Source organism: Nicotiana tabacum, chromosome 15, assembly GCF_000715075.1.
Source record: "Nicotiana tabacum cultivar K326 chromosome 15, ASM71507v2, whole genome shotgun sequence".
Taxonomy (NCBI): Eukaryota; Viridiplantae; Streptophyta; class Magnoliopsida; order Solanales; family Solanaceae; genus Nicotiana; species Nicotiana tabacum.
The window spans coordinates 122,229,967-122,302,055 of record NC_134094.1 but is presented as its reverse complement, the minus strand read 5'-3'; the positions used below and the strand labels follow the sequence as shown (position 1 = coordinate 122,302,055).

The window sequence follows — 72,089 nt, the reverse complement described above, 5'->3', positions numbered from 1 at the left end:
GAGGCTCAAGTGTAGATGTATGCCCTCTCTCTACCTTGCAAAGCATGAAGATCAATATAGACAGGATCCGACCCAGCAATGTTCGTATCCGGGCTTTTGATGGCTCAGCGAGAGATACCATTGGAGAGATCAACCTCACCATGACGATTGGGCTTGTTGATTTTGAAATTGTCTTCCAAGTAGTGGACATGGAAACTTCTTATAACTTTCTTCTTGGAAGGCCATGGATCCATACGGCCCGAGCTGTGCCATCCACCTTGCATCAGATGCTCAAATTCGAGCACGACAGGCAAGAAATTATTGTTCACGGAGAAGACGAGTCATCCATTTATAAAGACCCGTTAATCCCATGTATTGAGGCCAAGGAAGGATGTGAGTCTATTGTCTATTAGGCTTTCGAAGTGGTTGTTGTGGACCATGTTGAGAAACGAAAACCCATTCTACATCTGCGTCTCTCCGCCACATCTGTAATGGTGGCTGCACTTATGATGAGACAAGGTTATGAGCCAGGAAAAGGTTTGGGGGCATCATTGCAAGGAATTTCAGAACCCATTTCTCCGTTCAGTAATAGGGGTACTTTTGGTTTAGGCTTCAGGCCAACACAAGCAGACAAAGACAAAGGCAAGCACCGCAAAAAGCACGGGTGGGTCTTGCAGCAACCTATCCCTCACATTTTCTACACTTTTGTCGAGCCACGATTCAAACATGGTCAAAATTCCTCGGCGCATGCAAACATTGATGAAATTTTCCATGACTTCAGGCAGATGTTTTCCGAAGTGAATATGATCCAGGCGGGTGAAAGAACTAGTCGTGCCGATATGCAACTAATTAGCCCAGAAACCATGCTTAATAATTGGGAAGCAACTCCTCTCCCCACAAGGAAGGAGTCTTGGTAGTTGACTTTTGCAGCTTCTTTCTTTTGTACTTTGGGTTATTTTCAGGGTTGTAATCCAAATATCTTAGTATGATTGTTTTATTTTGACGTTAACCCTTCTATCCTTTCAAATTCAATGAAATGCAGTTCAGTTTTGTATTAAATTTTGTATCTTTTCCTTTTCCTAATTCCTGCCATTTTATTTCCATTTCAATTTTGTTAATGCCGACTTTAATAACATGACATGCATGTGGAATTCATGCCTAGATCTCAAAAAGCTGTCTAATTTCGAAATAATGCATCAAGAGGTCGAATATGATGAAGATAAGGTTTTTGATGAAATAAAAAGAGAGTTGGAATAATTTGAAAATAAGCCTAGGCCCAACCTCAATGAAACTGAGCCAATTAATATCGGAGGTCATGAAGAAGTCAGAGAAACAAAGATAAGCATTCACACTAAACAAAAAACCAGAGATGCCTGGATTCAACTTTTATTTGAGTATAGAGATGTGTTTGCCTGGTCTTATGATGATATGCCTGGTTTAAGTGCTGATTTAGTGGTTCATAAGCTTCCCACGTATCATGATTTTCCACCAGTCTAACAGAAGCAACGAAAATTTAAAACCGACATGAGTGATAAAATCAAAGAGGAAATAATGAAGCAATTGAGTGCCAATGTTGTCAGAGCCGTACGATACACCACCTGGGTGGCAAATGTTGTGCTCGTGCCAAAGAAAGATGGAAAAACTAGAGTCTGTGTTGACTACAAAGACCTGAACAAAGCAAGTCCGAAGGATAATTTTCCTTTGCCGATCATCCATATTCTTGTAGATAATTGCGCAAAGCATGAGATACAGTCGTTCATGGATTGCTATGCTGGGTACCACCAGATTCTAATGGATGAGGGTGATGCAGAAAAGACCGCTTTCACCACTCCGTGGGGTACCTATTGTTACAGGGTCATGCCATTCAGTTTAAAGAATGCAGGGGCAACTTACATGAGGGCCATGACCACCATTTTTCACGACATGATGCACAAAGAGATTGAAGTATATGTCGATGATGTCATCATAAAATCAAAGACACAGGCTGATCACGTGAATGATTTGAAAAAGTTCTTCGAACGGCTTCGAAGGTATGACCTTAAGCTCAATCCAGCCAAATGTGCATTTGGGGTTCCATCTGGGAAACTCCTCGGTTTTATAGTCAGTCGGAGAGGCATCGAATTTGGATCCATCTAAGATAAAGTCCATTCGAGATCTGCCACCCCCAAAGAACAAAAACGAGGTCATGAGTTTGCTCGAAAGGTTGAACTACATCAGTATGTTCATTACTCAGCTCACAACTACGTGCGAGCCCATCTTTAAGTTGCTGAAAAAAGATGCTGCAATCAAGTGGACGGACGATTGCCAAAATGCTTTTGACAGGATCAAAGATTATCTATCAAAACCTCCTGTACTGGTCCCACCTGAAACTGGTAGGCCTTTGTTTTTATATCTATCGGTGATGGGTAATACCTTTGGATGCGTTCTGGGGCAACATGATGCGACAGGCAAAAAGGAACAAGCAATATATTATTTGAGCAAGAAGTTCACCAATTATGAGGTTAAGTACACCCTTTTAGAAAGGACATGTTGTGCCTTGACTTGGGTCGCTCAGAAGTTGAGACATTATCTTTTGGCCTATACTACTTACCTCATATCCAGAATGGATCCTCTAAAGTATATCTTCCAAAAGCCAATGCTTACCGGCAGGCTCGCAAAATGGCAAATCCTGCTCAGAGAGTTCGACATCATCTATGTCACTCGCACCGTGATGAAAGCATAGGCTTTGGCCGATCATTTGGCAGGGAATCCAGTTGATAATGAGTACATGCCACTTACCACATACTTCCCAAACGAAGAGATCTACTCAATAGAGGAAGTAGTTCCAGACGACAACCCTGTATGGAAAATGTATTTTGATGGAGCTATCAATATCAAAGGAGTTGGGATCGGGGCAATCCTCATATCACCTATTGGACAGTATTACCCTGCAACGGCCATACTTCATTTCTTCTGTACCAATAATACGGCAGAATACGAAGCCTGTATCATGGGTTTAAAAATGACCCTCGATCTGGAAGTGCATGAATTATTGGTTATGAGAGATTCCGACTTGCTTATCCGGCAAGCCCAAGGCGAATGGGAGACTCGAGACATCAAGCTTATTCTATACAGACAATGTGTACAAGATTTGAGAAAAAGATTCAAATCCATCGTGTTCAGGTACCTTCCCAGGTTTCACAACTAGTTAGTCAATGCTTTGGCTACTTTAGCCTCAATGCTCCCTTATCCGGGAAACACTCATATTGATCCACTAGAAATCCAAGTTAGGAATCAACACGGTTACTGCAATACAATTGAGATAGAACCAGATGGTGAACTATGGTATCATGACATAAAACAATTCCTGAAAACAAGAGAATACCCAGAGCATGCCAAGGGAGATCAAAAAAGAACTATAAGGCAGCTCGCCAGCGGTTTCTTCTTGAATGGGGAAATTTTGTACAAAAGGATCCCAGATTTGAACTTGTTGAGATGCATACATGCCACAGAAGCTGATCGGATCATGAGTGAAGTGCATTCGGAGGTATGCGGACCTCACATGAATGAATATGTTTTGGCGAAGAAGATTCTACGGGCAGGGTATTATTGGCTTACAATGGAGCGAGATTGCTTCAGTTTTGTTCGCAAGTGTCACCAATGCCAGATTCATGGTGACCTGATTCACTCGACACCTTCGAAGTTGCATCCCATGTCCTCTCCTTGGCCTTTCGTTGCTTGAGGAATGGATGTTATTGGGCTAATTGAGCCAAAGGCTTCAAATGGGCATAGATTCATTTTGGTTGCCATTGATTACTTCACCAAGTGGGTGAAGGCCGTCACTTTTAGAGCAGTCACCAAGAAAGCAGTGGTAGACTTTGTTCATTCCAACATCATCTGCCGTTTCGGTATCCCAAATACCATTATCACTGACAATGCATCCAATCTCAATAGTCATTTGATGAAGGGGGTATGCGAGCAATTTAAAATTATGCATCACCATTCTACCCCTTACCGGCCAAAAGCTAATGGAGCTGTTGAAGCAGCGAACAAAAACATCAAGAAGATTCTTAGGAAAATGATCCAAGGTTCCGGACAATGGCATGAAAAGTTGCCTTTTGCTCTTTTGGGATATCGCATGACTGCTCGCACATCTGTTGGTGCAACTCCTTATCTGTTGGTATATGGGACGGAAGCTGTAATATCGGCTGAAGTCGAAATTTCCTCTCTTCGGATCATTGTGGAGTCGGAGATTGAAGATACAGAATGGGTAAAGACCCGATTAGAACAACTAATGCTGATTGATGAAAAATGGCTAGCAGCAGTGTGTTTTGGCCAGTTATACCAGCAAAGAATAGCATGCGCTTACAACAAGAAAGTGCGTCCAAGGCATTTCGAGGTAGGCCAACTCGTTCTGAAATGCGTTCTTCCACACCAAGTAGAAGCTAAAGGAAAGTTCGCCCCAAACTGGAAAGGACCCTACATCATCAAGAAAGTGTTACCAAAAGGGGCCTTGCACTTGGTAGATGAAGAAGGACGGGTACCAGACATGACTATTAATGCAGATGCAGTCAAAAGATATTATGTCTGATATATACCCACTGTGGAACTTTCACGCATGATTTTCTTAGATCGAGATGACGAAGGCTACCATTGCTCGCTATTCCAAGCAAGTGTCACCCTTTTTGTTACCCCTTTTAAGCTGTATTTTTCTTCCTTGTTTTCCATTTTTTGGAACCTGTGTACTCCATTTTTTAAAGTCAAACAATAAAAAATTTGAGTCATTAAACTACGTCCGACCTGATTCCGAAAGGATACGTAGGCAGTCTTACCCTGGGTTCGGTCCCATCGCAACAAAAATCCATATTCTCAATACTTCAAAACTGGGGCAGAAGTTTGTTTTTATCTTAAGGTTTTCCCGTAGAAATAGTTCCAAAAGTTGTAATTCAGTTCAAGGTTCTTTTCGCCTTTTCCTGTTAAGAATTTCTGATCGATCTTTGAGAATACTTGAAGTCCTCATGCCAGGGGCATTGGCCAACCTTCCGCATAAAAAAAAAGAAAAAAAAATGTGAGAGTCTTATCGATGAAAACACGTATGAGCACTGTAAGGCGACAGTGAGCAGAGAAATGCAAGAGTCTTATTGGTGAAAACCAGATGGGCACCATAACGCAACAGTGATTAGAGAAATGAGAGAGGCCAGTTAGAGAAAACCCGTAAAGGGCGCTACTAGCCGAATGAGGGTCTTCGATGCTCCGGCATGAGCACAACCAAGATAGTTTCAAGATGAACATTTGCGACGTATTTTGAGAATTAGACAGCTCATACAGATCAGGCATCCAGTCCAAAATACATGTCATGATTCATTGAAGTCGGCATATATCTCCAGATAAGTCTTCTTATTTCTTTCCCCGAAAGGGACACCTTTTATTTATACATAATTCCTTTTTCACTTCCAATTGCTTTTCTATTCTTTTCCATAATTTTTCTTAGATTCCCTTTTTGTCTAATCTTGCATCAAAAGCAAAGCAAAAATGGCTGCAAAACTGTCTACAGTTTTCCCGTAATACCGAGCACAATTTGGAGCATATACGGCATTGACGAAGGCAGGAATCCATCTGTGATCTCTTTTGACAAGGCGGACAAAGTGTCTCAAAGAAACTGAAAAGGTCGCCTAAGCAAGACTTGCTTCATGGAAAAGGTTGATAAGCACTACAGACACAAACTGGTTCTGAGTACAAGACAACTAAGTTTGATTTTAAAGAAAAATTGCTTTGCCTTAGATACAAGGGTTAATGGTACCGTGGACATCCGGGTATGAAACAGCCAGGGGAGACGTCAGAAAGACAAAGTCTCCAGAAAATGATCCAAAGTATCTGAGCATCTCGGTACCACTCTGATAGAATCAGTTCTTCGACAACAGGGTGTCCGTGAACTCAAACTCCTCAGTGCATCAAGGCCACAAACCGACCACCACTTTAAAAACTCACAAATTTTCTTTGTTTGAAGCAGGAACAAAGCAGTGCAGAATGGCGGTTCTCAAAGGACAAATGTCACCAAATGTAAGCTCCTTAAAATCTTCAGCATGCATCACTACTGTGCATACCTCTCATTTTCATCGCTTAACCTAGGAAAAACCTTTTCACCTAAAGGGATCCAGCTCATAGGTCCGGGTAGAAGTACTCTTCGCCCAGGTTATTTTACAATAGCTTAACTCAAGTAGAACCTTTTCACCTAGGGGGATCCAGCTCATAGTTCCGGGTAGAAGTACTCTTCACCCATGCTGTTTTTCGTAGCTTAACCCAGGTAGAACCTTTTTCGCCTAGGGGGATGCAACTTATAGTTTCCGGATAGAAGTACTCTTCGCCGAGATTGTTTTACGTAGATTAACCCAGGTAGAACCTTTTTCGCCTAGGGGAATCCAGCTCATAGTTTTGGGTAGAGGTGCTTTTCGCTCAGGTTGTTTTACGTAGTTTAACCCGGGTAGAAACTTTTTTCCTAGGGGGATCCAGCTCATATTCCGAGTAGAAGTACTCTTCGCCCAGGTTTGCTTTTTGTAGTTTAACCCAGGTAGAACCTTTTCGCCCAGGGGATTCAACATTTTTTCAGTAATACAGGGCGTCAACCCCTGGTTACATTTCCTTTTTTTTCCAGTAATACAGGGTGCCAGCCCCTAGTTACATTTCCTTTTTAGTAATACAGGGCGACAACCTTTGGTTATATTTCCTTTTCAGTAATACAGGGTGTCAACCCCTGGTTACATTTCTTTTTCAGTAATAAAGGGCGCCAACCCCTGGTTACATTTCCTTCTTTTTTTCAGTAATAAAGGGCGCCAACCCCTAGTTGATTTGATTGTAAATGCAGGATACACCACTCCCTGGTATCATTGCCAATATAGGGCATCCCATTCTCTAACCACATTTTCCCAACATAAGGTACACAAATCCTTAGCTGAGACATTCTTTTGGGACAATAAAAAAAAACAAAATCATCATGACCTTTTCAGGGTGCACCATTACTGTTTTTTTTATTTGCTTTCAATAAAGATGTAGTTTAGAATTTTGTTAAATAACTCACGAAATTTTCCTAGTTAAAACTGGGGCAAAAAAATTTTGTTCGTTTGCTTGTTGTGATGTCTGAGCAGATTTTACCTCGAGGCACAAGGTTCGAGATAAACAAAAGAAGAAGTTTGAATCCAAAATAAAGAAAAGAAAAAAAAAGAGTGAATCCAAATGCAGAAGCAGATGGAAATGATATGGACTGCTCAAAACATGACTGAAGTTACGAGCTTCACATTTCCCGTTTTGCTCAGAAGAAGCCGTAGAAGAATGAACTAGCACCTACACCTAGCAAGCATCAAGGTTCAGATCAGAGTCTGCATGAACAACCAGTCAAGACTCAAGATCAAGGTTCAGAAGACTTATAAATAGGAATCTTGTAACTTATAGCTGATAGGCTTGTTTAGTTCCTTTAGATTTTGATGTAATAACAGGGCCACGGACCGGAGCCTCGACGGAACCTAGCTCGACTTTCGAACTCATCACTCCATCATTCTTCTTGAACTACACGCGACCTGATTCCCTTATAACCCGAGATATGTAGGCTATCCAAAACCAGGACTCGGTTGCACCTTTTTCTTTTATTTTCTTCCTTTTTTAAATAACGATATGGTCAAAAACTTAGTCATACAGCTCACTTTATCTTTGCCTGAAAACTTTTAATGTTTTCAAGCAAAGAGGGGCATGCTGTGAGCACCTAATTTTTTACTGTGCTTGAATATTTCCCGCTCCCATCTTCCCATGCGTGTCCCCACTCTTTGTCCCCTACACTTTGTCCCCACTCCACTTTCCTTTGTCCCCCACGCTTGCCCCACATGCTTGTCCCCCACACTTTGTCGCCCACTCACAAACCCCATACCATATTTTCAGCCATTAAAACACATACATAACACACCAAAAAAAGAAGAAGAAGAAGAAGAAAAGGGGAAAAAGAACGGATCTCTCCCTTTTTACACAAAAACAATCCCTAGCTATCACCCAGTCCTGGTTGGCTCCCTCCAATCTGCCTACCCTCCACACACTCGCTTCTCTCAACTCACTCCTATAGACACACACACTCTATGACACTTAGATGAGACATCCTTTACACTCTAAGAAAGAACACAACTCGAGAGAAAAAAGGGTCAGAATATTTGAGAGCTAAAGATAAAATTTCAACAGTCTTTCACCTGTGAAATTTTCCAAATAAAAAAAGAGGGGGAAGAAGGTTTCTGTCTAGCTTAAACGCTTGCATTTCAGTTTGAAGTATTAATTCTTGAGATTTTATTTTGCTATTTTTCTACTGGATTTCTCTGAGTTTTGCTGGGTTTGTTCACTGCTGCTGCGGTTTACTTGTTGTTGTCCGTTCTCGAATTTTCGCAAGCTAGCTTTGAGTCAAAGTTGAACTTCATAGCTCGTCGTCTCACATTCTACACCTTAGGTACCCTTTGGAACTCTATCTATGTAGCTTTTATGTAAGTGAATGATAAAAAAAGAAGAAGATATTTTGAGTTTATTCTGATTGTTTTGCATGTTTTTAATGTTAGTTTGTTTCTTTTCTTTCGTGAAAGTCATGTCCATGTTTAGATCTCCAGTCAACTAGTTTAAACTTCAAAAGTAATCTCAGTTATAAAAAATATTTCTTTGTATAGACTATTTTGAATAGTTAAAGCTCAACTTTCTTGAGGCACGGGCATGGCTAAAATAGTGAGCAGTAAAAAAATATTTAATTTACTCGCTTAAAGTCTTTTCTTTCTTTTGGTTTTTATTCTTGTCATTGTTATGTTGATGCCTATTTTTTGGATATTGCATTGACATGAGCTTACCATTGTTAAATTCTTGAAAAACTGATAGAATATATATATTCTTTCATATGGTCAGTCCAATGAAATGCACTAGTAGTTGCTTTGTCTGATAGTTTCAAAACAGGAATAACATTTACAACCTATAATTAGTTTTCCCTCTTTTTAAGTTTGCATTAATATGGACATGTGTAGAGATGGGTATGCTTATTATTAGATTTTTGTTAAGTTTTACAGTTAGGTAAAAATGTAAAAGGTTGTTGGGATATAATTGATATGGTTGGGTTAAGAAATAAGATTGGAACCTAGGGCAACTAAGTCATTGGGCCATGTGGTCACAAAGTGAATAAATGGGTCAAATGAACTTGATTCTTTCGGGTAAAACATACAAACTCTATTGGCTGGCCCAGTTGTTGTATATTAACTTAGTCAAATAAGCTCATCAAAAATTTGTTTTGTTTTCCTTTATAATACTAGGTAAATTAGTAACTTGGTCACTTTTTTAATTAATTTAAACGCTAGGCAACTAGTAAGCGCGCTTTAACTTTTTCATTCACGAATTCGCTTACGTAGCATGATGTTTAACATTCAATAATTTAATTCAATAATATCATACTATATGTATAGCTTTAATTAATTTCTAATCATTTTGCCATACTCTCGGATTTGCTTGCGTAGCGCGATAGTAACTTTTTTTTATAATTTTCAAAAAAATAATTTCCTCAAGCACAAATGTAGTAATTTCTCAAAAGAGTACAAATATTTGATTGTCATGATTTCGGATTCGCTTATGAGGCGCGATTATGATAAATTAATTGATTTTGTCTCGATCACACATTCCTTTGCGAGGCGTGGTTATGACAACGTATATCAAATTATTATTTTTTTTAGTAATTTTAATGATTGAAAGCAGATAGATAAAATATGAAAACTAATAAATCACAGTTTTATCCAAAAATAATATAAGTCAAATATAGTCAATAAAGCGACCGTGCTAGAGCCACGGGACTTGGGGAGTGCTTTACACCTTCTCCCCGGTCAATAAAATTCCTTACCCGGACTTTGTTTTCGCAGACCAATAATAATAGAGTCAAACCTTCCTTTGACTATGGATTCAAATAAAAGGTGACTTGGAACACCCCAAAACCCAATTCCAAGTGGCGACTCTGTAAGTAAAATAATCCCTACTCAAGTTTGTCACTTTAATTGGAAAAATTCTTTAACCCAATCCATATGACTTATATATCTTTTGGGAGCATAAAAGGGGTTTGACACCTTCCCTTCTTTGTCTTAGTTTTGGAACAGAGTTACACCGAAAAGGATTCAAAGAAAAGCAAATAATGGAATGGACAAATAAATTTAGATAAGAGGTATCCCTCTCGGGGAAAAGAAAGAAGGACTTATCTGGAGTGTATACAGACTTCAATGAACATGACATGCCTCTTGGACTAGACGCAAGATCTGTGTAAGCCGTCCAACTCTCAGAAATTCATCACAACTCTTGCCTTGAGACTGAGAAACTTTGCCCAGGACTGTGTCGATGCCAGTAACTGTAAGGATCCTCTTTTCGATCAGTGGCGCCCTTTGCGGATTTTTACCAGCTGGCCTCTCTCATTTCTCTTCTCACCATCGCCTTATAGTGCTCTTTGTGAGTTTTCACTAACAAGACTCTCTCATTTTCGAATTTCTCTACTTACCATCGCCTTACGGTGCCCGTGAGGGTTTTCACCGATAAGACTCTCTCATTTTATTTCTCTCATTTTGTTGTATCAGATCTGAGTAACTGTATCCTCCCATTTTGAATCTCTTTGCCAATTGATCGGAAGGACTTGAAAAGGATTTGGGTAAAAAGGATTTGGATTGAATCACAACTTTAGAACCTTTCAGACAAAACCATCGCCAAACCATTATAACATCTGGCCCAGTTTCACTTTTGGGGGAATTTGGATTTTTATTTTGGTGTGACTGAACCCCAGAGAGAGGCTGCCTACGTATCCTTTCGGAATCAAGTCGAACGTAGTTCAAGTAACATGAACTTGTTTGGATTTTTGTTTTCTTTTCTTTTTCTTCTTCTTTCTCTTTTTTTTCTCTTTTTTTTTTATAATCTTTTTTCCTTTTTTTCTTTGTTTTGTTTTTCTTCTCTTTTTTCTTTCTTGTTTCTTTTTAATAACATTTTCAGGTTCCAAAGAGGGTAATCAAAGAAAGGTAACCGGCTCAAAAGTGTTAGCAAAGGGTTGATAGTGTTTGGATAGCGATAATGAAAACCTTCGTCATCCCAATCAGAGAACATTAGTGCTATATAGAGGGTCAAGCATAGTACCTTTTGACTGCATCTGCGTTGACAGTTGTTTCAGGGGCATTTCATTCGATGCTTCCCAGATACAACACTCTCTTTTGCAGTACTCTCGTTATAATGTATGGACCTTTCCAATTTGGAGCCAATTTTCCTTTAGCTTCTTCATGAGGTGGGAGGATACGTCTCAGAATGAGTTGTCCTATTTCAAATTTCCTGGGCCGCACTTTCTATTGTAGACACGGGCCATTCTTTGTTGGTACAACTGCCCGTGGCAAATTACGGCCAATCATTTTTCATCAATCAGTGTCAATTGTTCTAACCGGTTATTGACCCAATCTTTATCCTTAATCTCGGCTTCATTAATGATCCGAAGAGAGGGAATTTCAAATTCTTCTAATTTTATTCGAACTTGGCTTAGGCCTACTGTTCCAGTTATTTATTTATTTTCTCACAAGCCTTATCTTCAACACATTCTGCTTCTTGATTCATTATTTCGAGGACTGACAGCGTTTTAGGATCTGGGCATGAAGTCCGCAAGCATGTCATGTAATTAAAATCTGCATTAACATAACTGAAAAGAGAATAAGGAAGGTGACAAGATTAAGAAAACAGACATTCCTGGATAATGAAATATTAATTTCATTTGGTTTGATTTTTTTTTAAAAAAAAATTTAAGATAGAAGGGTTTACATCAGAAAGTAAGACAATAAAAGTAAAACGTCCGGATTACACTATAAAATAATCCGGACGCAGAAAAGATAGGAAGACTGGCTACCGAGACTCCCATCTGACAGAGAACTTTTCAGATTTGGCGCCCGTTTTTAGGTTTCTCTTCTGCCGCGGCAATGGCTACTGTGGCTTTCAATGCTGGATCATCAATTCTTCAACTATCCTTTTGAGGGTCCAACAGTCCTCTGTATCATGTTCCACAGCTCCAGAGTGGTATTCACATCTAGCATCAGCTTGGTACGAGGGGGACTCGGGGTTTGGCCGGTTCGGGGCCACCGGCCGCAGCAGATCTAGCCTGATTAGCTTTTGAAACAAACTTGAATATGATTCACCAATAAGGGTGAATTGATTCCTTATGTAAGGATCTCTTGGGCGAGGATTGTATTGGGGAACATTTGGTTGGCAATTATATGGAGCTTGGTAGGGATGGGCATTTCTGGGAGGTGGAGCTCGATTTTGTGTATAATGTTGTGGCCGCGTGTAAGGTTGCGCGCTCATCACCGCATAGGGAGGCGGTGCCACGGCATAAATAAATCTTGATGGGGATAATAGTGTTGTGGGACCTTAGAAAGCATATATGATTGGTTGAATGACATGCGGGGCCCCCTCGAGCTTGAAGCCATCATGGCTCCCTCTTCTCTCCCGTTTTTGTTCATCAAAACCCCCCCGAACCATTCATAACGACCGCATGACTCAAGATTCAGCCCGTTTTTAAATCATTTTCGATCATCTCCCCAATTTGATATCCTCGGCGAACGGATTACCCATAGCGGACATCATGTTATGGAAGTAGTCCGCCTCTTGGGCCTGTGATAAGACCGTAACCATTTCTGTTTCGGCCATTTGAGGCTTTACCCTCGCGGCTTGCTCGCGCCATTTGACAGCATATTCAAGGGAAACTTTCCGTGGTTTTCTTTGTCAAACTAGACACTGAGTTCTTTTTTGGGATTTTTCACTCTTTGTTTTTCTCTGTTATTTTTGTCACTTTTTTTTTCACTCGATTGTTTTTTTCAAAATCATTCGATCGAACCTGATATGGGTTGCCTACGTATCATGTGGGATCATGAATCAGATCTTGCGTAGTTCAAAAAAAATCAGGAATGGAGTAAATAATCTAACTTTTTTTTACTTACTTTTTATAACACTCACACTATGAAAGCATTTAGAAAAAGAATATTAAATTTTTTTGCATTTCATTTTTTTTCTCTTTTGGAATTTTCGAAGGAAAGGCTTTTAAAGAGGAAAGAAAGCATTTTTGGATTTTTGGTTTTGAGTTTTTTTTTGAAATTTTCGAAATAAAGACTTCTAAAGAAGAAAAAAAATATTTTTGGATTTTTTATTTTTTATTTTTATTTTTTTAAATTTCTGGGCAAAAGACTTCTAAAAATGGTGAAAAATATTTTTTGGATTTTGATTTGATTTGTTTTTTTTTTTTTGAATGAAAGACTTCTACAAAGAAAAATATTTTTGGGTTTAAAAGTTTTCTTATCTTTTATTTTTTTTGAATTTTTCTAAGAAAAGACTCCTAAAGAACCGATGAGGTTTGCCTACGTATCTCACATCCGGTGAGAATCAGACCCGCGTAGTTCGGTCAATTTTGACACAACAAGAAAACATGACTTTTGTAAACATTGGCTTATTTTCTTTCTTTTTAAAAAAAAAATTGCCAGAGTTTCGGAATTTTTCAAATACCTACCTTTCTCTTCTTCTTTTTTTTGATTTTATTATTTTTTTTTTTCTTTCCCTATTCTAGAAACCGGTCAACATGCAAGCCGAAACAAATATATGCACAAGTAGCATGTAAAAATGCATCAGGATGGTCTTTTATATTAGGTACATCTATCCTAGACGGACACAACTTGTGTGTTGAGTCCCCAAAGTCAAATGCACGTGATGCAAACAAACGTACCTACTAGGGATCCGGCATGAGGTTATGTCATTCTAAGTTTAAATCCTGGGTGTATTGTTCTAGACCTGGCTTACCCGAGCGGACAACTCGAGCCGAAGTGGGGAAGCATACCGGGAATATAGAAGCTTCACCGGCTTTGCAACTTGTCTGATCCTCGTTCTCAAATTAGGGTATGACTCTAACAGAAAAGAATTCACGCGAAGCGCACGCTCCCCAGAAGATTTAGAAGACTCAGAGAGAATAAGGATTTTCGTAACAGTTTATATACAGTTCACGGCAATATCAAAGCGGTAAAGAGCAGCAATTAGCACATTAGGCTCAAACACGTAAAAAGAATCAGATAATAAACAAAAACTAAGTATAAAAGTCATCTAAGCTCGAATTCTGAACCCTGAACCAGAAGTTCTGGGTTCGTTTCCCCAGCAGAGTCGCTAGAGCTGTCACACCTCCTTTTTCCCGAGGGGGTAGGGGTAGGGGAGTTTTACCAATATAAGTGACATTATTCAAAATGGGATTATTTATTTCAGTTAAAGTCGCCACTTAGAATAATTTATGGTGTCCCAAGTCACCGGTTTATTTTAAATCCCAAATCGGGGAAATTTGACTCTATTTTTGTGGTCTGCGAACACAGAAGATTGGGTAAGAAATTCTGTTAACCAAGGAGAAGGTGTGAGGCACTCCCGAGTTCTGTGGTTTTAGCACGGTCGTTCAACTATTAATGATTGGCATAATTATCTGATTTAATACATGCTTAAAATCTATTGTGCATTTTTAATTTTTAACCGCTTTTAATTATTTATGAAACTTATTTGAACAAGTCGCGATGTCGCACACTCATTATTTTTGTACATATTGTGAATCACATCACGTGAAACGCACCCCCGATTTACAACATGCTTATTTTTATTATTATTCGAAGTCGAAGTCAAGTCGCGTGAAACACGCACTTGAGTTAGGGTTTACATATCGTGACTATGCTACGGGAACCGTACCCATAGTCACGATGATTTATTAATCGCGCCTAAAGCAAGCTACGAATGTTTATGAGTCTATCTTCCTAAACTAATTTGAAATTATTGTGAAAGCCATAGATTATGGAATTTATTTGTGGATGACATGTCTTAATTGCTAATGGATCATTTAGTACTTGATGACCAAAAGGCTCTTTCAATTCATCTTATAATCTATAGAATATACCCCAAGTGATAGTAATATATTAATTAATCCAATCGTTCTTATCATTAAAAAGTAATTCCTAAAGCCCAATCATTTTATGTGAATGTCCAACTCATATTTCAAGATATTAGTGTATGGCCCAATTAGAAAATAATTCATTTACCAATTAAGCTTTGAACCCATATTCTTAGCACTAACAATCATTCCAAAATAACGACACCGGTGAAGCAAAACTCACGTCTTAACACCAAAAGAATTAACGAAGGACTTCAAGACATGCTAATTAACTAAAACTAAAAACAGTAAGCAATTAGACTAAAATATCCTTAAAAAATAACAAGTGAAACAGTAAACCAATCGTAAATCAATCTTTAAGCAAAAAAAAAACATTCAAACTTATAGCAAACATAATATGAATTGGAATCCGAAAACTGGAGAACAAGAAATGGACCTTTCAATAGCTAAATATTATTCGGTACAACATGAACAAAGCTCTGATGGACTTTTGTACGAACTAACCGGAAACGGTATCGAGAACCTCGACGGAGCTTCTAACCTCGACTGAAACTCTTTTGTTTGTGTTTGGGTAAATTTTGGCTGGTGGTTCATGGAGGAAGATGAGGTGTTAGGTGTTAGTTTTTTGCTGGAATTTTAGGCTGGATTTTCGAAAGAAAGACGAAGAAAGAATGACACAAGTAGAAATTCCGTTATCCTAGAAGAAGAAAATAAATTTCTCCCAATTCCCTCCTCTCTATTTTTTTTTCTCCTTCACTCCTCTTTTTTTTCCTCACATTTCTTTTCTATTTATAGAAAAAAATTCGGAATTTTTAGATTTTTTATTTTTTTATTAAAAAGAATTTCCACTTCCCATTTTTCTTATTTTTTTAAAAAAATAATTCACCACTTTCCTTTACTTTTATTTTTTAATTTCTCACTTTTTTTACTTTTAATATATTTAAAATCACACTTTTTTTACTTTTCTTTTTTTATTTCCCAATTATTTTACTTTTCTTTTTAAAAATTTCCACTTACTTTTACTTTTATTAAAAAAAAATAAGATACCCGTACTTTTATTTTTTAATTCCAACTTTATTTTACTTTTTATTTTTTAAATTTTCACATTCTTTTACTTTTATTATTTTAATTTTCCACTTTCTTTTACTTTTTTTATTAAACAATTTCTACCTACTTTTACTTTTACTTTTTAATTTTATATTTCTACTTTTACTATTTTTTAATTCCCATCCGAATATTTGTTTTTTGAAAAAAAATAAATAAAATATTAATTAATTAACTAATTTTTATTTTTTTCGGTTTTTAATTCATTTTATTTAAATTAAAGATAAAAATAAAAATAATACTTATAGTAATAATTGACTTTTTAAATTATTATTAATGTTTACCCTAAAAAAAGTAACAAAGCTAAAATATATATATATTAAATTTCTGAAAATAGTTACATAGTAGAAGGTGATAAAAATTCAAATATAATCAAAAATTAGGTGCTCACATGAGTTCTTAACAGGCCAACACTCAGCCCCATACATCATGGTCGGTCTAACCACCGCTCTATAAAACTTACCTTTGAGTATCGGTGGCACTCTCTTGTCACACAAGACTCTAGATGCTAACCTCCACTTCATCCACCCCACTCCAATACGGTATGTGACATCCTCATCGATCTTCCCTACCCCTTGGATAACCGACCCAAGGTACTTGAAACTGCCTTTATTCGTGATGACCTGTGATTCAAGCCTCACATCCACGTCCACTTCCCTCGACTCAGCGCTGAACTTGCACTCCAGGTATTCCGTCTTTGTCCTGCTCATCTTGAAACTCTTAGACTCAAGAGCCTGTCTCCAGACCCCCAGCCTCTTATTAACACCGGCTCGTGACTCATCAATCAGAATTATGTCATCAGCGAATAGCATATACTATGGCACATCCCCTTGAATATGATGTGTTAACGCGTCCATCACTAGGGCAAATAAGAGCGGGCTGAGCGCAGAACCTTGGTGCAATCCCATAACAACCGAAAAATGCTCAGAGTCGCCTCCTACTGTCCTAACCCGAGTCTTAACCCAATCATACATGTCCTTAATCGCCCTAATGTAGGCAACCGGCACACCTTTAGCCTCCAGGCATCTCCAGAGTACTTCTCTAGGAACCTTGCCATATGCTTTCTCCAGATCAATAAACATCATGTGCAGATCCTTCTTCCTCTCCCTATATTGTTCTACCAGTCTCCTAATAAGGTGTATAACTTCCGTAGTAGAATGACCCGGCATGAACCCAAACTGGTTGTCGGATATAGACACCGACCTCCTCACCCTTGCTTCAACCACCCTCTCCCAAACTTTCATGGTATGGCTCAGTAATTTGATACCCTTATAGTTGTTACAACTCTGGATATCACCTTTGTTCTTATACAACGGAACCACCGTACTCCACCTCCACTCATCTGGCATCCTCTTCGTCTTAAAAATAACATTAAACAGCCCCGTCAGCCACTCCAAGCATGCTCTACCCACACACTTTCAAAATTCAACCGGAATTTCGTCTGGCTCGCTCGCTCTGCCTCTGCTCATCTTATGCATAGCTCCCACGACCTCCTCAACCTTGATGCGCCTGCAGTACCCAAAGTCACGGTGACTCTCGGGATGCTCCAGTTCATCTAGCACAATATCTCGATCCCCTTCTTCATTAAGAAGTTTATGAAAGTAAGTCTCCCATCTCCTCTTAATCTGGGCATCTTCCATCAATACTCTACTATCTTCGTCCTTGATGCATCTCACTTGGTCCAAATCCTGAGCCTTCCTCTCTCTCGTCTTGGCCAGCCGAAATAACTTCTTCTCCCCGCCTTTCTCCCCCAGTTCCTCGTACATACGACCATAAGCCGCAGTCTTAGCCTCCGTGACCGCGAGCTTAGCTTCCTTCCTAGCTACCTTATACCTCTCCATGCAGGCTCGCCTCTCTTCCTCACTTATGCTCCATACTAACTTCAGGTACGCCACCTTCTTCGCTTTCATTTTACCTTGAACCACTTCATTCCACCACCAGTCTCCTTTGTGCTCTCCAGAGACGCCCGCTGAATCCATAAGCTTAAAATCCTAGCTCCGTCTTTGACTACTTAACATGGTTAACATGGGAGTAGTTAAATAATAACAAAAAACTAAAGTTTTCCAAAATCATATTCATTCTATAACAAATTCCGATGCAAGTAATTTTTCTTAATTGTTACCAATAAAATATAGTATGAAGTTAATTGTTCAAAATATCTCATAACGTACGTGTTTGTGTGATAGAGTATGATCGATCCATATCATTCACAAGTCAAGGTAGGTGGAATTTGAAAATCCCACGTTGAAATTTATGAAATTTAAAATATATGTACACACACAATGCAAAGTAGTTTTACACTGATAATGTAGTTTAAATGGTTACAACAATTATTAAGTCATCTATCATCTTTTTAAGTTATCAATTTATGTTTAACATAGACAGTTACATATATCTAGTTAGTTCTTCATATAATACGTACTTAAATTATAAAATATTATTATATTATCAGTGTATAAAAATTAAATATTCATCCAAAAAAAGTTTTAAAAGAGTAGCATGATGCACAAAGCATCTCGCATTTACGCAGGCTCCGAGGAAGGGCCGCACCCCAAGGGTGTGATATAAACAACCTCCTCTAATGCAAGTATTAATGGCTGATTCTACCGTTCGAACTCGTAAACTATAGGTCACACGAAAATAACTTGATCATTATTGCAAAAAAATTCAGGGGTCATAATTCATAAAACCCATCAACTCCCTTCACCAACTCTCATCTGGTTTCACCATCAAATGCTCATATTTATACTCAACCTTTGAATATTTCATCTTTTGGGTACCTCAAAGTCTATACCCTTTTAACTCAATCCATTTCAGAACTATTTCTTCGGTATCTATTTTTTCTTCTTCTCTAATCTCAAGAATTAATTAAGTACGCAAGAAGCCGATGGAAATGGATACAAAGCAAGGAGACATAATTTTCAAATCAAAGCTCCCAGATATTTACATCCCTAATCATCTTCCTTTACATTCTTATTGCTTTGAAAACATTTCAGAATTCAGTTCTCGTCCTTGTTTGATCAATGGAGCCAATGATCAAATTTATACATATGCTGATGTTGAGCTCACTTCAAGAAAAGTAGCAGCTGGACTTAACAAGCTAGGAATCAAACAAAAGGACACTATAATGATCCTCTTGCCTAATTCTCCTGAATTTGTATTCACTTTCTTAGGCGCATCATATCTTGGAGCTATTTCAACTATGGCAAATCCTTTGATTACACAAGTAGAGGTAGTGAAACAAGCCAAGGCCTCAAATGTCAAGCTTATTGTTACACAAGCATGCAATTTGGACAAATTGAAAAGCTATGCATTTGAGCATGATGTGAAAGTCATTTGCATTGACTCGTCGCCAGAGGGCTGCTTACACTTCTCTGACTTGATTTTAAATCCTGGATTCGCTTCTGATAACGAACATGACCTTCCCGAGGTGGAAATCCAACCCGACGATGTACTGGCGTTGCCGTACTCGTCCGGGACCACGGGGCTACCAAAAGGGGTCATGTTGACACATAAGGGACTAGTCACTAGTGTGGCACAACAAGTTGATGGTGAAAATCCAACTTTGCATATTCATAGTGAGGATGTGATACTTTGTGTCTTGCCTTTGTTTCATATTTACTCTTTGGATTCTATTTTGCTTTGTGGATTAAGGGTTGGTGCAGCTATTTTGATTATGCAGAAATTTGATATTGTTCCATTCTTGGAGTTGATACAAAAGTACAAAGTGACTATTGCTCCTTTTGTACCACCTATTGTTTTGGCCATTGCTAAGAGTCCAATGGTTGATAATTTTGACCTTTCATCAGTAAGGATAGTCATGTGTGGGGCAGCTCCATTGGGAAAGGATCTTGAAGACGCAGTTCGAACAAAATTTCCTAATGCTAAACTTGGTCAGGTAAGATTATCATTACATGCTTATTCCATAAGATTAAGGGCCGTTTGGCCATAAGAATTTTTTTTATCTTTATTCGTAATCAGTGTTTCGCCATGAAATTTTCAAATTTCACTTGAAGTTAATTTAGAAATTTTTCAGAAATTTAAAAAACTCTAAAAAAAATATTTTTCAAAATTCACTTCGAATTACTCACATAGATTCAAAAACAGCTCCAAATTCAAATTGTATTCATGTCCAAACACAACTCTAATTTTCAAATATCATTTTCACTTTAATTTTTATTTTTATTTTTATTTTTACTTTTTTCCAGAATTTCAAAATTCTTATGTCCAAATGCCCACTAAGTTGGTGAAAAAAAACGAAATAATCTGTTACAACTTACAAGTGCAGTTTATTCCCATTATCTGTATATAAAACTGTATATTTCCTCCATTTTAATTTATGTGTTTTACTTTTTTTTTTTACTCTGTTCAGAATAAATGCCAACATTTCACATATATGTAGGTTTTTAAATTATACAACATTCTAATTTTATCTTTAATGGCACTCCTTCATAGGAATAACATACATGTTTAAAACCACAAGATTTAACAGTCAATTTTAATATAGTATACACTTTTAATTTAAGAACATAAGATTTAAAAAGCAGATAGAGTGGGTTGCTCTAGTGGTGAGCATCCTCCACTTCCAACTAAGAGGTTGTAAGTTCAAATCAACCCAAGAGCAAAGCAGAGAGTTTTTGGAGGAAGGGAGGGAGTCATATTCTAATTATTATTATTTTTCCATCGATATATGTCCTTAAATAGGAGTGTTATGTTGATTACCGTTTAACTTAGTCAAAGTAAGATCTTAATTCATACGCTTGCTGACTTTATTATTGTTGTTTTCACATTATCCAACACACTAGCTTACCCTAATTCAAAGTTGCTTTATATTTCCTCACTGTGGATTTAAAAAAAATAATAATAGAAAATCTGTTGTTAGGTAAACGTCTATTTCAAATGTTGGTGAAAAGGGGCTATCTTTATCATTTTTTTCTACTCCAAGAGAAAGCTTATCCTCCTTTTCCCCCTCAAGACTCAAGAGATGGGTTATCCACTAGAAATCAAAATGAACAACTGTCTTTTTCTTACAATTATTATAATTTTCTTAGAAGTGTATATAAAATGTTTTAACTTCTTTATTACATAAACAAAAGCTAATTGGATATTTTGTCAGCACATCTAAAGTAGCATGATATTGACTTCCGTCACCTGTTTTAACTTAAAGAATTGCTGGAAGGCGCTTGGTTAATTTCGGAGCACCAGAATTAATGCATTTATATTTTAATCTAAGTTTAACATTGATTTATTAATTTCATCAAACATAAAAAGTCACACATTTGATATAAAAAAAAAAGTAATTCGGTGCACTAAACTCCAGCTATGCGCACGGAAGTAACAAATTCATTAAAATATTATAAATCATTATTTTTAAAATCATAATAACCACAATTGAATAAAAATATGTAATAACTAATAAGCGTGTTATTATCTTCTGAACAAAAAAGTAACACTGACTGGCATAATTACGTGAAAATTTTAAAATTATATATAATATTATTTATTTGAAAAATACTTACTACTTTTAAGATATTATTTATCAATTTATAAATATTTAGTATGTTATTTAATATTTTTGATAAGTTAATCTGAACAAAGTTTATTTAACTATATAGTCCCTAGATAGAGACAAAGGCGGACCTATGTTCAACCTTAAGGGGTCACCGGACCCTGTAAACTTTGGCAGAAATCTTGTACATGTATGTGTATACCTTAAAAATGGTTAATTTAAATCACTTTGCACCTTGAAAGCTAAAAGCCTTTAGGGGGCACTGGTCGAGTAGAATATTGTGCCCCCCTCACGGTAAAATCATGGGTCCGCTTCTAGAAGTACACTGTAATTATATTTTGGGAAACAAACATGTCATGTAATTATTATACTGTGTAATTACCATGGTGTAATTACTACTCTAGTAATACACAACTAGGTAATTATACATAGCTTTCCAAATAGATCCTAATAAAAAGAGCAGTCCGGTGCACTAAACTCCCGTTATGCGCGGGGTCCAGGGAAGGGCCGGACCACAAGGGTCAATCGTACGCAGCCTTACCATGCATTTCTGCAAGAGGCTGTTTTCACGGCTCGAACCCGTAACCTCCTGCTCACATGGCAGCAACTTTACTAGTTACGTCAAGGCTCCTTTTCAAATACACCCTAATAGTGTCCATCAATATACAGGGTTATGGGATGACAGAGGCTGGTTCGGTGTTGGCAATGTGCTTGGCATTCGCAAAAGAACCATTTGAGATAAAATCAGGAGCATGTGGAACTGTTATACGAAATGCTGAGGTGAAAATCGTTGATCTAAACACTGGTAGTTCTCTACCTCGAAACAAATCTGGAGAGATTTGCATACGAGGTGACCAAATCATGAAAGGTTAGCTCCAAATGATATACTTTCTTTATCAGTTCTCTTTTTCATTTTCATGTAATTTCTTTTTATAGAATTAGTATAAATTTACACTAATCAAATCATGAAAGATTATTTACAACATTAGCTACGTACAAGTAGAACAACACTGATGATTGGAAAGAATATCTACACCATCAATGCATTGTAATCAGCCATAACATGTTGCTTATAAAACTAATTAGAACCCGTTTGACCATATAAAAAAAATCCTTTTTTTTGGTTTTGTTTCTTTAAAAATGTGTTTGTCCATGAAATACTGTAAGTTTTTGGATTTGAAAATAAGTTTTTCGAATTCAAAATTAAAAAAAAAAAAGATTTTCCCCGCTCACAAAGCTTCAATATTTTTTCAAGTGAAATGCATGTCCAAGCATAATTTCAAATTTCAAATATTATTTTTTCAATTTAAATTTAAATACTATTTTTTCTTCAAAAATTACAATTTTTATGTCCAAACGTCTGCTAAGCAACAATAACGAGTCATAGTTTAAATTAGATAGTGGTACCCTAGACTAAGGCCGTCGTACCTACTTTTCACAAACTAGAAACTTGTCGAGTCAAAGTTCAAAATTATTGACCAAAAATAGACATGCAATGCTGACACTTCCACCAACACTCATGTTCAATTATGGAACTCTTTTATATTTGGTCTAAAATTTTCACTTACCAAGTCTCAATACTTCCTATACTTGTTCTGGTCTCTTTATATAGTTTTGGATAATTTTTACCTAAAGAATTACTTTTTGCGATTAAGTTATGCCTCAGATCCATTTCTAGATATTAAAATGTGCATAAAGAGGTTTTAAGTATAAAAAGATGTCTATTCTTTTGGTATTGGACCAAAAGGGAAAAAAAAAAGATTATCAAATAAGGATGTTTATTCTTTTGCTTAAACTCAATATTTGTATTAAAAAATTCATTAAATATATAAAAATATTTAATTGTGAATCTAGTAATTAAAACGAGCTATGGTTCGATGATAAGATCAGAACACATAACCTTCAAAGGGGAAACCTTCAAATCTTGATTCCGCCTTTGAACAGAGGAAGTATTTCTTACCAAAAACATTAAAAATTCCTATTAAAAATTTCAAACTAGTAAAAGTTGTGTGTATTAGGTTACTTGAATGATCCTGAGGCAACTGCACAAACAATAGACAAAGAAGGATGGTTACATAGTGGTGATATTGGCTATATTGACGAAGACGACGAGCTTTTTATTGTGGATCGATTGAAGGAATTGATAAAATACAAAGGATTTCAAGTGGCTCCTGCTGAACTTGAAGCACTTCTCCTCAATCTTCCCAATATTTCTGATGCTGCTGTTGTCCCGTAAGTCTCATAGTCCTTTCTTATAATTAATCTGCGATAAATACAAGTGTACGCACATTTATTTGTAAATGCGAAGACCCAGCCCCCAAGCCATGTTCGCATTTGCGAGCAGGTCTTCGCAATTGCGAGATCACCTGCAAGTTCACACCACCAACCGCTAACTCCACAATGCATTGCACAGCCAAAGAAGTCACAACCCTCCGAGCACATTAGCCTACGCATTGCCGCCTTTTGTTCGAATTTATAGTATATTATACTCAATACTTACTGTAGTAACAGTAAAGTTGTCTCTGTGTGACTTATACGTCACAGATTCGAGCCGTGGAAGCAGCCACTAATACTTGCATTAGGATAGGCTGTCAACATCACACCCCTTGGGATGCGACCCTTCCCCGAACCCTACGTGAATGCTAAATATTTTGTGTATCGGGCTATTCTTTTTCTCAACACTCACTAACTTAAAAAAGAGAAATGCATAACATATTTAAGCCAGTGATTGTCCAAATTATGATTAATTTATTAACTATATTCGGCAGCATGAAAGATGAGCAAGCAGGAGAAGTTCCAGTGGCTTTTGTTGTTAGATCTAATGGTGGATCCACCATTACTGAGGATGAAATCAAGGATTTTATCTCAAAGCAGGTTAATTCTATTCTTTCTTCATTGAATTCTTTGGTTTTATCCAAAAAATGGTACGTACTAATTATTTCTCTTCTCTCAGAATGGCTTTAATTAATTGGAAAATAAAAATAAAATAAAATATGTTATTTCTTCATTAGTATATTCAAAAAATATCAAAAAATCAATGTCCAAATATACGAATAAAGAGATAGAGAAAAAGAGATAACCAGAATTAAACTCACACTTATTATATAGGAGACTCTCACGACTTGGACTACAAGTTATAGCATTCACTAGACTCTTTGAATTTGTTTTGCTGACTTCTCTTTTTTAATTTTCAGGTGATATTTTATAAGAGAATAAAGCGAGTATTTTTTGTGGATTCGGTTCCTAAATCTCCATCTGGCAAAATACTTCGAAAAGACTTGAGAGCCAGACTAGCCGATGGGCTTCCAAATTAAAATCTTGGGCTTTGGACCCAATTAGGGCATTTACTAAATCAGGCCCACTATTTCTTACTCGGCATGTTATTTCAACCTCTTCGGTATGCTTTATTTGCGAGGGAGAAATGTCTGCAAATACGTTTCCTTTTCCTATATTTTGAAGATGGTTATGTAGTATTAAAAGTTACATCATGTATAGTTAGCTGCACTCGCAAATTATATAAATATTGCTGTTACTTTGGCTATACTCGCATGGTCATCATCTGGGGCGGATCGAGCTCTTTAACAACGGGTTTATTACTCAGTACTTTCGACGTAGAGTATAATTTTATAGGTAAATATTCACTAAAATTATACTAAATGATAAATATGAACTTATAACTTAACAATATAATGAGTTCAATATTAAGAACCTCAAAGATTGAATTCATAGAATTTAAATTCTGGAACCGCCTCTGGTCATCATTGGCATATATTTTTGTGGAAAAATATGTATTGCATAGTTAATTAACAGTCACTTAAAGCGTCTTAATCTTCAATTGCCAATAGGCCAAAAAGGATCAGAAAAGAGAGAACCCTTTCCTGCATAATTTTCACAGTTCATCTCCTTGAAGTGAATTTAAAACAAAACGAACAAGTTTCAGTGGGGAGCCACCAGTTACTTAAAACTTCAGAAACTCCAAATACTTCTTTGAGTCCACTCTAAGTACTGTAGATACATTATAGCACAAACAAGCATCAGTCGGAGCAGAAACCTTCAGTCTCATTATCCTCATAAACAACTACCACTTGAAAGGGGAAGTAATAATCTGGCTGCAGACATTGGGAGCAGTATGTGTTATTTAATGAGTCAGCATTCCTCTATGCAGCCCGGTGCACTAAGCTCCCGCTATGCGCGGGGTCCGGAAAAAGCTGGACCGCAAGGGTATATTGTATGCAGCCTTACCCTGTATTTCTACAAGAGGTTGTTTTCACAGCTCGAACGAGTGACCTCACATGACAGCAACTTTACCAGTTACGCCAAGACTCCCCTTCTCCGCATTCCTCTGCGCATTTCTAAAATGACAGTCAGGTGTGTCAGGGGAAAAGATTTTTTTTTCCCAAATGTCAGGGGAAAGGCCCTCGACAAGTTTACATACCACTGACGACAGTAGACAGCTGATATAGTAGTTGTACAAAAACCTATTGGATGATCACCACAGCATTCCTAAAGATAGCTTGCCCATGTAGTTCTTGTTGGATTGAGTTGCGTTTTCTTTCATCGAGTGAAAAATCCAACATTTTCTCCCATGTACCACTACCAGAATAACAACTAAAACATGGGGCGAGAACCATTCGTTCAAGTACCATTGCACTTCTCAGAATATAAACAGCAAATTCAATCTCTGCTTCGGATCCATGAAATCCACCGAATGTCACTTCTTTCAGCTTAGTGTGACATGTAGGAGATAAAGGAGGCCTTATGTCACTTCCTCTTTCTCCCCTTGTTGTCCTCGATTGCTGAGATCACAACGAGAATGAGATCAGTGTATTGCTAATTGAATATAACTATGATTTATGTAGTTAAGCAAGCTGCAATGTGAGCATTTGACTGAACCAAGACTACTTGCTAAAGCAGCACATTAATTGGACAGTGAGGAATATGCTAAGTAGTTCATTATGCTGTTGATCACAAAAATAGTTTCATGGAAATCAACTATAGTAAGTGTTTCATTCAGTTACGAGTCCAGTTAGACTTTTTCTAGCACACAGCAAGGCGTAACATCTGCTAGTTATAATGAACGAATGATAACATATAGTTCTCTAATGTATGCAAGACCTTGAAGATTTGTACTTTGCCAACTAAACTTATGTGGCACGTCGTTATCAAATATCAGCATTAACAAGGTTTTCAATGCAAATCAGTCAATTCCCAGAATATTACAAAAAATATACTAGTAGAAAAAAATTAATTCAAGATATTTTTTGTTGAGAAGATAAAGTGAGAAGATAAAGTAATTTTATAGATAAAGTAGCATAAAGGTGTGCTATTACAACTGTAAATATCTTCAGAAACAAAACAGACAAATATGCCCCTTCTAATCATGTAGGGTTTCTAACATCTATTACACTTAGTCAACTATCCACACTCAAAGTGAAGGAACCTTTTTCTGCAACTAATCATAAATGTTGGTAAACCATTTTTATTATTCTTCAGAGAAACTTTAACCTGCCGAGGCAATGAACGATATAGCTGAGATCGTTCAGAGCAGTCCAATAAGAACAATTCTAGTATGCAATTCTCAATACAGTGATAATTCCTGGCAAAAGTGTCTCAACATTGTTTCCTGTTGTTCTGGTCAAGGGAAACATAAGTTGCAGTTTCTTCTTTGCTATGCTATTTTAATGATACAGGAAACCACATTCTGTAATGTTAAAATCTGTTGTTAAACCGTAGGTGCACAATAACATCATAATAGCAAATGGTGCCCATCCAAAATTAATTAGTTTGTATTTGAATAGCTTTAGAATTAAAAATCTTTCGGTAATCAATTCCTTTTTATAGTGTTAACAGATTTAAGGATATTTTGGTCCTTTTAACAGAATAAGCATTTATTTTATCAAACACATTAACAACTAATTTTCACCTTCAACACTTTTATCCAAACACGTAACTGTTTAATTACAAAATCACCTCCAACACTTAAAAAGTGTTATTCAGCACTTGGTGCTTAAATGCTATTTAAATTTAGCTAACCCAGACAGGCTCATAATCTCCCCGGCAGAAAAACAAAGGATTTCTTTGATAATAGACCAAATTATTATTTAGGGTAAATTTTTTAATTAGTTCCCAGACTTGCTAGGTAGTGAAGGGTGTTTTGTCTCACGCGGCAACGGACAACCTAAGCACACCAATAGATGAGGGTTATTGGTAATAATACAACTTTTCCCAGTATAAATTGTTTTTGACAGAAAATGCATGATTACACATAAAACACAAGGAGAATTACCAGTAAATCATGCATCCCCCATGCAGAAGTCAACAGCATATAAGATCAAGCAAACAATATCCAGAATATCCAAAAAGTAAAAGAAAAAAAGATGAATATAGATAACTCACCACTAAATCCAAATGCCGAAGAAGAGGACAAGCGCCTAAGAGAGAGGGAAATTTTGACTATGTCAAAGTCATACGTGAACACAAGTACCAAGGTTAGCTCCCTAAGGTTTCTGAACATTTGTGTCTCGGTTGGGAAGTATTTTATCTGAAATAAAGAATGCTTTAATTGATCAGGATCTTCAAAAAACAAAGACCAAAGGAATTTGAGAAGACAAGACATCATCAGATACCTGAGAATAACCCACTTTGACTGTTAAAGATTTAACTTGAGCAGGTAAATCTCTTGCAAAATCACCAAATATGTATGGCATTGCAGCGGCTCCGTTAAAATTAATTATTACAATTTCCAACATGGGAACAAAAGAAAAATAAAATCTTACTTTGCTAAAAAGAATACACTCAAATCGACGAAGATTTTTAGCTCGAAGATCAATCTCTTCCAATCCGCCACAAGCTAAGAAAAAAACGGATGTCACTGTGCCAGAGATGCATAGCTTATAAGGGAGTTTGCTACATGCTAGCTCTAACCGGTTAAGATTCAAACAAGAGGAAAAAACACTCTCAAGTTGTCCGCTTGCTAACAGAACACTGTCCAAAGTAAGGGTCCTAAGGGAATTAAGACGGACTCCGGAACTTGGTTGGATAATGCAATGGTATAAATACAGGTGTTTCAATGAGGATGCCTGAGAGAGAAGCTCAAGAGAAAATTTAAACAATTTGTTGGGGTTGCGTATGGGGTTGGAGTTGTAGATGGGGTGATCACTGCCACAATCAAATGAAAGACGTAGTCTTTCAACACCTAATCTTGAAATAGAATGCATCCATTGGTCAAATTCCCTAAAAAAATTCTCCCACAACAAAAGGTTATCTCAACATTAGTCACTTTACGATCCGAATAAAGCTATAATAACTGTTCTTTCAAGAGTTTTTGCTGATCGTAAGGGCAATAACTGTGATCGAAAGGGTCAATCCCAAACCTGCCAAGGGGTTCGAATTCTAATGTAGGCATAGAGGTTGTTAGTTTACAGATATGTATAGTGTAGTCTTGTCCCACATTGGAAGAGGAGTAATATCTCCTTATAGTGTATAGCTATAAATAGGGACCTCTTGTATTGTATTTATCATCAAATATCAATAACATATTTTCTCCCATGCCTTCTCACATGGTATCAGAGCATTAGTGAGAAAAGATCGTTGTGCGTCATTCCAGCGTTAACCGGGAAGAAAGAACTTAGTCATCGTGCAATTTTTCCGGTGACCTAAGGCTTGTCTAAGTGAAAGTCACTTTCTGTCGGTGTTGTACTAAAACCAACACCACCACGAGGTAGATCACTCTCCGACGACCAACCCCTGAAATTTTATCCGGCAGAAAAGCCGCCACGCTCCTCCACGCGCCGGCAACAACAACTTTTCCGGCGAGGGTTCCGGCCACTTTCCGGCCATTTTTTCGCGAAGCTTCTTCAGGACAGCTTGCTCGCAAAGGAATTCCGAGTCTATCCATCCTGGTTACGACAAATTTCGACAACTTTGAAATTTTCCGGCGAGCTACAGTATTTCCTGCTGTAAACAGTGTTTTTCAAGCTATCTCTTCAGTTTTCTCACAGGAGTTACTTATTTCCACTATTTCAAGTTAACCATACTACTACAAATTGTAGCGACATGGGAACCAATGCTTTGAATAGTCGGATGGTTTCTTTAGCAGATTATATTGAGTTCCTTCAATATAAAGCATGTAAGCAGACATCTTCTGAGATAGCTTCTGTTGTTCAAACAGGTAATAGCGTGACTTGTTTCTCCCAATCTTCATCCTCTGAGTCTTGGGTCATTGATTCAGGTGCATCAGATCATATTTCTGGTAACAAATCTCTTTTCACTACTATTTCATATTCTCAATCTCTTCCAAAAGTCACAATGGCCAATGGGTCTCAAACCATGGCAACTGCAATAGGTCAAGCAAGCCCACTTCCTTCCTTACCTTTAGATTCAGTCCTTTATGTTCCCAATAGTCCTTTTAATCTCATAGCTATTAGTCGCTTAGCCAAATCACTTAAATGCGCTGTTTTATTTCTTGATGACCATGTTTTTATACAGGAACGCAGTACAGGGCGGATCATTGGTACCGGGCGTGAATCAAACGAACTTTATTACCTTATCCTTGCTAAATCACATGGACTCACATCTTGTCTTCCTTCTACAACTTGTCATGTTACTGATTCACCAGATTTATTACATAAACGGTTGGGACATCCCAATTTGTCAAAACTTCAGAAAATGGTATCTGGTTTATCTCACTTGTCAGCTCTAGAGTGTGAGTCATGTCAGCTCGGTAAGCATACATGCTCCCATTTCCCTCGGCGTCTTGATAATCGAGCAGAGTCACATTTTACTTTAGTCCATTCAGATGTTTTGGGTCCTAGTCGGGTCAGTTCCACCTTGGGATTCCGCTACTTTGTCAGTTTCATTGATGATTATTCCAGGTGCACTTGGATATTTTTGATAAAAAATTGATCTGAGTTGTTTTCCATTTTCCAGACCTTCCACGCTGAAATTCAAAATCAATTTGGGGTTTCGATTCGCACATTTCGTAGTGATAATGCCCGAGAGTATTTGTCTTCCCCATTTCAGCAGTTTATGAAATCTCATGGGATTATTCATCAAACATCTTGTCCATACACATCTCAACAAAAATGGGGTAGCTGAAAGAATGAATAGACATTTGGGGGGATGCAGTTCTTACATCTTGCTATCTTATTAATCGCATGCCATCTTCAGCTATCCAGAACCAAGTTCCATTCTCTGTCATGTTTCCCAACTTACCTTTGTTCTCTCTTCCACCCCGTATCTTTGGAAGCACTTGTTTTGTCCATAACCTTACTCCAGGAATAGATAAGTTAGCTCCCCGTGCTCTTAAGTGCGTATTTCTGGGTTTCTCGAGAACACAAAAAGGGTATCGATGCTACTCTCCTGACCTCCAGCGGTACCTTATGTCCGCTGATGTTACCTTCTTTGAAACCCAATAATACTTCACAGGTTCAGGTCATCACTTAGATATTTCTGAGATACTACCGGTTTCATCTTTTGGAGATTCAGTCACTCTGGCTCCACCACCTACAGCTCCAGTTGTAGCTCCACCACTTATAGCTCTGGTTCCACCACCTACAACTCCGGTTGTAGCTCCACCACCTATAGCTCCAGTTCCTCCGCATAATCCAGTTCAATCTTCTGCAGCTCCACCACTCTTAACTTATCATCGTCGTCCACATCCAGCATCAGGCCAAGGTGATTCACGCCCCGCATCAGATTCTGCACCTACTGCGAACTTGTCTCCTCTTAGTCAACCAATTGCACTCCGCAAAGGTGTACGATCCACACTTAATCCTAATCCACACTATGTCGGTTTAAGTTATCATCATCTGTCATCACCTCATTATGCTTTTATATCTTCTTTGTCCATTGTTTCTATCCCTAAGTCTACAGGCACCTACTGCGAACTTGTCTCCTCTTAGTCAACCAATTGCACTCCGCAAAGGTGTACGATCCACACTTAATCCTAATCCACACTATGTCGGTTTAAGTTATCATCGTCTGTCATCACCTCATTATGCTTTTATATCTTCTTTGTCCATTGTTTCTATCCCTAAGTCTACAGGTGAGGCACTATCTCATCCAGGATGGCGACATGCTATGATTGACGAGATGTCTGCTTTACATGCGAGTGGCACTTGGGAGCTTGTTTCTCTTCCTGCAGGTAAGTCTATTGTTGGTTGTCGTTGGGTTTATGCAGTCAAAGTCGGCCCGGATGGCCAGGTTGATCGGCTTAAGGCTCGTCTTGTTGCAAAAGGATATACTCAGATTTTTGGGCTTGATTATAGTGATATTTTCTCTCCCGTGGCTAAAGTAGCATATGTTCGTCTCTTTTTGTCCATGGCTGATGTACGTCATTGGCCTCTTTATCAGTTAGACATTAAGAATGTTTTTCTCTACGGTGATCTTGAGGAAGAAGTTTATATGGAGCAACCACCTGATTTTGTTGCTCAGGGGGAGTTTAATGGTTGTGTGCAGATTGCGCAGGTCACTATATGGTTTGAAACAGTCCCCTCGAGCTTGGTTTGGTAAGTTCAGCACAATTATTCAGGAGTTCGGCATGACTCGTAGTGAGGCTGATCACTCTGTGCTTTATCGGCATTCTGCTCCTAATCTGTGTATTTATCTAGTGGTTTATGTTGATGATATTGTTATTAATGGTAACGATCAGGTTGGTATTACTAATCTGAAGCAATATCTCTTTCAGCACTTCCATACTAAGGATCTGGGCAGATTGAAGTATTTTCTAGGTATTGAGGTCGCTCAGTCTAGCTCAGGTATTATTATTTCACAGCGGAAGTATGCCTTATACATTCTTGAGGAGATGGGAATAAAGGGTTGCAGACCTATTGACTCTCTTATGGATCTGAATGCTAAGCTTCTGCCTGGACAGGGGGAGCCTCTTAGAGACCCTACGAGATATAGGAGGTTGGTTGGCAAATTGAATTACCTCACAGTGACTAGACCTGACATTTCTTTTCCGGTGAGTGTTGTAAGTCAGTTTATGGATTCTCCTTGTGATAGTCACTGGGATGCAGTTGTTCCATTTTTCGGTATATAAAGTCAGCTCCAGGCAAAGGATTACTATTCGAGGATCGAGGCCACGAGCAGATTGTTGGGTACACAGATACTGATTGGGTAGGATCACCTTTTCATAGACGTTCTACGTCTGGATATTGTGTTCTAGTAGGAGGTAATTTGGTCTCGTGGAAGAGCAAGAAACAGAATGTAGTTGCTCGATCTAGCGCCGAAGCCGAATATCGGGCCATGGCTATGGCAACGTGTGAGTTAGTTTGGGTCAATCAGTTGCTCAAGGAGTTAAAGTTCGGAGAAATCAGCAAGATGGAACTAGTGTGTGATAACGAAGTTGCTTTTCATATTGCGTCAAATCTGGTGTTCCATGAGAGGACTAAACACATTGAGATCGACTGTCACTTTGTCAGAGAAAAAATACTTTCAGGAGATATTGTTACAAAGTTTGTAAAGTCGAATGAACAATTAGCAGATATTTTCACTAAGTCTCTTACTGGTTCTCGTATTAGTTACATGTGTAACAAGCTCGGTACATATGATGTGTATGCACCGGCTTGAGGGGGAGTGTTAGTTTACAGATATGTATAGTGTAGTCTTGTCCCACATTGGAAGAGGAGTAATATCTCCTTGTAGTGTATAGCTATAAATAGGGACCTCTTGTATTGTATTTATCATCCAATATCAATAACATATTTTCTCTCGTGCCTTCTCACAGAGGCAAAGAGATATTTCCACCTTCTAGATAAAATGCTCATCCTAGCTGCATCTATTACTGTCAAATGTGGGAGAATGGAAATCAAAACATCATCTGGTAGCTGACCGAAGTAATCCTCCTTTGCACCATGAATCTAATTGCATTACAAGTTCCAGCAAGAATCTTTAAGGAGAAATTTTATATAAGTCATGTTATTCCAGAAAAAAGAACTAATAAACTAAATTCAAAGTTTTTTTTTCCTTTCTGGAGATTCAAAGATTACTATGACTATTTTTTAAAATCTTGCCAATTTGTTTCCATAAGACACCATCAAAATCAGATTTTGCACGTACCTCTGCCAAAGAAAGGGGCACCAAATACTTTTTGATTAAGCGACGAACTTTACTTCTCGGTCTTTTACCCAAAAACCCATAATAATTCATCCAAAGAGCAATTCCGTCCAATGTAAGCAACAACAAGATTATCCATCCTAACAACAGGAAAAGGGAAAAAATTGCATTAAACACAAAAAGGAATGAACTTTCATTATCGCAAATTCAACAACATGTTAAAGGAAGAGAATGTTTACCCGGAATATCTCTATCAGCATGCACCATATCTGTAGAATTTTGTAACCAGCAAATAATATATATGTATATGTATATGTAGATGTATTATATATAATTAATGCATGTGTGTATACTATGTACCTCTGCTGCTAAAATATAAGAGAGAAAGCACTCCAGCTTACTTGGGGCAGAAGACAAGGGTAAGGGAACTAATGATTTACTGTTGCTTGGCTTATATTGTACCTTGCACATTTTATGCTGTTTGTTCCCCTTTTTTTATTAAAAAAAAAATAGTACGGCTCTTTGTCTTTTGAATCCATCTTCCCGTTTTAATATAACTCGGGATATTCTAGTTTTACTATTTTGGCCTTATGCATCTTAGGGTACGATCAGTAAATAAAAGTAGAGTTGGTCTCTGCTCAAGTAGTTACTCAAGAACAACAGCAAACAGTATCTTCAAAGGAAAGTTAGGCTTTTTCTGTAGAATTTTTGATAGATCACCTTTAGTTCAGTCTTTGCAAATTACAAAGTACATACTGAGCATAAACTGGTAAACCACTTCTCTAATGAATTAAATACGCAACGGCAGTTTGATAAAATTCAGGCACCGACTTTCCCATGGAATGATACTTCCTTAACTTCCCAGACAACAAAAAGAGCAGTAGACACAAAGCCAAATACTTATCGATCAAGTAACATGTCTTTTTCTCATGCTATTCAATTAAAATTAAATCACTTTATCGACTTGAATGCCCAAAATGGAAAGTTAAAACTTCATGTAATAAATATGGTATGCTCAAGAATTTGAAAGCATTAAAGAAGATTGTTGTCATGAAACAATTACTTGCAAGCAAAGAGCAGTGCCGCAAAACTGGAAATTTTCCTCTTCAGAAAGGGAAGATTAACACGAATAATTAAAATAGAAACTCGTAAATATTTTCATGGCCATGGTTGTCCGTTCCTGAATGGAATGGACACTTCTAAAGTGGTTGTGTTCTTGTTGGAGACTGACCCAATCACTCGTTTGACCCTCATCAGACTTGTGTCAAACTCACCTCACTTATTAAGTTTCAAAGAAAATGTGGACAGGATGAGCAGGAGTCAAGTGTCACTTATTAGGTTTCAAAGAAACATGATCTGTATCAATCACTGTTAATAGATAATGATGCATACATTTAAATGTTCAAGGTTATTGTCTCCTTTTCTTTTTCGTTGGAATAGTTCACATATACATAACTAATAAAATCATCTGTTTATAACCCCCCACCCCACCCCAAAAAAAAAAAGGAAAAGGGTCTTACCTCATGCAAGTCTGCTTTATTGTTGGCTTGGGTAATGCTTCTTTTCCTCAGTGGAGAGAAAATAGGAAAAATGATAGTTCTCCGATTTCCATCTGTCGTGTATTATCGCTTATGTCCTCTTTAATAACGAGATGGATGGGTTCCACTAACACTTGTTCAAATATTACTCCTTCCAAATACGTTTTCTCAGGCTTTTTTCCCTAATCCCTTTCGGATTGTGGACGATAAATACTTCGTCTCAACTGTTGATCTCTACATTCACCTATATACTTTTGACTAGATTCAAGAATCAACCCAATACCAACAAGATACGCTACGACTAAGCTAAAAAGGGTGATAGCCAAGTGCAAGCTTTATCAAAAATTCCTGTCTGACGAGCAATCTCTATAAATCAAGAAGCAAGCAATTAAGTTGCACAAAGCTATTGGTTCTTATGGATTATGTTTTCTTGCTCGTTAGTGCTATATTCATCACTATAAATCATCCAAGTTCTTGCTACATTGTTTCCTACTTTCACAGTAAAGTGAGTATGTTGGATAAGAACTTGTTTGAGTCCATGAGGTAAAAGATAGACAGAGTACCTTAAAAGAATAAGATAAGATCTGGAAGTACTCTTACTGTGTCGAACCTAATACTTGGATAGAGAGCCAAAAGAACTAATGGTTTCGAGTGCGTAACTGACTCAGTCTTTCTCACTCTAAGAACAAAAACACTGACTGGAAATGTCTACTTGCTTCTATTTCCAATTGCTTCCTCCCCCAACTCCACCCTCCAAATTTGAAATCACAAGCTTTTTTCTGTTTCTAGATTGGTTCATCAAAAAAAGGATAACTAGACATAAAACGAAAAGTTCTTGAGCTTGAAACTGATTCAACAAGCAACGCACATTGGAAGATCTTCAAGAATGATCAAGCTTCAAGGTCTAGATAAAAGGATTTTTCCCAGGGATTTGTCCAGTGGTAAGAGGGTAAAGTGTGATGTGTGGGTTAGGCAAACATCACGGTTTTGGATCCTGCCACAAACAAAAGCCTATGTTCAAGTGAAAAAGGGTAGAGGTGTGGGCCTATTATTCACCAAACTTTGAACAGTGCGCCAAGTAAGTTTGAAATTAGTCGGATCAAACTTTATCGGCATCCACTGTAGTCTAGCTTCGTTCACTACAAGATTGCTGCATTTGTGTATACTTTTTCTCAATGTATACTTCAGCATCTTTTGCCTAAATACTCAATGATTTTAGGTAATCTTAGATATTTATCAAGAACATGCAGAATATCTTAAAGTATATGGAAGAAACTTTTAATAACCAAAATACTTTATTAGGATCAGTACTGGGTTAAAACAGTCGTGGATCATGTTTCTTACTTATATAAAATGCCAAATGGCATGTGAAGTTAGAGCCTCACAGATCAGCAAAGATATTGATTTATGTTGTCTTATTCTGATGTTTAGTTGGATAAAATATCTTTCTCATATTTCTTTTCCCATTTCCCCGAGCTGCAATTTACAAAGTTTCTGACAAAGGTTACTTCTTTTCATTTCCTTTTGATATGATTTATATCATGCTAATCGCCAGAATATTGACAAGAATGTCACATTGTTCCTAACTATATATTATTTAGCAGCCATTGCAATGTTTTAACCACAAATTTAGACGTTAAACTCCAGCAACATAACTAATGGAAATCTAAATATCTAAATAAGACGTTATATTCCAGCAATATAACAAATGGAAATCTTCTTTTAAATATCCAGGTAAAATTTTTAAGTATTTACAGCATAGCTCCTCGAAAACTGGAGCATGAGATATTGTAGGCCATCTTTGGGTAATCTTAGATAATCCATATAGCACATCCACATTATCTTAACGTATATGGAAGAAACATCTTTTATTTGGATAACGACGGTATACGACCCAGCTTGCACAACCTCAATTATTCAACCGGTTAGTCGGTTACCTGCTACCTCCTCCAAGCAGAGGTACCGAGTAATTCTACCCACCAAGATTTAGGCAAATAGAAAGAAATCACCTAGGTTTTCCTCCTCTGCTAGGATTTGATCCCTGGTTTCCACGATTTTCACCCACTTCATTGACCGCTAGGCCACACCCTTGGGTTAAACGTCTACGGCAGAAACTTCTAGTAACCAGAATACTTTCTTAGGATCATTACTGGGTTAAAATAGTTGCGGATCATTTTTTCATTATTATATAAGCTGCCAAATGTTATGTGATGTAATAGCTTCACTGATCAACAAACTTTATGTCATATTATTCTGACGTTAAGTTGGATAAAGCATCTTTTCTTATACAATTTTCCCATATCTCTAAGCTGCAACCGACAAAGTTATTGGCGAAGTTTACTTCTTTTCATTTCCTTCCTATCATTTAGCTCATGCGTAACCGCCAGAATATTGTTAAGAATTTCACATTGTATCTTAACAATAAAATATTTAGCAGCCACTGTGATATGTTAACCACTAATTTAGACCTTAAAGTTCAGAAATAGAACAAATGGAATTCTACATTTCTTTTTTTTTATATAAGGAAAAAAATATTTCTTCTAAATACCCAATTAGTGTTATAAAATAAAGACTATAAAAAAAATAAACTGAAGACAAGTATAGAGGGAGATTGATATTTTATTCAACTTTCAAACTTATGTTCATAATGAACTGAAAACTCCTCTATTTATAGAAGAAAGGAAGCAGCTGCGAGGCTTTTCAGGAAGCAACTGCAAGGCTTTTCTTTAGCTGTTTGTAAGCTGTCTGCATGAGCTGCTTGCAACCTGCTTGTTTAATAAGAAGCTGCTACAAACCATTTCATTGAGTTGCTTGCAACCTGCCTGCATCAGCTGCTTGTAAGCTGTCTGCATGAGCTGCTTGCAACATGTCTGTTTAATAAGAAACTGCTGCAAATCATTTCATTGAGTTGTTTGCAACCTGCCTGCATCAGCTGCTTGTAGATAAACTTCAACAGAGTACTAAATGGATAATCTTCTTCAGGAAGATTATCTATAGTGGAGTAATGAATGGACATCCACAATATAATATTTTCATAACACTCCCCATTGGATGTTCATTAAAAGATAATGTGTCTCGTTAAAACCTTACTAGAAAAAATCCAGTGGGAAAAAACCTAGTGAAGGAAAAAGAGTACACATATTTAGTAATACGCATTTCTAGCTGCCTCATTAAAAACCTTACAAGAAAAACCCCATGGGAAAAAACCTTAGTAAGGAAAAAAGAGTACAGTGTGTATTTCACTCCCCCTGATGAAAACCTTGTTTCAAATATTTGAGTCTCCGCTTCCAATCTTGTATATATACCATCTTCTCAAAAGTTGAAGTTGGCAAAGACTTAGTGAACAAATCTGTCGGATTGTCACTTGAACGGATTTGTTGCACATCAATGTCACCATTTTTCTGAAGATCATGTGTGTAGAATAATTTTGGTGAAATGTGTTTCGTTCTATCTCCTTTTATAAATCCTCCCTTTCATTGGGCTATGCATGCAGCATTGTCTTCGTATAAAATTGTGGATCTTTTATCACATTCCAGACCACATTTTTCTCGAATGAAATGAATCACTAATCTCAACCATACGCATTCTCTACTTGCTTCATGAATAGCTATTATCTCAGCATGATTTAAAGAAGTAGCAACAATAGATTGCTTTGTGGAGCGCCATGTTATGATAGTACCTCCACATGTAAACACGTACCCGGTTTGAGATCGAGTTTTATGGGGATTAGATAAATAACCTGCATCTGCATAACCAACAAGATCTGCACTACCTTTGTTAGCATAAAACAAACTCATATTAAGAGTTCCCTTTAAATATCGCAATATATGCTTAATCCCATTCCAATGTCTCCGTGTAGGAGAAGAGCTATATCTTGCTAGTAAATTAACAGAAAATGCTATGTCAGGCCTTGTAGCATTAGCAAGATACATAAGTGCACCAATTGCATTGAGATAGGGTGTTTCAGGACCAAGAAGTTCCTCATCCTCTTCTGGAGGTCGGAACGCGTCCTTATTCACTTCAAATGATCGAACAATCATTGGTGTACTCAATGGGTGCGCTTTGTCCATGTAAAAGCGTTTTAAGACCCTTTATGTATAGGCGGATTGATGGATAAAGATCCCGTCTGCTAAATGTTGAATTTGCAGACCAAGACAAAGTTTTGTCTTTCCAAGATCTTTCATCTCAAATTCTTTCTCAAGATATTCAATTGCCTTTTGGAGCTCTTCTGGAGTTCCAACAAGATTTATGTCATCAACATAAACAGCAAGTATAACAAATTCTTATGCCATTTTCTTTATAAAAATACATGGACAAATAACATCATTTATGTAACCTTCTTTCAACAAATATTCACTAAGGCGATTATACCACATGCGCCCAGATTGCTTTAAACCGTACAAAGATCTTTGTAATCTGATTGAATACATTTCCCGAGATTTTGAATTTGCTTCAGGCATTTTAAATCCTTCAAGGATCTTCATATAGAATTAACCAAATGAGTCATATAGGTTATGACTTACATTTAAATGGCATGACATCTTCAGGTGTCTGGACTACAGGTTTGATCCTCACAATCTTTTAAAATATTGTGCACTATATTGTATCAAATATATCGTCGACGATCATTTCGTATCAGTTCGCAAGCGACATAACTTGTTGAGATCTCATCACTTTCTTTATTTTCAGGTACCTGAACTTCTTCTGGAGTTTCATGAAATGTTATGTCGTGGGCTCTTCCAGAGCTCATTTCCTCCTTATTATGATCATTTTGATCATTTGCTCCTATTCTTTTCAAGGATTGTTACCTTTGAAATCGATTGGTCTACCACGCTTCATGCGTACAGTAAACTTTATCCTTCAGAGACTTTAATTTTAATAGGAGCATTTGCAGTTGAAATATGATATTTAATTTTGGATCAGCAAATGCTTCTGGCATTTGACTTGAATTATCTTCTAAGCGAGGATCATATTAATGATAATTCGATTCATATAGCAGATTTTCCAGCTGTTTTATTCCATCCCCCAAATGTTAGAAAAACTAACTCATATCCCCAATTTTCTTTGGGAAACATATCTTTGTGCATTGTGGTAGAGAAATTAATCATATACCACACATCAAAAGTTATTAGATAGTAAAAATATTTGGTTTATGATCCTAAACCAATTGTGAGGGGATGACTTATCATATTTTGTTGGTCTGATGCATACAAGTGTTGTTGTATGCAATTTAGAAAATCTTAGACCAACACATGAGGCTTTGTTCTCATAAGCAATAGTTTAGCCATTAATAGGAGGTATTCAATGCTAAACTAGCTTGGATATAAACCAGCATCATCAAGATGAACTATCTTGATTTCATAATCTGAAAATTATGCTCTTAATTGAGAAAGACAATTTCAAATGTCAAACTGCAGGTTGACAATAAACATACATGTAACCATCTTATATATGCATCTATAAGTGGTTCACATGATAGGTGAATAGGCTCATATTCACCTTTTACATATTCCAGAATTCGGGGATTTTAATCCCAACTTTAGCTGGTATAATCAAGTTATTATGAGAACAAGCAACACAAGAGAATTCTTGAAGAATCTTCTAGTTATTCAGTATATGCTTATCTGAATTCTCAAATAGCTCATTTAAAAATGACAGATGAAAACTTCAAGTTTGTCACGGCATGTGCTATCTCTAAGTAAACTTCTGGTTTACTATGGCATAAACTTTTGCATCAGTAAACTTCTGATTTACTGGGACTACTTTTATATCAGTAAATTTTTGATTTACTGTGACTGCTTTTGTATTAGTAAACTTCTGGTATACTGTGATACATGATATAGTACAAATTTGAAGAATAAGACGGGTAACTTCTCACATACATATTTACCCCATATGATTGTGGAAACATGAAGATTTTCAATCTTTCAATCATTTGTAGTCTCAGTATGATAGTCATTTGTATTAGTAAACTTCGGTTTATCATAACATATGTTTTGACCACAATAATGACAAATAAGCTCTTCGGGAGCCTTCCATTTATTGTCGACAATCAAATATTATTTAGACACTACTTGTGTCATGTGTCTTCTAGACAAACTGTTAGCTCTTCAGGAGCTTTTGTTGTACTACCAAATATTGCTCACACACTTCTGGTGTCATGAGAGAAAATCATAATCAAATGATCAATATAAAGCTAATTCTAAATTTATAAATGACGAAAATTAAGAATTTTAATATTTCTACCACTAACTTTGTGACAAATATCTCCTTCAAGGAGAAATATCATTATCATCTGAATATTTTGTATCAATACGGCAACCACATAGTCATTGCATCTTTTAAGGAAAGATACACGAGTTGTTATTTCCTTCGGGGAACTCAATAACTAACCATAATATATTAATGCGGTTGTAGTAGAAATCATTCTACAAGAATGCTTTTGCCTTAGAATGATACTTAATAAAATTATCCAAGATGTTTTACGTACAACAGGTACGTGCGGCAATGATCTTTATGTCACAAAAATAATATTTATATTCTCTATTATTCTACCTCTTCAGGCGGTGAGTTGTGATATTTCCTCATTCACTCCAGGGAATGAAAATGTGCTTCAAAAATAACTTTGAATAGCTCATTATTTTTTTTAAGCACAGAAAGACATTGCTTCAAAATATTTTCCTACTTCAGGAGGAAATTTCAATTGTGTTACTTCTTCATGAGCAAATTTAAAATACGAAATATTGAGTATATATTCTCTCAATCATATTAACTCTTCTGGAGGTGAATTGTAATATACTTACAACAAGAGCGCGTTCATATTTACGACTTTATTAATATTATCACATTCACTTCAGGGAATAGATTAATATTTATCAAAAATTCTCATCCTTCAGGAAATCGAACATAATTATCTGAACGCGCATTAATCACATCAAATTGTGATGCTTCAACCTCTTTTAAAATATTTACTACTTCAGGAGCAAATCGAGGCGTGCATGTAATATAGAGAATATTTCTCTAGCTTATCTTTAATTGTAACCATAGAAAGCCTAAATTATCACTTCTGGTGGTCATAGGCATATACCACTTTTGGTGGTTAACAAAGTTTAGTTACAATGAGATATACGAAATATTACCACTTTTGGTGGTTGTATATTTCTTGCAAACTCTGTTGGAGTTTAAGTGGATCTAACAATGTTATAAGGATGAAAACAAACACCAAAATAGATACTGTATACGTAACATATAACCAAGCAAGCGATGATAAAGATATTAAAATATAAGCAAAAGGCTCAAATTAAATTGCACAAATTTAGCCACTCCATATGTAAGTGATATCTACATCACTACTGCCAAGAAGAAAAACTCACCACCTCAAGGATATAATCTGCCTTATGATGCTCGGAATGAACAAGATCTGACCACGGACATAAGAGTGTCGCCTTACATCGGAGATGAACACTGAAATAGAAATTAAATTCGATGTAAGTGCTCAAAATGGCAGAGTCTCGTGCTGATAACGTGTTATAAAATAAAGACTATAAAAGAAATAAATTGAAGACAAGTATAGAGGGAGATTGATATTTTATTCAACTTTCAAACTTATGTCCATAATGAACCGAAAACTCCTCTATTTATAGAAGAAATGAAGCAGCTGCGAGGCTTTTCAGGAAGCAACTGCAAGGCTTTTCTTTAGCTGCTTGTAAGCTGTCTGCATGATCTGCTTGTAACCTGCATGTTTAATAAGAAGCTGTTGCAAATCATTTCATTGAGTTGCTTGCAACCTGCCTGTATCAGCTGCTTGTAAGTTGTCTGCATGAGCTGCTTGCAACCTGCTTGTTTAATAAGAAGTTGCTGCAAATCATTTCATTGAGTTGCTTGCAACCTGCCTGCATCAGCTGCTTGTAGATAAACTTCAACAGAGTACTAAATGGATAATCTTCTTCAGGAAGATTATCTATAGTGGAGTAATGAATGGACATCCACAATATAATATTTTCATAACAATTAGCACTTTTTTAGTCACTATAGCTCCTTGAAGACAGGCTAATAAGATATTATGGGCCATGATAGGACTTCCAAGAATCTATATGAGCAGGGACTTCTCACAGAAAATCCTAACTTTGGAAAATGCAATGAGTTGATGATTAACAAGCAAGAATAGTGAACTTACAAGTCCAGATCCCGCACAGTTTAGCAATATTCAATCAAAGTAGAAGGTCAACTGTATCTGGACAAGTACATAGCGATAATGAGAGAAAGACTCTATATTTAGAGACCAAGGCCTGGACAAAGTAAGAAGCCCTTAGAACTAAATTTATTTGCTCAATACTATGAGATATATATAACTAGAGAAAGAGGAAAAGAGAGAAACTTTTCTTTTGACCTCTTCTTTTTCCAGATAGATAAGTGTTTTTCCTTGACCAGCAACAACGTCACCAGTTTTCCAGCAAGAATGACTGATTTCATCTCCATTACCCTGTGCAAAAGAAAAAATCTCCATTTTCCAGCTGCAATTCCATTGTCAGAACGAGTTATTTTTTCATTTCTCTTTCTGTCCCCCTCAGCCTCTCCCTAATGCTACTTTTATTTTTTCTTTCTAGAGGATTAGGTGAATCCTCCAACTCAGGATAAGATTTGAGCTTGTTATTTACACCAGTTCAGTGTTAAGATACTCTCATTACATGCTTCGTGCTGAACAGAGGAATAACGAGGAATCGTTAAAAATAAATATACTGAAGCCATAAGATAATGTAACACTGACGGTACAGTCAGGTATCACTACAATGTAACTGCTAATTAAGACTATCACACTTTTGGTCATTGCTCAAATCCAGAGCACCAAAAACAAGAATGCAAAGGAATTCAGCCTACTAAACCTTATCAGAAAAACAAAAAGTTTCCAAATTTGATTTTTGGTGCAAGAAAATAAACTCATCCCAACCTCGAGGCAAGCGATATATAAGGAATCTGGAAAATCTAACACCTCAGAGTGACTTAGTCAGCGACTATGCTTTAACACCATTCTCTCATTTAGTAGTGAGGTGGACTTCCATATAACTGAAGTATCCTGCAAGGCTATTACTTAATAGTCAGACCTTATAAATAAATCAATAATATAATTAGTGATAATAATTCTAACCACAAAATCATCAATCACTAGAAGTTGGATGCTTTAGGGTACTAGTATGTAGCTTCTTCGGACCTATTTGATTATTTTATATACTACACACCAACGATGTGTTTCCCACATGCAAAGTACTATTTTTATTTATCACAAGAACGAACAACTATCTTAACAAATGAAATATTTGTAAGTCGGTGTTTCCAATCAAGAAAAAGAACACCAACAAGTTTGTTATCTAAAGTCAAGCAGTAAGTTAGGTGAATAAGAGAGATGCCCCAGCTCTCAACACAACATTGAGCATCATGACTTACGAGAAATAAGCTGCATAAATGGAGTTACTCGGCTAAACAATAACAACGTATAGGAAAAAGAAAAACCACAAACCATACGAGTGTTGATTTAAAAGTAAGACTGTGAGCTGATTAAGCTACTGCTGAAAAAGTTCTGTTTTACATGTAGTTAATACACATGAACTCTTGCATCATTCAATTTCACCTTTCTGCTGAAGTACTAGGTTACAGTTATTCATCCAAAAATGTTAAGAATTTACTCATTGACTATAAATTACAAGAGAATGCAGAAAATAAGAGAATTGTGCTAATTATACAACAGGGCAACCAACAAGGGATTCTTTTCTTCAAGTCCCTCTCAGTGGTTGCAAATAAATGGGGGTTTTTCTGGCCAAAGTTAAGCCCTGTAACAGGTGAGATAAATAGTCCTCAGCTCTGGTCCCTATCATCTTCAAAGAGACAAGTTAAACTTCAACAGTTATAGACTAGTTCAAAGGGCCGGCCACAAGAGAACTAGCACAGAGGCTGCACAAAGACCCAAGAAAGGCCGGTGCCCTCTGATCCAGTAGGGACCAATACAAGCTCGATTGGAAGACAACAAAGTCCATAAAAGGCTTTATTCCTCAGATACGCGAGCACATACCTTCTCCAGCAGCAATGGCCAATCTTTGCCAAGTTGTTGCCGGTTTAGCTCCATGGCAACCCTAAAATCTTGAAATGATATCAGGCTGTCGGGAGCCTGTTCTTGCATGAATTCTGAAGATTTATCGCTACTCACCTGAATATGATGGCCTGGTCTGAGACCATTAACAGGCTTTGTATAGGTTTGCTGCTTCTTTCTGCTGATCTTAGTAGGTTCATGCCCAGACCTTGCTCCCAAAAGTTGAACACAAGATCCGATTAAACCTTTTAAGTAAGAATCTAAACCATTGTTCACCAAATTGGCACAATCGACTGCCACCCCTTCAATTCCCTGTTCTGCGGCAATCTGCTCCATGCGTTCCCTCAATGTTACGGTGTCCAACAAAGCACCAAAATTAGAAAAGCTAAAACATTTACTACTGGTTGCCAAAGGCAATTCTCTATGTGATCCAACTACGCTGACAGGGTAAAATGGAACTCCAAGCGGCGCTTGTAGCTCACTCCTAGCATGCATCTCTTTCCCATCACCACTAACCTGATCTTTGTTATGTACAGAAACTGGACCTCCAAGTGGTCTCTTTGTTAAAGAAAGTTTGGAAGTTTCTAGATTCGCTGCCTCCCTTTCGTCCTCCGATCGCTGGATGAGTCCTGGATTGTGCTGTACAGACCTCAGGCCATCAGGGGGATTCAAGTAACCATTTTCCTTAGTAACATCAAAATCACTCGATTCTTCCGCTGTTGATTGTTGAAAAGTAAAACTAGTTTTCTCATTCGGTCCAAGTGCACTACGGCCATCCCCAGCCCTACGATCACAAAAGCCTGTTCTGGCCTTTCGAGGAGATAATGGCAAAATGTCCCCATTTGACAAACCTGGTTGACTTGAAGACTGTCTTAATGAAACACGCGACCCATTTTGCTCATAAACATCATTTGAAGCCTCATTGTTGCCAAGCGCTGCACCAGGCTTCAAAAACTCATCCTCATGACTTGATGGTGGAACATTTGCACTACAAGCATTTTTCAAAATAGAACGGATAAACTGATTGTGCAGCGGAATGTTCTCTCTTCCGAAGATCCTAAGACAAATCTTACTGAACTCAACCTTGCTTATCTTCAAGCTCAGCAACCTATTTAAGTAATAAAAGTACTGTTTCGACCTATCTGATCCAAGTTTCCTCACTATCTGAGCTTTCAGTTCAGCAAGATTAATCCGTGAATGCTGATGTGGCGGTTGCATCTCTGTCAGCACATAAGTTCCATACACAAAAAGCAAAGGTTATAAAGTTTCCACTGCTCAAAAACAAAGAACTTCAGGATCAGAAACCAATTCCACCACTAAATTAGGGTTTTCCCCCAAACTCCAAAAAAACAACTTGGAAACTACAATGAATCCCTCTAATATCAATCTTTCCATTTTCCAAATCAAATCCCATCTCCAAAATCCCAACTTGTAACAGTATAAGATTTAAAGGGGCGGAGGTCAGCACCAGAAATCCAAATTCTCAACTAACTCTCCCTCCAAAAACCCAATCTTGAAATAGTTCAAATCCCAAGTCCTACTAAAACTCCAATCTTAAAACCCCATCAAAACCATTACTTTATAAAACCCTCCATTTCTAGCAAAAATACCTCCCTGTAACTCCAATCTTAAAACCCACAACTTCATTTCCAATTCAATAACTTCAAACTGCCAAGATTACCTAAAACATACCCAAAATGCCAACTTTTTCCAAAATTTGAAAGCTTGAAGCTTCACACTTCAAGTTCAAATTCATTCTAAATGAACAAAGATTTAAACTTCAAAGGTGTCAGAAGAATTAGAATTCATACAGACAAAAGTGAACACTCTTTACCTTATTGGAGCTTCACTTAACTGATACACAATTCAGATTCACAAAATATTACATATAAAAAAAACATTTTTTTTCAACTCTTACTTGTTTCTTGATACTCATGTATAAGCTTCGTCTTCCATCCCTTTGCATTTCAATTCTCCTCTGTTTATTATGTTCTTCTCCAAAAATCACATCTTTTGAATCAAGAATCGAAAATACCCACTTCCCACTTTCTCTCTCTGACACCACTCTCTCTCTCTCTCTCTCTCTCTCTCTCTCTCTCTCTCTCTTCTTGATTTCTCCTGAATCCGACTCTTCTTTGTTCTTGTGTTTTCCGTATTTATTTTAGAACTTCATATTATCACGCTCTCTCTTTCTCGTGTTATTGCACGTGAATGTTGATTGGGTGTTTATGGGGATGTGGGGGTTATAGGACTTAACTGCGCGTGGGTGAAGTAAGTTTAAGAGGATATATTTGCTCAAAGTTTGTATGAAAAAAGAAGGAAAGATTCTAAAAGAGAAATACTATAAACTGCTAAGAGGATTTAGTGAGCACTGAATTGCAGCAGTCAGCAGTCTTTACAAGGTCTTTTACTAATTTGTAGGAGTACCAAAATAGCAATGAAATGTTTTCTATTCTGAAAATGAAGAAGAAAATAATTTGGTTTGACTCAAGAAAAAAGTCAAAGAAAAAACACAACGCTTTGTACATCTGCTGAACTTTTGAGGACTTCTGTTCATTTAAAACTTTCCCAACCAACTTGACAAAATGATGATTCCCATTTTGTTTGAACTAACTAACTTCAATTATTCTATGCTTATGTTAATAGGAAGAAATCATCTAATAGATTTTTAGCTCTGTTGGGATTTGGAGTCAAGACTTCAAGATTCTGCTCTCACTTTATTAACCACTAAATTATACCTTTGAGTGCATAAAATAATTATGACCACTAATTAGAAAGTTGAAGCCGAATCTAATCCGGTTAAATCATATACTATTAAGGGAAGGGCATTAATTGAGATTCTAGACCTTAAATCAGGGCAAATGCATAGATATTTGTTTCAGATATCTGTTTCGAAGACGAATGTTTAAAGCCGAAGATTATAAAGTGTCTAATGTTTAGCCGCTTCAGAACCAACTTCGAACTTGTGGGACTGAAAAGTTGAAAATGACGAATATAAAGTTTCAGACTTTAACAACTCAGGTCTGAAGTTGAAAATTTTAAATCAGAATTGTCAAAACTTAACTTCAAACTTATGAACCAGTTAACAATATGAGGTCTGAATATATGATGATATCATTCCCTGTCTTTTATTTTTGGCAGCTCAAACTTCCGACCTTCGGATCTAAAGTAAACCTCATGTTTCGAAAATGATACCATCTTTTGGTTTTCCACTAAAGCATATCTAAAATTTTATAATGAACAAGATGATGTTCTTTATGTATTGATCGATTGACATGATCACATTTCGATTTAGAGAAAGAATCGTTCTTAGTTGGTTTGTCGCCTAAAAGTTATTGCCCCCCGCCCCTCCCCCCAAACTACCATTGAAAAAGTATGTATCCATCCCAAAGGTAGTAGTTGCTTCTTTTTTCTGTCACTTCCTTCCATAGTTAGATGTGTTTGGATATCACAATCACTCTTTTGTACTTGTTGTATTTATCTTTTTAAAAATATTATGAAGGACTTCTATTTGTGTTTTAAAAAAGAAGTTAAAAAATAAAGAAGCGGGGTTGGATCGAAAGTTGGAACTGGAGAATATAGAATGAGCTACATCCAACTTTAAACATTTCGGTGAAACTTTAGATAAAAATTTCAGGCAAAAATTTAAATTTCAGACAATTTTTATAAACAAAAGTGAGACCTAAAAAAAGCCTTCAGACATTTATTTGAAGTTTGGGTTGCCAAATTTCATACCCGTATTTCTGAAAAAAATTTAAAACTTTAACTATGTATTAAACAAGGATCCTTAACGTGGCTATTTATGCTTTCCCTCATAATTTACAAAAAACAAGTTTCATAGGAGAACTTGTTTTAACTTATTTCTATTTTCATGTCTACCTAGCTAATATGAATAAGTCTCGACTAACTGCTATTTTTCTGTATCGTTTTTTTTATGTGTGACAAAAGAATATGATACAAATTACGACGAACTCTTCTTTATGTGTTTGAACTTCTTTCAATTTCATATATGTATACGGTCGAAATAGATTTCAGCCTTGGCATGTCCGATCGAGTTCGAAGGGTGATGTATCGAAGTAAGATCCCGAAGGGGGGACGAACTAACCTCGAACCCGGGAAGGCCGGTCCGTATCGAGATCGATATCATAATCAAACTCGAATAAGAATCGAACCATGATGCAGGGTAGACCTATCGTGCTGATAATCCAGAGACCAACCAATATTGACCTGGGATCAATTCGAGGGCTCGAACCAGGATCGGGCTAGAACCAAGATCACAAGTTCGAGCCGAAATCAAGCTCAAACCAAAATCGAGGATTCTAAGCAAGATCGAACTCGCAGACAAAAGCCGTTGCAATCCCATTAGAGAGAATCTTGGCAGAAATTATGAAAAAGTTGACTTATCATAGATCTCTCACTGAATGTTTATTTTATTATGCTTGGAGCCGAATCCCTCCACTATAAAAGGGCTTGGTTATCATTTATGTAAGACGAGTTTTCTGAGACTTATATTGTAATAAAAGTACTATATTCTTCTACAGTACAGAATCGCTCTTTCAGTTTCTTAGATTGATTATATTTGTCGAATCCTAAGGTTCATTGTTTTTTATAACCTTATCTAGATTGCATTCTCTCCAATCTACATTTACATTTTATTTATCCTTGTATTTTGTATCAAGTTACACCACATATCCTCGGAACTGCGTATAAATTTAACTCTATCCATTTTGCGGGTAAACAGTTTGGCGTCCACCGTGGAGCCGAGGATAACAGTGGTCATTTGATACAAATCTGAAAAAAATACGCCATTGTGCTTTGCACTTATTTCCGAAAACATCTTGAATTTCGGGTCAGCTACGAATAACCACTGATCGAATGACTTCATCGATCGATTACGAAGCCGGCCTTCAAGATGAAACCAACAACTTGGCACCCGAGGCTCGAATCGAAGTACCCGAAATTCGAGCCGAAATACCATTGAATGTCAATTCACAAATAGCTTTGGAGGCGAACCAGCGTTCCGAACCGGAAAGAAGCATTCAGGGCGGTACTCGATCTGTAGCCCGAGATACCCAAAACCCAGGGGAAATCGGGGCCAGCTTACGTATGATCTTCGAGATGCTGCAAGCCCAACAAGTAGCGATAGTTCAGCTACAGAGCCAAACTCGCGCACAAAGCAGGCCGTTTTCCAATCCACTTCGAGAAGTCACCCCCAGAACAGAGCCTGCCATAGTGAAATCTAACGAGCAAGAATCGGGGACTACTCCCGGAATTACTAAATTGCTCGAGGAACTCACAAAATGAGTCGAAGCCAACGACAAGAGGGTGGAAACGTACAATGCCAGGGTCGACCAAATCCCGGGGGCTCCACCAATGATAAAGGGGCTTGATTCGAAAAAATTCATACAAAAGCCTTTTTCGTCGAGTGCGGCACCGAAGCCAATTCCCAAAAAATTTCGTATGCCCGAAATTCCCAAATATAACGGTACGACCGATCCTAACGAACATGTCACCTCTTACACATGTGCCATAAAAGGCAACGATTTGGAAGACGATGAGATCGAATCCGTGCTGTTAAAAAAGTTCGGGGAGACCCTCTCGAAAGGAGCTATGATCTGGTACCACAATTTACCGTCGAATTCCATCGATTCTTTTTCCATGTTAGCAGATTCATTCGTAAAGGCACATGCTGGTGCCATAAAGGTTGCAACGAGGAAATGAGACCTCTTCAAAGTAAAGCAAAGGCAGGATGAAATGCTGAGGGAATTCGCATCCCGATTTCAAATGGAACTCATGGAATTACCCCCCGGTCACAGACGACTGGGCCGTACAAGACTTCACCCAAGGGTTGAACGAGCTAAGTTCGATAGCATCACATCGGCTGAAATAAAATTTGATCGAGTATCCAGCGGTAACTTGGGCAGATGTGCACAACCGATATCAATCGAAAATTAGGGTCGAGGATGATCAGTCGGGAGCCCCGTACAGACCCGTTCATCAGAACAGGACATTTATTAATCAAAAGCAGATCGACAAATAACAAAGGTCGAACAGAGACCGATATTGATCGTACGTCGCAGATCGGGTGAACAACGGTTCAGCACGCAACGCAGTTCGAAACAATCGAAGGATTAATCAAGGACAAAATTCTCAGGGGCGTATGAGTAAGAGTGGCTTCGATAAATATGTCGATCCTATAGAATCACCTCGATTATCAGAATATAACTTCAGCGTTGGTGCATCCGCTCTCGTATCGGCCATCGGACGCATCAAAGATACTAAATGGCCTCGACCAATGTAGACCGATCCTGCCCGAAGAAATCCCAATCAAACGTGCGAATATCATGGTATCCATGGCCACAGAACGGAAGATTGCAAGCAACTAAGAGAGGAAATAGCTCGCTTATTTAACAAAGGGCACCTTCGGGAGTTTCTGAGTGATAGAGCAAAGAGCCATTTTAGAAGTAGGGATTTCAGCAAGCAAAACGAGTAAGAAGAATCGCAACACGTCATCCACATGATCATCGGCGGCATCGATACCCCTCAGGGACCAATGCTTAAACGCACTAAAACATCGATGGTGAGGGAAAAGTGATCTCGGACTCAAGATTACGCACCCATGGGGACTCTGTCCTTTGATGATGAAGATGCAGAGGGGGTCATCCAACCTCACAATGACGCACTGGTAATATCCGTACTCGTGAATAAAACCAAAATTAAGCGTGTGTTAATCAATCCAGGTAGCTCGGCCAACATCATCCGATTGAAGGTAGTGGAGCAGCTCGGCATACAGGATCAGATCGTACCCACAACTCTGGTCCTAAGCGGGTTCAATATGGCATGCGAAACCACCAAAGGTGAGATAGTCCTACCAATAAACGTGGCCGGAACCATCCAGGAAACAAAGTTTCACGTGATCGAAGGCGATATGAGATATAACGCCCTTTTCGGAAGGCCATGGATCCACAACATGAGAGCTGTGCCTCCGACCCTACACCAGGCCCTCAAATTCCCGACATCGGGAGGTGTCATGGAGAATAACAAGCCGCGAAAGAAATGCTCGCCATCGACGAAGCTAAACCAGTGTCCTCACTTTTGCTGATAAAAGGATCGGGCTCGGAAGGAGAACGGGACACCAAATAGCAATCACAGACATCGGCTTCAACCCAGCCAGACAACCAGAAAATCGAAGAGGATGGTGATCAAAGGGTCCCTCGATCTTTCTGGATTCCCGATGACTCCGACGCCACAAAATCAACGATCGAGGAGCTAGAGCAAGTCATATTAATCGAGCACTGGCCCGAGCAAAAGGTATACTTGGGAACGGGGTTGAGCCCTGAACTCAGGAAGAAACTCGTTCAATTTCTTATCGATAACATCGATTGTTTTGCCTGGTCCCATTTAGATATAACAGGGATCCCGCCGGACATAACGACGCATCAGCTAAGTTTGGACCCCAGGTTCAGACCGGTGAAGCAAAAGAGAAGACCCCAGTCCGATAGAAAGCATGCATTCATAAAGGACGAGGTAACCAAGCTTCTCAAAGTAGGGTCCATTCGGGAGGTGGAATATCCCGAATGGTTAGCCAACGTAGTTGTAGTCCCTAAAAAGGGAACAAACTTAGAATGTGCGTGGACTATAAGGATTTGAACAAAGCATGCCCCAAAGATTCCTTTCCGCTGCCCAATATCGATTGCATGATCGATGCCACGGCCGGCCACGAGATCCTTACTTTTCTTGATGCCTATTCCGAGTATAATCAAATCCAGATGAACCCGGAGGACCAGGAAAAGACTTTATTTGTCACCAAATATGGAACGTATTGTTATAATGTGATGCCCTTCGGGCTAAAAAATGCAGGGGTTACTTACCAACGCCTAGTAAATAAAATGTTCGAAGAACAAATAGGAAAATCAATGGAAGTTTATATTGATGACATGTTAGTTAAGTCCTTGCGCGCAGAGGACCATTTAACTCATTTGCAGGAAACGTTCGAGATTTTAAGGAAATACAACATGAAGCTCAACCCCGAGAAATGTGCTTTCGGGGTCGGTTCGGGCAAGTTCCTTGGCTTCATGGTGTCACATCGAGGAATAGAGATTAACCCCGATAAAATCAAGGCCATCGAAGACATCATCGTTGTGGACAGCGTGAAGGCTGTACAAAGGCTAACGGGTCGGATTACCGCCTTAAGCCGGTTCATCTCAAGATCATCTGATCGAAGTCATAAATTTTTCTCTCTACTCAAGAAGAAGATCGATTTTTCTTGGACCCCGGAGTGCCAACAAGCATTAGAAGAACTAAAGCCATATCTATCAAGCCCACCACTGCTTCACACTCCAAAAAGAGACGAGAAACTTTGTTTGTACTTGGCAGTACCGGAAGTCGCCGTAAGCGGTGTCCTAGTTTGAGAAGAGCAAGGTACGCAATTCCCCGTTTATTATACGAGTCGAACCTTAGGAGAGGAGGAAACTAGATATCCGCTCCTAGAAAAATTGGCACTTGCACTGATAAGCGCCTCAAGAAAGTTAAGGTCGTACTTTCAATGTCATCCCATATGTGTATTGTCCACTTACCCGCTTCGTAATATTTTGTACAAACTCGAGTTATCAGGCCAACTGGACAAATGGGTCGTCGAACTCAGTAGGTACGATATCGAATATCAACCCCGCACGGCCATCAAGTCTCAAATTTTAGCAGACTTCGTGGCCGATTTCACACCAACCCTCGTACCCGAAGTCGAAAAAGAACTGTTGAAATCAGGTACATCATCAGGGTATGGATCCTTTTTACGGACGAGACTTCGAACGTAAAAGGGTCCGGGTTGGGCATAGTTTTGAAATCACCCACGGGTAACACTATTAGGCAATCTATTAAAGCTATCAGGTTGACTAACAACGAGGCCGAGTATGAAGCCATGATTGCAGGTCTCGAGCTAGCTAGAAACTTGGGAGCAGAAGTCATTGAAGCCAATTGCGACTCTTTGCTGGTGGTGAGTGAAGTAAACAAAACCTTCGAAGTTCGAGAAGGTAAAATGCAAAGGTATTTAGATAAATTTCTTATCACTTTGCGCCATTTCAAACAATGGACTTTACGGCATGTACCACGGGAATAGAATAATGAGGCCGATACGCTTGCGAATTTGGGGTCGTCGGTCGAGGTAGATGATACGGGCGCGGGGAATGTTGTTCAACTTTCGAGATCGGTAATCGAAGAAGGTCACGCCGAAATAAATTCTACAAGCTTAACCTGGGATTGGAGAAACAAGTATATTGAATACTTGAAAAGCGGAAAACTCCCATCTGACCCTAAAGATTCCAGAACCCTACGGACAAAAATTGCTCGATTCACGTTGGCTTCGGACAAAACGCTGTACCGAAGAATGTTCGATGGACCGTTGGCGGTATACTTGGGTCCGAGGGATGTCGATTACGTCCTACGGGAAGTGCATGAGGGTACTTGCGGGAATCACTCTGGAGCCGATACATTAGTCCGAAAAATAATCAGAGCAGGGTGTTATTGGATTGATATGGGCAAAGATGCGAAAGAATTTGTTTGTAAATGTGACAAATGTCAAAGGTTCGCACCGATGATCCACTGGCCCGGAGAGCAACTCCACTCAGTCCTATCCCCGTGGCCATTCATGAAATGGGGAATGGATATCGTCGGCCCTCTGCCATCGACCCAAGGTAAAGCCAAATTGATTTTGTTTATGACTGACTATTTTTCTAAATGGGTTGAAGCACAGGCATTCGAGAAAATAAGAGAGAAAGAAGTTATAGACTTTATTTGGGATCATATCATATGCCGATTCGGAATACCCCCCGAAATAGTATGTGACAATAGAAAATAATTCGTTGGCGGCAAAGTAACAAGATTCCTCGAAGACCACAAGATAAGAAGGATATTGTCGACGCCATACCACCCAGTGGGAATGGGCAGGCCGAATCGACAAACAAAACTGTCATTCAAAACTTAAAGAAGAGGTTGAACGACGCTAAAGGGAGATGGAGAGAAATCCTGCCCGAAGTCCTTTGGGCATATCGGACAACATCAAAATCCAGTACAGGGGCGACCCCGTTCTCCTTAGTATATGGGTCCGAAGCATTGATATCAGTCGAAGTTGGTGAACCCAGTGCCAGATTTCGATTCGCGATGGAAGAATCAAATAACGAGGCTATGAATACAAGCCTCGAACTATTGGACGAAAGACGAGAAGATGCTCTCGTCCGAATGGCCGCCCAAAAGCAGCGAATCGAAAGATATTATAATCGAAAAACCAAGCTCCGCCATTTCAAGCCTGGGACTTAGTGTTGAGAAAAATTACCATCAATACCCGAAATCCGAATGAAGGAAAGCTAGGACCGAATTGGGAAGGACCATATCAGGTACTCGAGAACATCGAAAAGGGGTCGTACAGGATCGGCATTATAAACGGCAAATAACTATCAAGAAGCTGGAATGTATTATATCTAAAATGGTACTGCTGCTAAGGTACAACCTTTCCATATTCGTTTATATCTCAAAACTGACCCCTGCAGGAGTCCGAACAAGGGACAGATCTCTCGCTAGAAAGCACGCGTTGCACTCTTTTTCCCTTAGACCGGTTTTATCCCAAATGGGTTTTTCGGCAAGGTTTTTAATGAGGCAACCATTGATCGTGCAGCATTTACGACAATATCTAAGGTCCCGCAAGAAAGTTATTTCATAGCAACAGGGTCCCAATAGGAAAAACTGTAAGAGCCAAATGGTCGAAGAGAACCATGCTCATATAAATTGGCCCGAACCCAAGCGTATAATAACGTGCGAAGAAAGTTCTCTTCTTTATCAGCATCTTACATCCAATGAAAATTCCTCTATTTTGAGATTTATTGTGCAATTAGAATTAAGATACATTCGACCATTAAGCTTACGGGCTACATTACTTCGAGTTCGAATCATTCACTCGACCAAGCCTACGGGCTATTTTTATTTCGAGTTCGAGCAAACACTCACTCGACCATTACGCCTACGGGCTACATTACTTCGAGTTCGAATCATTCACTCGACCAAGCCTACGGGCTATTTTTATTTCGAGTTCGAGCAAACATTCACTCGACCATTAAGCCTACGGGCTACATTACTTCGAGTTCGAATCATTCACTCGACCAAGCCTACGGGCTATTTTTATTTCGAGTTCGAGCAAACACTCACTCGACCATTAAGCCTACGGGCTACATTACTTCGAGTTCGAATCATTCACTCGACCAAGCCTACGGGCTATTTTTATTTCGAGTTCGAGCAAACACTCACTCGACCATTAAGCCTACGGGCTACATTACTTTGAGTTCGAATCATTCACTCGACTAAGCCTACGGGCTACATTACTTCGAGTTCGAATCATTCATTCGACTAAGCCTACGGGCTACATTAATTCGAGTTCGAATCATTCATTCAACTAAGCCTATGGGCTACATTAATTCGAGTTCGAATCATTCACTCGACTAAGCCTACGGGCTACATTAATTTGAGTTTGAATCATTCACTCGACTAAGCCTACGGGCTACATTTTCGAGTTCGAGCAAACACTCGCTCGACCATTACGCCCACATGCTATATTTCTTCAAGATCGAATCATTGACAACTAATAAGCCTAAAGGGCTACATTGCCCCAAGTTTGAGTAAACGCTCGCTCGGTTACAGAGGCTACGAGGTCCAAATTTGATTAAGTTGTTTAAAACATTGTGGAAACATTCATAAGGCGAATAAAGTCCTCGCAAGACGGGAAACAAAACAGAAGCAAGTCGGCAAAAGGGGAGATATGTCTATACATAAATTTATCTGCATGGGTGATTACAACGTAAAAACTAAGAACTAAATTTCTCGACCGGGAGCGGTCTCTTCTTTATCAGGTTCCCCCCGTTTTCGGATCAGCTTTTGCTCCCATCATCATCGTCATCACCATCAGAAACCAGAGCTTCAGCATCAGCTTCGAGTTCTTTTGCCCTTTTTATCTCTTCAGCGAGATCGAAGCCACGAGCATGAATCTCCTCAAGAGTTTCCCTTCTGGATCGGCACTTAGCAAGTTCGGCGACCCAATGTGCTCGACTATCGGCGGATTCGGCTGCCTCTCTTGCCTGGACTTGGGCAGCTTCAGCATCAGCCCGATAGACGGCCATGAGCTCATCCGCATCGGCCTTTGCCTTTTCAGCATCAGATTCGGCCTTGGCAAGTACAGAGGCCAACCGAGCCTCAAGCTCTTCAATTCTTCTTCCTTGAACCAGGCCTTTTTCCTTCATTTTCTGAAGTTGGGTTTCGGACGATGATAACTGGGCTCGAGCAGTCTCTTTTTCTGCAGCAAAGCGGTCCCTACCTTCTTTCCACCGCAAGGACTCCATCCATATCACGTCGACCTCCTAATGAAGCTTCCCGATCATCTCGATTTTTTTCTGCAGCTATGAGACCGAAATGTTAGCTATCGTTCCGGTATCAAGCCCATAGGCTTTCAAAAGCATAATTACCTGCTCAGACAAATCATTCTGATCTCGATAAGCCTTGGCCAGCTCAGCTCGGAGGTCTTTTATTTCCTCTTCTCTCTGCCCTAAGGAAACTCTAAGGGAGTTCCTCTCGTTAGTAGCGTGGTGTAGGTCGGCCGCGTATCGATGCAGCTCATTCTGGGAACGAGAACATTGTTCTCGATGGACTGTCGCTGCCTACAAAGAAACAAGAAACGAAGTTAACGAAAAATCCTCCTCATTGGACATGGGCCTGGGACAGAGGTCGAAACATCCTCCTCATTGGACATGGGCCTCAAGACCGCGTCTTTACCCAAACCTGCATATGGGAAACCTTATAAAAAATATTTTGAGAAATGCCTCGTTCGGATCATCAAAGTCTGAGAAATGAGCTTACCGTGATTTTTGGCCTCCCACCGACCCTTTGACAAATCACGCCATGAGCGCTCGGCATATGTGGAGGTCGAAACAAGAGCTCGTACCCAGTTCTTGAGATCGAGAACAGCTCCGGGCATCTAGGGAACCGCTACATCACAAAAGGAGGAGTGTCGATAAGAGAATAAATGGAAGAACAAAATAGAAACAACAGCAACATCACACTTACGTTTCATATTCCACTCCTCGGGAAAGGGCATCTTTTCAGTCGGAATCAGGTCTAAAGTCCTTACTCAAACGAACTTACCCATCCAACCCCGGTCCCTGTCCTCATCAATACTCGAGAACAGAGCCTTGGTAGCCCGACATTGGAGTTTTATTAACCCTCCTCGAAAACGTCGGGGACGGTACAGCCGGATAAGATGATCGAGGGTGAACGACATCCCCTTGATTTTGCTCACAAAATATCGGATCAGGATAACGATCCGCCATAAAGAAGGATGGACCTGGCCTAGGGTTACCTGATATTGTCGACAGAAGTCAATAATGACGGAATCGAGGGGACCCAAAGTGAAAGGGTAAGTATATACATTCAAAAATCCTTTCACGTAAGAAGTGATATCTTCGTCAGGGGTAGGTATTATTACTTCTTTTTTACCCCAATTGCAATCCTTCTTTCACAGATCGAGGTGCTTCTCGGTTATCGAACACATGTACCTCGATACCGGCTCACACCGGCCATAGACCGATGGACTTTTATCAACCTTAAAATCTGAAGAAAGGACACACACTCCGGGAACACACTCCTCAGGCCATGGTTCTGTCGGTGTCTCATCGGCGACACACTGTGAAGATGAAACCTTCTCTTTCTGAGGAATGGTTTGTGATGTTTTCGCCATTTTTGAATTCAAAAGTAAGGAATAGAAGAAAGTGACAGAGATTAGGTAGAATTGAAGAGGGATTTTTGCGGAAAGAAATCACAGCTTTACTGGTAAGTTGGAGAGTACGAAGAAGAACTTGGGAAATTTTGGAAGATAGAAGATGTAAAAGTGGTAAAAGATAAAAGTAAGGGTTATTTATAGGTTCAAACGATGGCGGTTCAGTATCAGCAGTGGCCGACCACCGCCTGACATGCATTAAATACCTTGAAAGACTAAACCGACGGGACATCTACTAGATGCGTCATGGTCGAACCCGATGGAAACGACAAGATATAATCCGATCGAGCTGTTGAAAATCATATCGTTTCTCGCCATATTCTTTCTGAGAAATAATTGGACTATCTGTATACGGTCGAAATAGATTTCAGCCTTGGCATATTCGATCGAGTTCGAAGGGTGATGTATCGAAGTAAGATCCTGAAGGGGGGACGAACTAACCTCGAACCCGTGGAGGCCGGTCCGAGTCAAGATCGATATCATAATCAAACTCGAATAAGAATCGAACCATGATGCATGGTAGACCTATCGTGCTGATAATCCAGAGACCAACCAACATTGACCTGGAATCAATTCGAGGGCTCGAACCAGGATCGGGCTCTAACCAAGATCACAAGTTCGAGCCGAAATCAAGCTCAAACCAAAATCGAGAATTCTAACAAGATCGAGCTCGCAGACAAAAGCCGTTGCAATCCCACTTGAGAGAATCTTGGCAGAAATTATGGAAAAGTTTACTTATCATGGGTCTCCCACTGAATGTTTATTTTATTATGCTTGGAGCCGAATCCCTCCACTATAAAAGGGCTTGGTTATCATTTCTGTAGGACGAGTTTTCTGAGACTTACATTATAATAAAAGTATTATATTCTTCTACAGTAAAGAATCGCTCTTTCAGTTTCTTGGATTGATTCTATTTGTCGAATCCTAAGGTTCATTATTTTTGATAACCTTATCTAGATTGCATTCTCTCCAATCTACATTTATATTTTATTTATCCTTGCATTTTGTATCAAGTTACGTCACATATCCTCGGAACTGCGTATAAATTCAACTCTATCCATTTTGCGGGTAAACAATATCTGAAAATAAATCATGTAGGAGATTAATGTAGATTATGTTGTTATTTATTATCGTAAATTATTCATTAATGGTAATGACTGCTACATATTTTGAGGTCTTTCGTGCTATTTTTTGTTAAATACCAGTAGTAGTATAAAGTATAAACTGTTAAAAGTGTAATGAATTTTGAATAGCATGATTTTTCCTAGAAATTAATCGTAACGGCCTTTGTATTATTCAATTATTTTTCAATTGTTATGTAGGGATTGAACTATCTATTGTAATTTAGAACGAACTGGATTAATTGCATACGTTACGCTACCATCTGAGTATATTGATAAACCTAGTTACCTAGTTATGTACTCACTAACATTGGAAAGGCAAAAGGTCATTCTTTGATTAAATTCAACTTTATGATGTTATGCTATTCATTTTCCTCCTTTCATCCTATAGACAATAAATTGCGTCGAGAAAATAAAATTAAAACCGAAAAATATTGTAATAATCGTAGTATTTGATTTCAAATAATATGAGTGTACAATCTCTATGAATCCTCTGATTCTTCTTTTCAATAGTAAATAAAATCAAGGGCCTTTGAGCTTGATCTTGAACTTGATTTGTTGAACTTGAACTTGATTACTTGAAGCTTGAAACTTATGGAGGAATTTACAGCGTTTGATCCACGAGCTCTTTCTTGCTTCTTGTTATAACTTCTGGTGTCTTTTCTGGGCTATGAAGACTCCTATTTATAATTGTGAAAGGGAAGAGTTATGATAAGAACAAACTCTTTCCGACCAATCAAATTGAAGTGAGACAAGGCCGCATTTGATTGGCCAAAACATGTCACTTGCACATGTGGCGCAATTTCATTGGCATTTTAATGTGACTTGTCATGCCTTGTCATTTTGACATGTGGCATGATCCTATTGGCTCTTCTGTGTGACTTGGCGTGCCACGTCATTTGACACGTGACAGCAAACTGGACCTCTAGGAAGATGACATATTGGGCATAATGAAGTGGACTCATCATTTGTAGCTCAACTAAATGGACTACCCCAATGGATTAAGACTTATTTATTTAATCCATATATATTGGACTTATACAATTGATCCAATTATATTAACCCATAATATTTATTTGGACCGAAATGTATTTAATTTAAAGTATAGTACAAATTATTTTATGAATTTAATTTTCATAAAATTTATATGCCTACAAATGCCCCTGCTTCAAGACTTACAAAATATATGTTTTGATGAATATTGAAGACAAGGATTGAAGTAATATTGAAGCATCATTCCTTCTTTTTTTTACGTAAATTTCGAGCAAAATTATCATACAAATACTTGAAACACCAAAGTTTCCAATCTTCAGTCACGTAAGGTTGTAATTGCTTGCTGACATTCCATTTTGATTTTGCCAAAGAAAACTCTTTCTTTTAATTGAGAACCATTATTGTCATATGTATAGTAGACCTCAAGTACATGTAAAATAATTGGAATTCAGCTCAGCAAGTCAATCGGCCGTGAGATAAGTTTGCCACGTAGCTCAATTCCAAACCATCTGTATCGCTGCCTCACAACTATCCAAATTTCTTTAGGAAAGAAATTATGAATATTTGATATTGAAGACTACAATTTGAGTCCCTGTTGACAACAACTTATTGCCGCCGCCTTTGCACCTAATCCCACATCGGAACTAAGCTTTCAACGTAGTTTTTAATCAACTATATAAGGCTATATGCTCTTCCTCCGTTCTTCCCCAATTTACAGTGTTTGCAAATCACAAGAAGTACAATGCCGAGGTAACTTATTTTTATTCCCTTTTGCGTTTTCTTTGCTTGTTTTTTTTTTTGTAGGTCAAGAATAGTGGGATTGTTCTTCTTTAACAAGATGATCCATGGGATACTTATCCCCATCCGAATATGGGAGATATTACTTTTAAGGTGGTCCGACTATCGGATAGATTACTCTCAAGATGACCCGACTATCGTAGAGATTACTCTCAAGACGACCCGACTATCAGAGAGATTACTCTCAAGACGACCCGACTATTGGCGAGATTACTCTCAAGATGGCCCGACTGCCGGCGAGATTACTCTAAATGTGGCCCGACTATCGGAGAGATTACTCTCAAGATGACCCGACTATCGGTGCGATTACTCTCAATGTGCCCCGACTATCGGAGAGATTACTCTCAATGTGCCCCGACTATCGGAGAGATTACTCTCAATGTGACCCGACTATCGGAGAGATTACTCTCAATGTGCCCCGACTATCGGAGAGATTACTCTCAATATAACTCGACTATTGGAGAGATTACTCTCAATATAACTCGACTATTGGAGAGATTACTTTCAATGTTCCCCGACTATCGGAGAGATTACTCTCAATGTGCCTCGACTATCGGAGAGATTACTCTCAAGAGTCTTACTTGTCCACAGATGGGGTGAGTTCACAGATGCCTTTATGGATCATTTCTTGCGTGCCGAAACTAAGGCAGCTTGTGCCGCTGAGTTTGAAAGCCTGAAGCAGGGTAGTATGAATGTGTGGGAGTACCATATGGAGTTTGCACGCCTGTCCAAGTATGCTATTCACATGTTGCCCACTATGGAGGCTAGAGTACGCCGGTTTGTACATGGCCTTAGCCTCTTGGTTATCAATGAGGCCTCTACAGCTGCCTTAAATTCCGATATGAATTATGGTAAGATGGTGGCATTTGCTCAAGCCACAGAGACCCACAAATTGAAGAATAGAATGGAGCGTCAGAGTAGCAGCAAGGCCCGGTCCGCGGGCAACTTTGGTGGTTCTTCCGGTGGTAGTGGTGGTAGGTCGGCATTCAGGGGAGCGTCATCAGGACCATCCCAATCATTCGCCCAGTCTTCGATGGGTGCACAATCATCTGGACCCAGTCATGGCAACAGGGGACCCCACCAGCAAGGTCGGCCCAACAGAAGGTTTCAGCAGCGGAGGCTTCCATGCCCTAAGTGTGGGAGGATGCACTTTGGGTCCTGTTTCATGGACCTACCAGTATGCTATGGGTGTGATTTGCGGGGTCACATTTAGAGAGATTGCCGCTCGTCCCGCCGAAATATGGGCAGAGGCGCAGCACAGGCAGCTAATTCTACACCTACTACATCCACAACACCTCCAGCTCGAGGCACCCCAGCACTCGCAGGGCGTGGTGTAGCTAGAGGTGGTGCACAAAATTCGGGAGGACCCGACATATTTTATGCTATGCGGAGACGTTGGGAATTAAAGGCTTCTCCAGATGTTGTCACAGGTATATTGACTGTCCAATCTCATGATGTAAATGCTCTTATTGATCCCGGTTTCACTTTGTCATAAGTCACTCCTTATGTTGCTATGGAATTTAGGATAGAACCAGAATAGCTTTATGAGCCGTTCTCTGTATCTACTCTGGTTGGTGAGTCTATTTTGACCGCGTGGGTTTATAGGGATTGTGTTGTCACATTGCGTGGTCGAGACACCGTGGCCGATCTTATTGAATTGAGAATGGTCGATTTTGATGTGATAATGGGGATGGATTGGCTTTATTCTTGTTTTGCCAAGCTTGATTGCCGAACCAGGACTGTTAGGTTCAATTTTCAAATGAGCCAGTTATTGAGTGGAAAGTTGATGATGTAGTGCCAAAGAGTAGGTTTATTTCCTACCTTAAGGCCACAAAGATGATAAACAAGGGATGTATTTACCATTTGGTCCAGTTACGGACACCGATGCTGAGGCACCTACACTTGAGTCCGTGCCTGTTGTGAATGAATTTCCAGGAGTCTTTCCGGATGAACTCCCTGGGATCCCACCAGACAGGGAAATTGATTTTGGGATTGATGCGATGCCAGGCACACATCCTATATCCATTCCACCCTACAGAATGGCACTGGTAGAATTGAAGGAGCTAAAGGAACAATTGATAGATTTGTTATACGAAATTTTCGAAATGTGAATTTTGGCTCGAGTCTGTCACATTCTTGGGTCATGTTGTCTCTAGTGAGGGGATTAAGGTTGATCCTCAGAAAATTGCGGCTGTGAAGAATTGGCCAAGGCCTACAACTCCAACAGAGATTCGCAGTTTCTTAGGCTTAGCTGGATATTATAGAAAGTTTGTGGAGGGGTTTTCTACTCTTGCCTCTTCATTGACTAAATTGACGCAGAAGGCAATTAAGTTCCAATGGTCAGATGCTTGTGAAAAGAGTTTTCAGGAATTGAAAGCAAGATTGACTACGGTGTCGGTGTTGATTCTACCAGAGGGTATAGATAGATTTGTGGTATATTGTGATGCCTCAACAATCGGGCTTGGGTGTGTATTAATGCAACATGGGAAGGTGATAACTTATGCTTCTAGGCAACTAAAGAATCATGAGAAGAACTATCCAACACATGATTTAGAACATGCGACAGTGGTATTTGCATTTAAAATTTGGCGTCATTATTTATATGGGGTCTATGTTGATATATTCACGGACCATAAGAGCCTTCAATATATTTTCAAGCAGAAGGTATTGAATCTGAGGCAGAGAAGGTGGCTTGAGTTACTCAAGGACTACGACATTGATATTCTATATCATCCAGGAAAGGCCAATGTTGTGGCTGATGCTCTTAGCCGAAAATCTATGGGTAGTTTGGCTCACTTGGAGGCATATCAGAGGCCATTAGCCAAGGAAGTTCACTTATTGGCTAGTTTGGGAGTTCGTCTTGCGGACTCTAGTGAAGGAGGGGTGATTGTGCAAAATAGGGTTGAATAATTGCTTGTTGTGGAAGTCAAAGAGAAGCAATACAACGATCCATTGTTGGTGCAGTTGAAAGAGGGGATTCATAAACATAAGACCATGGCCTTTTCTCTTGGCATGAATGATGGTACACTAAGGTACCAAGGGCGACTCTGTGTTCCAAATGTGGATGGTCTCCGGAAAAGAATTATGACTGAAGCTCACACTTCTAGGTATTCCGTACACCCAGGTTCTACGAAAATGTATCATGATCTTAAGGAAGTGTATTGGTGGAATGATATGAAGAGGAATATGGCGGATTTTGTGGCAAAATGTCCAAATTGGCAACAAGTGAAGGCCGAACACCAAAGGCCCGATGGGTTGGCACAAAACATAGAAATTCCAATGTGGAAATGGGAAATGATTAATATGGACTTTGTGGTAGGATTACCGCGCACTCCGCGCAAGTTTGACTCAATTTGGGTGATTGTGGATCGACTCACAAAATCAGCACACTTTTTGCCGGTTAAGTCTACCGACACAGTGGAGCAGTATGCTTAGTTGTATATCAAAGAAAAAGTCAGGTTGCATGGCACCCCAATTTCCATCATTTCTGATCGGGGGGCACAATTCACTGCTAATTTTTGGAAGAAATTTCATCAAGGATTGGGTACTCAAGTGAATCTTAGTACAATCTTTCACCCGCAGACTGACGGGCAGGTAGAGCGGACTATTCAGACACTTGAGGATATGTTGCGCGCTTGTGTTATAGACTTCAAAGATAGCTGGGATGATCATTTACCACTCATAGAATTTTCATATAACAATAGCTATCATGCTAACATTCAAATGGCACCGTTCGAGGCTTTATATAGTAGGAGATGTAGATCTCCCATTGGGTGGTTCAAAATTAGGGAAGCAGAGTTGATAGGGCGAGACCTCGTGCATCAGGCTATGGAAAAAGTTAAAATCATTAAGGAGTGGTTGAAGACTGCTCACAGTCGTCAGAAATCCTATTCTGATGTTCGTCGTAGAGATTTTGAATTCAAAGAAGATGATTGGGTATTTTTGAAAGTTTCCCCCATGAAGGGTGTAATGCGATTTGGTAAGAAAGGGAAATTGAGTCTGAGGTATGTGGGACCGTACAAAATCATTCAGAGGATCGGTGAGGTAGCATACAAGCTTGAGCTACCACCTGAGATGTTATTAGTACACCCGGTGTTTTATGTGTCTATGTTAAGAAAGTAGTTGGAGACCTGACAGTCATTCTTCCGGTTGAGACTGTTGAGGTAAATAAAGAATTGACTTATGAAGAGACTCCAATTTCTATTATTGATCGGCAAGTCCGAAAGTTGAGAAACAACAAAATTGCATCTGTAAAAGTGATATGGCGAAACCAACAGGTTGAAGAGGCTACTTGGGTGGCCGAAGAATAAATGAAGAAAAAGTATTCTTATTTATTTGAATAACCATGTAATTATGAGTTTTGCCTTATGAAAATGCTAAGGGATATTCCTATGGAATATGTATGACTTGTACATTTGGTGTTAAGGGTGTTCCGTTCTGGTAATATAATTACTTGTGAGGCCACAGTTGGTGTTGTTTTGTATTATGTTACGTTGTTGGATTATGTATATGCTGTTAGGATGTGTTTCTGGGGCTCTCTGACATGTGGATAGGCCTAATTACAAGGGAAACTCTAGCGAATTTTTTGGAAATTTAGGGAGTTAGTCAAATTTGGGGCTGCTAGTTTGTGGTATAAAATAAACTAAGTTGCATAAGATGCTAATGACGGATTTTTACCCTCATTCGAGGATGAAGGATGAATGATCCTAAGCGGGGGAGAATGTAACACCCCAGAAAATTTTGAAGTACTTAAGTGGTAAGCCCGGTAAATTTTGCAAAGAAAATAATGTTTCATGGTGTCGGACTAGGATTACGTGTTTGAGGATCGTAGAAATGCACCGGAAAGTAAAGAAAAATTTTTGGCGGAAAAGTATATTTCTGCGGTCCATTATGCGACCGCATAATGGCCGCAGAGTGAGGCAGTTAATTGGGCTAATTAGAAGCAATTATGCGGTCGACTATGCGACCACATAACTGTTATGCGGTGCATTATGCGACCGCATAACGGTTATGCGGACTGCATAGTGACCGCATACACAGACAATTATTTTGGCTATTTTGTAACCAACTATGCGACCGATATGCGGTACGCATATCGGTTATGCGATCGCATATGCGACCGCATACCTTGTTCCGGAGCTCCATTTTTGGGTTTTTAAAACCCGACCCTATTTCGTTAAATACACTCTTTGGGGTCATTTTTGAGCTATTATCTGACATTTTAGAGTGAGAGAGGGTGCCCTAGAGTGACAAGGTGTTCTCCAATATTTGTCTTTCAATTCTTGCCCAAGTTTTGGAAGATTAAGAAGGGAAAACTCACTAAGTCTTCATCCTAGAGGTAAGATTCTACACCCTAACCCTCACTTTCGAATTTTGTGTAGAATTGGATAATTATCAAGATAATTTCTGGGCAGTAGGGTTGTTTATTTACATGTATGTGATATCAAGGGGTGTAGAAATATTGTTGAACTAGGCATGGTAAATATTGGGTTGTGGAATGATGGAATTCTCCATAAAAAGGGCCTTGAACCCTTAATGCACACCTAGTATTTGATAAAATGCTCAAATGAGCTAGAACCATAATCATCTTTCTAATTTTGTTTTAATTTGTTATATTTCTAAAATAGATTGAAGTTGCTAAGAATTCCAAAACATTTAGAGTGTAAGGAAGCTCAAGTGAGGTATGTTGGCTAAACTCTTCTTTAAGAATTGGAAATTCCAATATCCTTGTAAGTTTCGAGATGTTGATTATAAATGGAGTATTCCTATAAGTTTTGTGGTGAAGATATATGTTCAATTCGTGTTTTAAATGCTCTTATCATGTTGCATTATAATTTGAGGATGTGTCCCAAACTATGGATTATGTATCCACATGTTATAAAATCTAGTCGTGATTTATGTGAAAGTTATTATGCCAAGTTGTGTAGAGATTGTGATTGTGATACACCTCCACCCGCATACATTGGGATGAGGCGGCATGACCGCTTTGTGTGGGGATTATGGGATAGAGATTGTGATTGTGATACACCTCCACCCGCATATATATATTGGGGTGAGGCGGCATGACCGCTTTGTGTAGGGATTATGATATTGTGGGACTGCACCTCCACCCGCTTACATTGGGGTGAGGCGGTACGACCACTTTGTGTATGGTTTTGGTATTGTTGTGGCACCACCACCCGCATACATTGGGGTGAGGCGGCATAGCCGCTTTGTGTTGGTATTGGTATCATTGATGCATTTCTACCCGCATACATTGGGGTGAGGCGGCATAACCGCTTTGTGTAGGTTCTTGGTACTGTGGTTATACATCCACCCACATACATTGAGGTGAGGCGGCATGGACGCTTGATTTGAGTTGTGGTATTGTACGTACACCTCCACCTGCCTACATCGGGTGAGGCGGCGGGGCCGCTTTGTGTGAAGATGGTTATAGAGGATCTTATCTTAAATCCTATAAATGTTGTTGATAGCTTTTAATAAGATTTCTATGGTTGAGACGGTTATATATATTATTCTATTGCCGCACTAGTTCATCATAATTATCTTGTATTTCTAAATTCTTAAATTGGTGTTTAGTTTTCATACTAGTACTATTCGACGGTACTAACGTCCCTTTTGCCGGGGGCGCTGCATCTTTAAATGGATGCAGGTGGTTCCATAGCAGGAGACATTGATCAGTGATAGCAGTACACCTTCTTCCCAGCTGACTTGGTGAACCCCACTTTATCTCGAGGTCATGTATCTTTTGTTCTTTATGTATTATGGTTGAGGTATAGTCGGGGCCTTGTTGCCGGCATTATCATTGTACTCTTCTTTATCTATAGAGGCTCCGTAGACATAGTGTGGGTTGTGTATTGGCACTGGGAAAGACAAATTATGCTATATTGTGCTTGTATTACTTGTCCATTTGAGACTTTAAAAATGGTGAAACTTATGGTAAGAAATTAGTAATTGCAGACACGACCACTTTATTGTTTAATTAAGGAAAACATATATTCTCTTTATTCATGAATGAGTTTGGGTAGAAGAAATCTAACAAGCTTGCTCGGTTGGGTTCACTCGGTTGAGCGTCGGTCACGCTCCATGGTTTTGGGGCGTGACAGCAAGAGTACTCCCTTGAATGACCTTATGTATAGAGTATCTTTGTAGTAAAGGAAGCGAGGTGCACGACGACGTATTTCAGTCCTTATCCTCAGATTTTTTGGAAGTATCCCATAGCTTAAGTAGTCGATAATGGGTTATCACCATTCTACTTTCTCAGCTTCAGAAACAGCGACAAGATGTTTGAGTTCATTTCCTTCACCTTCAACCTCATTTGGCAGCGGTACTACCCATTTTTGGCAGACAGTAACTTGCGCTTGATCAGGCAGGATTAACGATGAAGCTAGGGCAGCTAAAACATCATCCTTCTTGTTTTCTTTCCTTGGCACATGTTGAATAGTCACGTTACCGACCCATCCCATTAATGTTTTAGCATTATCATGATATGGGCGTAGTTCAGGTTTTTTGACCTCGTAACTACCTAAAAGCTGGTTTATCACCAATTGGGAGTCACCAAAGACTTGCAATTGTAACAATTTTAATTTTCAACAGCCATTTCAAGCCCATGTATTAGTGTTTGATACTCAACAACGTTGTTAGAGCAGAGTTGTGTCAATGTATAAGAGTAGGGCAGAAATTCACCTTGAGAAGTGACAAATACTACACCATCACCATCACCAGCTCCTCCGTGATGTGCAACACCATTAAAGTACATCTTCCATGGAGGTTGAACTTCAATGACCATTGCATCCTTATCAGGTAGTTCATCAGTTAGTTCCCAATCATCATGTATAGGGTGATCTGCCAAGAAGTCTACTAATGCTTGTCCTTTTACAGCCTTTGAGGGATGTACAAAACCTCAAATTGTTGAAATTGGAGATACCATCTCGCTAGTCGATCACTAAGAACATGTTTTGACATCACGAACTTGATGGGATTTGCTTTAGAAACAAGACGAACAACATGAGCTTGAAAGTAGTGCTTCAACTTTTGAATTGAGAAGACTAGCACCAAACACAACCTTTTAGTTGGTGAATAATTCAGCTCATTTGGTGTCATCATCCTCCTCAAGTAGTAAAGAGAGTTTTCTTTCCCCTCACTATTTTCTTCGGCCAACAGCACTCCAACAGACCTTTCTTGTGCTGAAATATATAGTATCAGCGGCTTTCCAAGTATATGGGCTTCTAAAACCTGAGGCTTTATCGAGTAAGATTTAATGCTCTCAAAGGCATTACTACACGCTTGGCCCCATTTGAAAGGGACACATTTCTTCATAAAGCGACTGAATGGTTGGCACCTCCCAGCTAGGTTTGAGATGAATCTCCTAAGGTACGCCAATTTTCCTTACAGACTTTTAAATTCGTGAATATCCCGAGGCTCAGGCATTTTCAAGATTGCATCTACTTTGGCTTGATCAATTTCAATCCTTCGATGTCAGACAATGAAACCAAGGAACGTTCCGGAAGTAACTCCAAAGGCGCATTTCAATGGATTCGTCCTAAGTTGGTACCTCCGGAGCAACTCAAACACCATTCTCAAGTCTTTCAAGTGGTCGCCCTTCTTTCTTGATTTTACCACCAAGTCGTCCACATAGCATTCGGCATTTTATGGAGGAGGTCGTCAAAAATATTCTGCATAGCCCTTTGATAAGTAGCACCAGCGTTATTCAAGCCAAAAGGCATTACCATGTAGCAATAAATACCCTTGGGGGTGCGGAATACAATAAGCTCTTCATCTTTTGGTGCCATGCGAATTTGGTTATAGCCTGACGAACCATCCATAAACAACATTGCCTCATACCAGTAGTAGCATCGATCATTAGCTCTGAAATAGGAAGCGGGAATTCATCTTTGGGATACGCATTGTTGAGATCTTTAAAGTCGACGCACACTCGAATCTGGCTATTCTTCTTCCTTATAGAGACAATACTTGAAACTCATGTTGGGTATTTAACTTCCCGAATAAATCCTGCTTCAATGAGTTTGTTAACTTCGGTTTCAATCAGGGGAACCAAGTCCGGCCTAAAGCATCTTTGAGCTTGCTTAACAGGACGAGCGCCATTTTTGACCGCAAGGTGATGGACTGCTACTTTAGGGTCCAAGCCAGGCATTTCTTCGTAACTCCAAGCAAAGACATCCCTAAACTCCTTGAGTAACTCAATATAAGTGTTTTCTTCCCCAACTTCTAGTAAAGCACTTAGGTAGGTGGGTCTTGGTTCTTTATCAGTGCCAAGGTTAACTTCTTTTAAGGCATCAATCATTGCCTTCACCCCTTCTTCAAGTTTCGGGAGAGCATCTTTCGCATCTTCATCTGGTTGAGGGTCCTCATCGTTAAAGGATATGTGATAACACGGTGAAACATCATCTAATTTTTCGTCATCCTCCATTAGAGATAAAATACCATGCTCGCCTTGTGCAATAATATGATATGAAGAACCCGCGCTTTCTTCGTCTTCATCACATTCTTTAGTGTAGACCACAATGTAGGGCATCACCTTCAGTACCCCATCACACGAAACCATGACTTTTTTTTGTCGCTTCATTCTAACCAAACTTTGGAAATCTTTAGAGATCTTCTGAATTTTGGGCGAAACGGGTGTTCTTGTATTTCGATAATTTCTCTGGAACTTATCTCCCTTCTTTAATAGACCCAATCTCTCAAATACGGCAGTTCTCACAGTTGATTTTCCAAGTCGATCAAAGACAGAAGGCATGTTAGAAGCGGCAAATTCGTCTTCTACAGTGATATAATTTTTTCTCGCCCTTCTTATGGAGATGCGCACTGGTGACAGTTGTTTGTATCCCAAACCTTCATGTGGTTGCCTCGTCGCAGTTTCTGATGGGAGCTTCCCTAACTTTGACGGCTCATTGAGATTGTATCCAGCTTTTGCAAATAGCCTGTAAGCGCTAGAATCAAAACCTTCATTTGTTCGTTTTGTAGGGAGTGCCATATTCTGCAAATGATTTTGGGATACAAACCCTGCAAGTGGCTTCGAGGATAACTTTACTGCCTCAATTCATTTTACCGGAAGAGTTAACTCATTTAGCATGTTAGTTTGGAGATTAGATGATTCGCCTTCATCTTTCTTCCTTTTAGGGACATATTGTAGCGCATAAC

General features: G+C 38.7%; 3 protein-coding genes across 6 annotated transcripts; 1 reads left to right on the top strand and 2 right to left on the bottom strand.

Moving 5' to 3' along the window:
- The first annotated feature begins 18,745 nt into the window (after positions 1-18,745).
- Positions 18,746-25,074, top strand: LOC107767884 (4-coumarate--CoA ligase 2-like). Its single transcript, XM_016586992.2, has 5 exons — positions 18,746-19,922; positions 22,203-22,401; positions 23,552-23,765; positions 24,302-24,407; positions 24,728-25,074. The coding sequence occupies exons 1-5, from the start codon at positions 18,912-18,914 to the stop codon at positions 24,845-24,847; spliced, it is 1,650 nt and encodes a 549-aa protein (XP_016442478.1). The 5' UTR covers positions 18,746-18,911; the 3' UTR covers positions 24,848-25,074.
- A 230-nt stretch (positions 25,075-25,304) lies between these two features.
- LOC107767885 (uncharacterized) lies at positions 25,305-35,020 on the bottom strand. 2 transcript variants are annotated; one of them, XM_075231222.1, is made up of 5 exons: positions 33,830-35,020; positions 33,594-33,730; positions 27,930-28,074; positions 25,969-26,329; positions 25,305-25,885 (listed from the first exon to the last, which is right to left on the bottom strand). In XM_075231222.1, exons 1-4 carry the CDS (start codon positions 33,855-33,857, stop codon positions 26,295-26,297), a joined length of 345 nt encoding a protein of 114 aa, XP_075087323.1. In that variant the 5' UTR covers positions 33,858-35,020; the 3' UTR covers positions 25,305-25,885; positions 25,969-26,294. The 2 variants fall into 2 exon arrangements, with proteins under 2 accessions (XP_075087323.1, XP_016442479.1); XM_016586993.2 differs by lacking the exons at positions 25,305-25,885; positions 33,594-33,730; positions 33,830-35,020 and adding an exon at positions 28,160-28,894 and having other exon boundaries at positions 26,162-26,329.
- A 3,143-nt stretch (positions 35,021-38,163) lies between these two features.
- LOC107810449 (uncharacterized) lies at positions 38,164-47,592 on the bottom strand. 3 transcript variants are annotated; one of them, XM_075231221.1, is made up of 5 exons: positions 45,192-47,334; positions 44,076-44,209; positions 43,518-43,610; positions 43,305-43,361; positions 42,452-42,592 (listed from the first exon to the last, which is right to left on the bottom strand). In XM_075231221.1, exons 1-2 carry the CDS (start codon positions 46,425-46,427, stop codon positions 44,165-44,167), a joined length of 1,281 nt encoding a protein of 426 aa, XP_075087322.1. In that variant the 5' UTR covers positions 46,428-47,334; the 3' UTR covers positions 42,452-42,592; positions 43,305-43,361; positions 43,518-43,610; positions 44,076-44,164. The 3 variants fall into 3 exon arrangements, with proteins under 3 accessions (XP_075087320.1, XP_075087322.1, XP_075087321.1); XM_075231220.1 differs by having other exon boundaries at positions 44,076-44,201; XM_075231219.1 differs by having other exon boundaries at positions 38,164-42,592; positions 43,518-44,201; positions 45,192-47,592.
- Between the last annotated feature and the right edge of the window lie 24,497 nt (positions 47,593-72,089).

Bases quoted from the DNA above. Each gene is read 5' to 3' on its own strand.
- LOC107767884 (XM_016586992.2), top strand. From the start codon at position 18,912: ATGGAAATGGATACAAAGCAAGGAGACATAATTTTCAAATCAAAGCTC. The intron at 19,923-22,202 runs GTAAGATTATCA...ATCAATATACAG, and splicing joins CTAATGCTAAACTTGGTCAG to GGTTATGGGATGACAGAGGC. The intron at 22,402-23,551 runs GTTAGCTCCAAA...TGTGTGTATTAG, and splicing joins AGGTGACCAAATCATGAAAG to GTTACTTGAATGATCCTGAG.
- LOC107810449 (XM_075231219.1), bottom strand. From the start codon at position 46,427: ATGCAACCGCCACATCAGCATTCACGGATTAATCTTGCTGAACTGAAA. The intron at 44,202-45,191 runs GTATGTGCTCGC...ATAGCCTTGCAG, and splicing joins GGCCATTGCTGCTGGAGAAG to GATACTTCAGTTATATGGAA.
- LOC107767885 (XM_016586993.2), bottom strand. From the start codon at position 28,750: ATGCATTCTATTTCAAGATTAGGTGTTGAAAGACTACGTCTTTCATTT. The intron at 28,075-28,159 runs GTATCTGATGAT...TCTTTATTTCAG, and splicing joins TCAAAGTGGGTTATTCTCAG to ATAAAATACTTCCCAACCGA. The intron at 26,330-27,929 runs GTGAGTTATCTA...TTGTGATCTCAG, and splicing joins TTCGGCATTTGGATTTAGTG to CAATCGAGGACAACAAGGGG.